Here is a 72089-nt window from a genome sequence, read left to right as displayed (position 1 = left end):
GTGAAAAAAAAAAATTTAAGTCGGACTATAATGATTTTCATGATCCTAAAAAAAATCAAAAATTCGCGAGTGTTTACTCACTTTTGAGGCTGTCTGTATTTTTATTACATTGATATACCTTTAGATTACTTTTGTTTGTGTTTTGTTAAATATTTAATAAATAGAATTTGATCTAAACTACTTAAACTGACCACAAACAAAGGTATAAAATAAACTACAGATACAGCTTATTAAAATTGTGTACCAAGTATTTATGCAAGAGTATATTATATATTTACAATACCTAATTTGTAATTCGTAGTAGTTAATAAAGATTAAACAAAACACATATGGCTTCGAAACATGAACAAGAGGGAAACCTCAAAATTCTATAATGAAATCCCGCGAGAGTTGTTTAACTGAAACATTTCAAAGTATTGATACGTTAAACATTAACAACAACTTAAGCGGAAAACTCATATGATAATCACCAAAAGATAATCAGCACAACCAAATTCGTATATTGGACTCGACAAAAACCCATACAATAGCAAATGTATTTTCTTATATAATTTTCCACGCAAAAGGGAGATTTTATTTGAAAAATAGAAGAAAATAAAAACATATGAAAACTAAAGAGAAGTTGCAGGCACAGTGGTGTTGATTTGAAAATAAGACGTGAAAATATATACTATAAAAATAGTATATAAATATAAGGTTTGCACTGGTCTGATTAGTAAAAATACAAAAAAATATAAATAGCTTAGGGGTTAAGCTTTCAGAAATTACTAATTACAATGCAATATGAGAATTGTTACATAATCATAAAATTGAAAATCGCACCCATATAAAAACCAACCATATAAACGCCACCTGAATTTGTATGTAGTCACAGTTACTTATGTCAGCTAACACTTATAAAGCCTCAGAATAATGGACTTGGCCCAGAGGACTGGACGATTGATCGAGGACTCTCGAGGGATAAAGTAGAAGGCAAGGATCTCTGGATCAAAATTGGTTCAGAATCCCTACGACTCCTACATCCCTCGTCATTAAGTATGGATTAAACCAAGTTCGGTTGATCTTGCCCGCGGTAATGCGCTTGCCAAGCGGCCTGAGAGTGTTACAGATTAATCTGCACTATCTACTTAAACTATGTGCTCCTTTCTCCAACCCCTGAAGTTAAATTAAGGAGCTGTCAGGAAAGACATAAGGTTTTTCTTCTATCTAATTACAGTTCTGGTTATTTAACGATAGTTGCACTAGAATGACAAGGATTACCAAGGGTTAACTAATCATATCATCTCCTGAATCCTAGACTAATTCAGCCAAGAAAGGAATGTAGAAACATAAGGCGAAGACACCAAACTGGGACGATTATCGTTAAAGATCCTGGTACGCCTGGATTGCCGATGGTAACTTTACTGAAAGTAGTACCGAAACTTTGGAACTGCTTAAGGAGACACACTTTCCGGGTTGCAGAGATTTAAGAGCACCTTCATGGGTGGTGGCATCTTCAAGGCCTATAAATCTCCAGGGCCAAATGAAATATTCCCAGCGTTACTCCAAAAATCGATTTCAGCTATAGATTTTTGGAGGAATAGCCTGGAAACAGGATAAATTCCTAAGGAATGGAGAGAGGTTACAGTGATATTTATCCCCAAAGAGGGAAAGGTAAACCATATGGATGGTACTTTTTTGAAGACATCAACTGAAGTCAAATACCTTGGCGAAATATTGGACTCTAAGCTCTTGTGGAAACGTAATGCTGAGAGTCGAATGAAGAAGGCATTATGTGCCTTCTATATATGTAAGAAAACCTTTGGGAAGAATGGGGTCTTAAACCATACATTGTACATTGGATGTACTCCGCGGCTCTTGTTTGGTGGAGAGCGGTGGACATTATGAATCACATTTCAATTCTGAACAAGGTACAAAGACTATCATGTCTAGCAATTGCTGGCTCTATGAATTCCACCCCTCAGGCCAGTCTAGAGACGAAGCTAAATATAACTCCCCTAGGTATATACAGTCAGAGACTAAAGTTTGAATACACCTTAAAAATATTTAAACTTTTGTCGAATGAATTTTATGGTATTTTTAAGAATTACCTTTATGTTTGTTAATCTATATTTTTTGTTATCGTATTTTATTATTTATGAAACTAAATAAAACTGTATACTTTAAGTTTTCCTTAAACGTTTACTTTTCTTTAAAAAATCAATATTTGAGATTGTATTTAAACATTAGTCTCTGACTGTATGTATATCAAATGCATTTTAGCTCTACTCAAACAGTCGGGCGGACTGAAGCATGATCGTATTGGTCATGACACCATCCCACAAAAGATAGGCAGGCCAATCCTGGGCAAGCAACGGACTACATAGTACCTAAACCGAATTTTTATGGAAGATTTAAGATCAGTATATCGATAAGTGATGATTGGACCGCGAATTCTGTCCTAAGGGATGACTGATGGTTCAAAAACATGGGCTTGGACAGCCTTGCATCAATCAAGGCTCTTAACTCTAATGTTATTAGGTCGAAATGTCTTCTCAATTGTGAACTTGTTAAATTTGCGAGCAACCCACATAGGTTCATATACTCTCTTATTTCGATGATCAGAATTGGCACCCTAGATCGTATGATTTAATGCCATTAAATTTATTTGAAGTCAAAGTTCTATACCAATAAGCCCGAAACCACCCGTGCAATGAAGGAACAAATTCAATATCCAGTAAAGCCGAGGAGACCCGATGAGATATTCCAGACACAACTCTATCCATTGTACTTTATGATCTAATATAAAAATAACCATATAAAGGAAAATATCTGGAAAATTCTATTTAATTAAAATCTTATGAACACTTTTGACACTATTTAAATCTCAAGGTCTTATATGTAATGCAGTGTGATCACAATCCAAGTGATAAATAGTTGGTCTACAAAATATTTCTTGCTCGTTGTGTGGTCCAGCATTTGACCAAAGCAATTGGTGTCTTGCGACAGATTTAGTAAACCAGCATAACATAATTAATCATGTGTTTGTTAATATTCAAGGTTCATGATAGTCCAGAGTTGATAACAACAAACCATAATCTATAGTAGTTTCCAACATGGGAACTATATAGTTCCTGTTATATTCCTCAACACTTTGATATCCTAAAGTCCGTTGTAAGGCATATGTTTGGTATATTATTAAAAAGCCCCTTATTATGAGAGCAGTTTCGTTGCCTTATGACCGTGTCAATAATAATGTAAAAATTATTGATCGCCATAAAGAGATCATGGATAATATTAACATGACATAAGCTTTCTATGTAGTAATCCGACCAGTTATTTATGTTGATAATTTTTATGAATTTTTATTTTCTATAAATCTTTTTCCATCCATCTCAGCCCACTGTGCATTACATACATATATGAATGAATGAGCGCTCTTACAGGTATAAATGAAAATACGAAAATACGTCATATGGGAGGACAACAATGAAAAATTCAATTCATATTATTGAAAAATATTAATGCAAGATAAAAGCAAATCGAAAACCAAACAACAACGAGGACTAACGAATAAAAAAAAGAGGAAAAATCAAACTAGAACACACATCCGTCAACAAACAAACATGCAACACAATACCACAACAGCCAAGGATATTTGAAAATATGTACATGTATAGTACATTTAGATGTGTGTACATAAGTCTGTGGACACAAAATTTGCGGTTGAAAGACAACAATCCGCTTAAAGCATTTGGGTGGCAAATTGTTGCTACCACCTTGCTGTTGTTTTTTCCCTCTACCAACCATATACATACCAGAGCTGTAAATGAATCATTAATTTTTCAATTAATTCGCGAAACATTCATGCACTGAATTAGCAAATTTTGAATTAATTATTTTCACAAAAAAAAATTAATTAAATGAATTTGTCAAATGAATTGCAATTCGTTTCTAATTCAAATGAATATGTCAAAGTGAATTGCAATTCATTTGAATTTAATTAATTCAAATGAATTAGAAAATTTTCAACTCACTTTGATTGAAATTTGAATTGATTTTGTAAGTAAATTCTACAGTAAGCATTACTGTCGTTTTGTTAATCAACAAATTTTTTATGTAAAAGACAGCAAGCATTACTCTCGTTTTGTATATCACTTAGTATAGTCCAAAGACCGAAAATTCATAGATTTGAAATTCCCATAGGAATTGAATTTCCCCTATTTCTGCTCTTGAATTAAATTGATTGCAACTCATTTTTAATTTTATTTATTTGACTTGCAATTCATTGTTCTAATTCATTTAAATGAATTAAAGATCAATTCAAACGAATTGGAAATGAATTACAAATTGATTTGAATTTGAAACGAATTGCAATTCATCTTACAGATTCATTTGAATTGAAAAGGAATTGCAATTCATTTGAATTGGAAATGAATTGAAATTCATGCCTAATTCGTTTGAATTCATTCAAATTTCGTTCAATTCTTTTTTGTTCTGAAAAGAATTAATTCAAAATTTATCTAATTCGTAACGAATTAAAATCAAAAAAGAATGATTGATTTACAGCTCTGATACCTACATATATGTAAGTAAAAAAGAACGAATTTTTGTAGGTAGTAGTACAATAACAAGGTGGCATCAGACAAAATAGAGTCCAGAAATGTATATAACTTGTGTGTAATGTGTTTGAATGTGTTTACTTCCATATGTTTTTCTACGTTTTGTAGTTTTGGTTGTCTCTGCTATAAGTCTATAAGTCCTGGCCACAGGAGGGGTTTTTTTCCTGAATGATGAGAGCCCAATACACAACAACTATTGTGTTCAGTAATTACACTATTGTTGTTGAAGTAGTAAATACACACGCTGCCACATACACAAAGTCCTTTTAAATACTTTACTTGTGTAATGACATTTTGAAAGATTTTGTAAAGCAAAATAGAAGCACCCAAAGAAACTTTTCTACACATATAATAATAGTCGAGATAATAATTTTGATTTCTAAATATTATTTAAAAAAAAATAATATAATAATATTTATGAAATACTTAGGAGTTTAAAGTGGAAGTTTTGCTTTAAAAATAAGAAAATATTTTGAGTTTTATTTATAAAAAATGAGAACCAGTAAATATAATTTCTTTGATTTTGGCGTAGAATATTTTGGTAAGGAGCTGACCGGAAAAAAAACAAGTTGAGGGTTCATCAACTCGTACAAAATATAGTTGAAATTTCGGGCACCAAATTGTCTGGTCCGCTGTGTTATCAATAATAAAAATTTTGATTTTAATGTTTTTAAAACTCAATCAATCGAAAGAAGAACATTAACTACTCTATTTTATGTATGTATATCAAACAAAAAACAAAAATTTTGTGAAAATGAGCGAATAATTCACTTAATTGTGAATAAATTCTCATTTTGTTCCTAATACATGTGGCTTTGTGATATCTGAAAAATGTTTGCCGTTTTCGATTTTTCATGAGTTTTTTAAAACAAAAAAAAAAATTAGCTTTTTTCACGTAAAAATATTAATTGAAGTTAATTTTAATAATATCGGACTAGTTGTTTTTGAGTTATGACAACATAAGTAGAGAAATGTGTCAAAATATTGAAAATTTCGTGTGCTTATTAAGAATTATTTTTTGAGGAAAAAAAACCCTTACTAGTTTACTGAATTTCGTTGTGGCCGTACAAACACGGAAAATGCCAGTTGAGGTCTCTACACCTGAAACAATTGAAAAATTCACGATTTCACGGATTTAGCCCCGAGTGACTATCTTTTGTTTCCAAACCTGAAGAAAACCTGACTCCAACGATGAACACTTCTAACAAACAAATATATATTTTGAACCTCGACAAATCTTATTTTTTGGAAGGGATACACAAATTGGGGAAACGTTGGACAAAGTGTATTTAGCTCAAAGGGAACACTGTTGAAAAATAAAATTGTTTTTTATCCAAAAACCTGTATTTCATTGAAAAAGTCAGGGACTTATAGAACTGACCTCGTATTTTAGAGTCTATTTTGGTAATGATTAGGTATATCTTGGCCATTAATGAACCGATTTAGCCTATATTTCTGAGACATATTCAGTAAAGTTTTTCTCCTCTGCTCTGAATTTAAAGGGTGTCCCAAAATTCAAGATTTTAATTTGTCGTCAGTTTAAGATTAGTGAAAATGGAGCATTACACTAAAAAACATTTCTTATAGTCAATATTTTCTTATAAAACAAATGCATCAACAAAGTGTCACTGATCTGAATTTTGAGCTGGTGGCATCATTGGATCAAAGTTTACCAGTCGCTCGATATCGCAACATGGTAACTGAAGTATTTCTGCCTAAATTGGTTGATATTTATGTGGATGAAGACGGTGCCGCATGACATATAGCGCGTGAAACAATTCAATTACTGATTGAAAATTGGTACCCTAGATCATGTGATTTAACATCATTGGATCATTAAATACGTATTAACCCTCCGTTACTCGCAACTGATCTAGTTGATACAGGCAAAATTGTTTTATTGTAAATTTTTTTAAACACCCTAAGTTTTAAGCTATTTTTTGATAAAAATATATTTATTAGGGCGATCTTTTGTTATAATAACCGGTTAACCGGTTTTTTGGCAAAATATTAAAACGCCTAGAAATAAGAAGAGAAGTATTTTTTTATAGTTTATAGTTTAAAGATTTTAATGCACTAAAACTATAAAAACACACTTTTAGAAAAAACCGGTTATTCGAGGAGAAAAATCCGGTTTCTTCGATATTCGAAATGTGAGCTTTTCAAAAAAACCGAAACCGACTTAACCAAAAAAACCGGTTATAACCGGTAATTAAAAACCGGGCCGATCACACTAATACTTATACTGCAATTTTCTTTGTATTATTCTTTTTAATACTTTGAATTTAATATTGTTTGTATGTTTTCGAAATAAAAAGTGAAGAGATTATTTTCAAACGCGCCTTTCTTTTATTGCTATCAATTTGATACATTGCGACTATTCTCGATTGAAAGTGATTGCGACTAACGGAGGGTTAAATTAATATAATATTGAAAGTGACATTCGTCTTTTAAAAATTTAAAATCGATTAAATAATAACTGTGTTAAGAATGTTTAAATTTGAGGGCCTAAAAATATACTTTTTTCTATATTTTTTGCCTACTCAGCTAGGCATACAACCTGCACTAGGTAATTTTTGAGTGTTGCACAGTGTAATTAAATGCAGTTTTTTTTCTTTGCTCTATATTCATACTGCATGCCAATTTAGTTGGCGTCATTTATATTAATAATTAACTTCTGTTTTACACTAATTGTCAACTTTATTACATCCTTGTCAAAATACTATTAATTAAGACACATAAAATTAACAGTGATTAGGGTTAAATGGATTTTTATAACCAGCTACTATGTTAAATAATAAAATTTACATAGAAAAACTATTTAACAAAGTAGAGGCAATTAATACAAGTATGTAGTACAACATATAAAGGGTGATATTGCAAAATGCACGCAGTAGATTCTACGCACTTTTGAGAGTTTAAAAACCGCAAAGAAAAAGTAATGTAACAATTTATTGCCACCTTGAATGACAAGGAACATACACTACTGTGTACTGCCTTTCTTATTTATGTAACCTACCTCTCTCTCTCGTATTTCATAAATTTTATTTGTACAACTTTGAGTTTGGGTAATTTTCTGCGTCATTTAATTAAGCTGTTTCAACGCCTTGTTAAGAGGGATATAAATAAAACCGTATTAAAGGTTCAAATTGTAGGGTGATTTATAAATGTTTGTGTAAGTGAGTCTATGTGTATGGTAGCGAGAGAGAGATAGACAGTATTTAACTTATTATAAACATGTGCTCAGCTGTCTGTCAAAATATGTCTTTAATGACAAATAGCTGTCAAATTAATAGAGATAGAGGCAAACCAAATTAAGAAATATTTCATTGTAACTGGTGTTTAACAGGATTTATGTCGTAATATTTTATGTTTGTGTGGTTGATATGGTTAAGAAATTATAGGCGGAAGAAATTTGGTTTAGTTTAGCAAATAGGAATTAATTAATATTATGTTAGATTAAGAAAATTGTTTGTGAATTCTTTTTAGAATTAACTGGAATATAAATAAAATTATGTTTAAGAATTATTTGGTGTTTTACAGAGAAAAGTTTTAATATAAAAAAGAAAAATGGTAGACCTGGATTCATGCTTATTGTGGAGTAAACAGAAAAGATGTTTTTTTGTGAAAATATCGAATATTGTACCAACAAAGCGTCATATGCTGGAAGTTTTGATTTACTTCTTTAATTAAAAGCTTATGGTTCCATCGGTTTCAACGTGCGGTTCAAAAGTTGTGATGTTGACACGGAAGACAAAGATGGCCCAATCCAGCCATAAACATTTTGAAGACCAAGAATTGGAGGCATTACTCTATGAAGATTGTTTTAAAACTCAACAACAGCTTGCAAAATCATTGGAAGCTACGCAATTTCAAAACGTTTGCGAGCAGCAGGATTCAAGCAAAAGCAAGTGCTCAATATTGTAAGAAAAATATTTAATTTTTTTGGCGAAAAACTCATACTTCTGACATAACCTTTAATTTTATAATATTTTCTGAAAAAATAACTTTGGTTTTGGTTGGAAGTTTGGTTGAATGAACAAAAGAAAGGAGAAAAATTCAGCTGTTTACAATTTTGTTGTTGCTAAAGTTGAATGCGGCAATATTTTGAATAAAGAATCGGCTTAATTGAAGAAAAAAAATTTTTTTTGATATTTTGGAAATTTTGAATTTGGAAAATTTTATCTCAGATTCGAAATCAGCAATCTTGAATACTCCTGTATACCAATTTTCATGTAAATCAGAAAACATTTTAAAATTTAAGCCGCCATATTGGATTCGCCATTTTGAATTTGAAATATTCTACCTCAGATTCGAAATCAGCAATCTTGAATACTCCCGTATACCGATTTTCATACAAATCAGAAGTCATTTTAAAATTTACGCAGCCATATTGGATCCGCCATTTTGAATTTGAAAAATTTTACCTCAGATTCGAAATCAGAAACCTTAAAAACCCCCGTATACCGATTTTCACCCCCGTATACCGATTTTCATCTTGTTGTAAAATTACCTATAGTGCAGACCATCTCAGGCCACCTGTACCGTACGCAACTCATTCGTTGCGAGCATTTGCCGAAAAACACCGAGAGTATGCGCCCAGACATAAAACTGTATTATTCCATCATGACAACGCTAGGCCACATGTTGCAATACCTGTTAAAAAGTATTTAAAATGAAGTGCTTGTGAAGTTTTGCCTCACCCGCTTTATAGTCCAGACCGTGCACCGACCGTTTCGTTCGATGAAGAACGCTCTCTCTAGGATACGCTTTACTTTAGAATAGAGTGTCCGATATTGGCTTGATTCGTTCTTGGCAGTTCTTTCGGCTCGGAATCCTTACATTGCCAGAAAGATGAGGAAAGGTACATTTATATTGTACAAATGTTTCAAAATAAAAGCTAAAAATTTGAAAAATCACTAATTTTTAAGTCATAAACCACAATTTTTTTTTTAAATATTTTAATAATATTCCATATGTACTATAAAACATTGATACAATGTCTCTTCTTAAGTCTAAATTTCTTATTATCTATTTAAAAATAAATAAAATTTTATTTTTATTGTGTCAGGGGACCATGACGTTTTGTAATTCTGGCATCCAGTATAAAACAGGCCAATACTGTATCATCACTAGCATCTTTTATGGAAACTTGTACTTTAGCCGGTACTTCAGGTTGATATTCTGCTATGTCCAGCACCAAATGATAGGTGGCATCTTCACCCTCATCCATGGGACAATAGGCGCCAAACATTAAATTTTTACAAACATCTTTGCGTTCTGCAGACACCTCAAAGGGCATTCCTATACCCAAAGTAGTCATATCAACATCAGCTTTAATATCACTCATCGAATTTTTGGTAGACACAAACTGTACGGCTATATTTGTAGAAAAACCTCGCCACAATTCACAGGGCATTTCTGTGCACGAGTCCACTTGTACCGATAAAGGTTTTAACTCGCCATGGCCACCTAATTATTTAATAATTAATTATTAATAGTAAATTAATAACACTTTAAATTATGTTTAAAATTAAATTTATGGACTTACATTTTCTCACAGCTGTTTCGGCCCCAGTTAAATTCATGATACAGAATAATACGGTCAATACTTTAATGATTTTCAACATTTTGGATGTGTGTTTTTATAAATTGTTTTGAAAATGGGGTATGTTTTCAATTGCTTTCTGAATAACTATTGTTCTATTTAATTTTAATACACTCTTATTTATACCAAATTAGTATTTGTTTTCATTTTGGTACTACGTAGTTCAGGTGTACTTAATACGTCTTCTTAACCTTAATCTTATCGTTTAATGTCGGTAATCTTCAATGTTTTTTTTTTTTTTTTTTTTTTTTTTTTTGCAATTTTTGACCAATTTATTAATATTTTGCCATTTTAGGTAGTTTTTGTTGTTACGCATTAAAATATCGATTAAATTGTCTAAGTTGTTTAGCGTGTAGGTGGTTGTTAATTTGTACCATGAGTTTACAAAAAATAAAACATTTCCCAGTACTTAAGCACTGGTAATCGCAAGTTCTTGAGCACTTGCAATCTTTTTGTTATTCGTGGGAACGTAGAATATTATCTAGACTTTTAAATAGTTTAACACGTTTTATTGCTCAACGATTTATGTTTATATTCCTTCCGAAAATGCTTAGTTAATTTAAGTGGAATTTATATTTGTTTTTCATTTATAATTATTTTTTATACTTAAAATTACTGAAAGCCTAAATCAGTAATTCGAAAATGTCGAATTTTGTGCCAACACGTCTTACGAAGAAAGTGCCGCGATTGCTCACCAAAGCTTATGGTGAATGTGTTCCATCGGTTTCAACGTGCGAGTGATGGTTTTGTTCGGTTCAGAAGTGGCGATTTTGACACGGACGACAAAGATCGCCCAGGCCAGCCAAAAAGTTTGAATACCAAGAATTGGAGGCATTACTCCAATATTGTTGTCAAATTCAACAAGAGCTTGCAAAATCATTGGATGCTACTCAACCATATATTTCAGAACGTTTGCGAGCAGCCGGATTCATCCAAAAGCAGGGATATTGGGTACCATACAAATTGAAGCCGAGAGACCTTGAAGGACGATTTTGCATGTCCGAAATCATTACTTGATATTAAAAATGGATCCATTAGAATAACCCGAATCGATACCAAAGCCAAATATCAATGGCGTTAAGGTAATGCTCTGTATTTGGTGAAACCAAATGTGAGACTATTATGAGCTACTGAAATCTGGCCAGACCATCACAGGAAACCTGTACTGAACGTAACTGATTCGTTTGTAGCGAGGATTGGTCGAAACATGATCAGAAACTGCGGCCTCAAATGAAACCGTAATATTCCATAGTGACATCGATCGGTCACATGTTGCTATACCTGTTAAAAACTATTTAGAAAGAGGAGGTTGGGAAGTTTTGCCTCACCCGCCGTATAGTTCAGACCTTGTCCCGTCCTATTACTATTTGTTTCGGTCGTTGCAGAACGCTCTCTCTCTCTGGGATAAGCTTAATTTTGGAACAGAGCATCTGAAATTGGTTTGATTCGTTATTGGCCTCATGAGCAGTTCTTTTGTCTCGGAATCCATATGTTGGCAGAAAGATTGGAAAAGGTCATAGATAACAATGGCAAATACCTTGGATAAATTTATATTGTTCAAGTTTTCTAAATAAAAGGTAAAAATTTGAAAAAATCTCGCATTTTTTAATCATACATACTGTGATTCGTTAAGTGCATATTATACCCTTCACCTTCGTGAGAAGGGCATATATAAGTTTGTCATTCCGTTTGTAATTTCTACAGTTTTCATTTCCGACCCTATAAAGTATATATATTCTGGATCCTTATAGATAGCGGAGTCGATTAAGCCATGTCCGTCTGTCTGTCTGTCTGTTGAAATCATTAATATAGACAATATGGATATCTAATGATAGATATTTCAAAGTCCATTGCAACGATGTAGATAAGGCTATAGTAAGTTGGACCTACAATGGGTCAAAATCGGGAAAAATATTTTTTAACCCGAATTTTTTTTTCATCAAAAAAATTTTATTGTCATAAATTTTTTATCAAAAAAAAAAAAAAAAATTAAAAAAAAAATTTTTAAAAAAATTAAAAAAAAAAATTGGAAAAACAATTAAAAGAAAAAAATTAAATTTTGTTTACCTAAAAATATTTTAAAAAAATTTATTTTAAAGTATAATTTGGTGAAGGGTATATAAGATTCGGCACAGCCGAATATAGCTCTCTTACTTGTTTTTCATTTGTCTTCTTATTTTTATTAAGTATTCTTTGACAATTCAACTCATACCGCAACTACGTTTTTCAATTTATTCAGCTGTATTAGAAATCAGCGTTCTGTGGTGCACAACATCGACCTTAAGAGCACACCAGCTAATTTCGTATTCCAGATCTATCATTAGACCGCTAAGATCTGTTTTTTTTCAATAACCCAGCTATGATTTAAGACTTGCAAGGCAACATTGACACATAATTCGCGTGATACCGGTAGCAATGCTTTAAAGAGTGATCGAAAATTGGACGACTCACAGAATAGTTGTGCACAACATTTAAAAAGTAAATAACAGAGGTTGTTCTTTCGGGTCATATTTTAGTATTTTATTTAAAATTAATCAAAATAAACTTTAAATTAATCACCCTTTACTAATCTCAAAACATTAAAACAAACTTAAAAACTAACATTTATATTAGTTTAAAATAATTTGATATCAAACACGATTCTAAAGTCTAAACAGAGGTTTAAGTTTATAATATTAATAACTGTTTGATAAATGGTGTTTTCGCAACATTATATCAAATGATTCTCCAACCTAAAAATAAATTAAATGTAAGAGAAAATATTTGAAAAATAGTTCTTCAGTTAGATATTAAAACTAGTTTGAAATCAAGAAAAAAATTGTGTTTTCCTGGTTTGATATCAAATGTATGCTCAAACTAAGCTTAAACCTAAAATTAAGTATATTTCATATGTAGTTCGACATTAGCACATTTTCCATATTTTTTTATGAGTATATTATTACTGCTCCGAAGTTATTTGAGATTAAAAATTCCAAAAAAAATTAAATGCATTAGAGAATATATGACATTTGAGAAGGAGCATGATTTCAAATCATTCTCAATTTGAAAACATACCTTCCTTTTTGTTGGGTTTTTGTTCTTCTAACATTTGACCAAATGTTTGACAAGGTAACAACAACAGGCAAATGAAATTCCCTAGAGATATATTTTACATTTTATTAAATTCGATATTCCTGTGAAAATTGTTTTTTTTAACTGTAAATTTCTTTTAAAACATTTTTTAAATCCCTTATCAATATAAAACAGCCAATACCAGGTACTCTATCATATTTAATCTACAATCAATATAAAATATATATTTAAAACTAAATTTTTAAAGCATATAATTAGGCTGAACATTATTGAACAATAAAAAAAACCTAACCAACCCAATTTTCTTAAATAAAAAATCTACACTTTACTTGACACTTTTAACAAATTTATGTAAACAAGATTTGTTTTTTATTTAACAAAACATTAACATCAATTTATATGCGAAATTGGAAAAAAAATTTTCATTCAGACAACTACAACAACAAACACTTGACTTGGTTGGCAACATTGTAAACCAACCAACCAGCCACCACCATTATGTTGCAAGGGTTTAATATTTTAAACATTTGTCTTTATACCCTCAATATTTTGTCAATATTTATGCATTTTATTAAAAATCCTGCCACTTGAGTTGAGTTTGTTTCATAATATTTCATCAATATTATTATGTATTTTGGCATATTTTAAGAATCTAAATAAACACACAACTTGAACTACATAATTCAACTGTTTTATATGCAAATTAGCCTAAATTGTCATTTAACGAATTTGTTACCAAAATTAAATCTTTTACAGAAAATTGATTCTGTCATGTAAGTTTGTACTAGGGTTGTGGGTTGCCATTCGAATAATCGAGGAAAAAAATTATTCTTTATTCGAATGAATAAAAATTTTCAATTTAGTATAAAAAATTATTCGAGTAATGTACAATTATTAATCGAATAAATTTATCGAATAAAATTTAAAAAATTGTAAACAAATGCTCGCCATGATTTTGCAGTTTCTTGGTGATTTTAACAATAATCTTCAATGCTCCAATTCTTGGTCTTCAAACTTTTTTGACTGTCTTCCGTGTCAAAATCAACACTTCTGAACCGAACAAACCATCTGTCGCACATTGAAGCCGATGGAACACATTCAACATAAGCTTAGGTGAGTAATTGGTGTGCTTCATGCATTTTTATATATGGAGTTTGACATTGGAAACAATGAGAGAGTGGTCTTGAATGTCAAACTCCATATATAAAAAAAATAATGAATTCGCTGGTATTTTCCTGAATTCGCCACCGACACCACCTTGTATATAAATTCGCCTAGGTTTTGCTTGTCTGCAGATACACCCAGAGTCTCTGGCGGGAATTGAACCCGCAACTCTCAGATTAATAGTTCAGCACACTATCGACTGGTCTATCGGTGTACCCAATTAAAGAAGTAAAGCTAAACTTCCCGCATATGACGCTTTGTTGGTACAAAATTCCACATTTTCGAAGCAAAAATAAACTTTGTTGTTTATTCTATAATGTTCAATCGATCACTTCGAAAATAAAAAAAATTATGAATTTTTATTCGATTAAAATAAAACTTGAATAATTTACAACCCTAGTTTGTACATTACAAGCATATTTACGCACATATTTCTTTAATAATGAGAAAATGATTTTTTGTATTTTTTTTATTTTTTTTTTTGTAAACTCCCAGTTTTTAGTAGAGAATTTTGTAAGCTAATTTACATATTTTAATTATAAACATTTTAAGATTTTTGTTTTGGGTATGTGGAAAGAACTGTTCGAATTTTTTCACGCATCATAAACCTTTCAGTAATTATATATTTCTAACAACAATCCTTGTTACTCAATATTTTATTGCAACATCAAAAATTCCTATTAAATATGAATAATTAATGTATAATAATTTAATAATCAAAATACTTGAATAGTTAAAAGTGCGTAAATAAATTAATTAATCTAAATAATATAGTAAGAGTATAAAAATTGCTGCACTAAGCGTGATGATGCTGTCTATGTTGTAAAAGTAATGAAACATATTGGCAATTAAACTTAAACAAAATTAAATAAAGTAAAAAACACTGTGCATAGAACAATGTGTTTTTTTATTATTTCCTTCTCAAGTTTATGTAACACTTTAAATTTTATTTCAAAATACAAAAAGTTAAATTTCTATACACAACCTGCCACATAAAATCTATATTATGACGGCAAAAAGAAAACATGAATTTTTCATTCACTTAATTGTGTGTACAAAGTCTAACATGTAGTAGCAGAATATTAATTAATTATAGTTACAAAATTATTTCGTAAATTTTTCTACACAAACATTTTGCAGTCGTTGACGTGTATTTTTTATTTTTTGTGCACCACAAAAATACAAACAGAATAGAATTTTCGCATGACAAGTTATGCAAATTATGAGCACAATCAAAGAAATATTCAAACTGACCAAGTAGAGGTTTTTTTGTTTGGGTTTTAGTTTATTTATTTTGAAGTTTTAGTTCTTTCTACCTCAAGGTTATAATATTTTTTTTCTTCAATATTTTTTCACCTAGTTTGTGTTTTTTACCCATAATAGTTATATACAACATACTACATGTTAAAAGAAACCGAAAAACATTATTAAAATAATTATGGTTGAGTGAATCAAAATTTTACTATTTTTTTAGGTTAGGTTATCTTCAATATTAACCCTTGTCCAAACAACCAGCTAAAACTTTGGTTACCTTTTACTTTAATATTTATATTAAGTTACGGTGACACATGACAAATATCTGACGAAAAAGGCGAAACCATCAAATTAAATATATTGGGTGTATGACCTAAAAATGCGGGTTTTACAATAGATGGCGTATCAACAAAAGCTTGCAAAATCACTGGGAGCTACTCAAGCAGCAATTTCAAAACGTTTGCAAGCAACAGCATTCATCCAAAAGCAGGGAAATGGGTACCATACGAATTGAAGCTGAGAGTAGAGATGCCAAATGGGGAATCCCGTTAACGAAAATCCCGGGGTTTTCGGGATTTCTTAAACCCCGAAGCCCGGGACTTTTTAATTTTAAAACCCGGGAAATCATTTAATGTTGCTAGCAACATTTTTTTTACATAAATTTAAATTGTACAAGAAATTTAGTATCTACATATTGTTTTGAATTTTTCGATACGTCAGCTTATTTGATCACGAATGCGGAAATTTGGCGCTAGAGGTATGACATCCTGTATCTCATTATTACCACATGTTAGGCTTGAATCGATTCAACGATTTAATAAGAGTATACTACATTAAGTATACCTGTGTATACTCATTATAGCTCTTAATATTTGTGTAATTCAAGTTATGTTTAATTGAGACAAAATTTGTTTCATAAAACTTTTGATATATAATACAAGGGTTAAGAAAATACTATTTTTAATTGTTTCATTTAAACACAAAGGTAAAAGAGAAGAAATATAATGAAAGCAATGTCCTAAAAAAAGGACAATCGTTTCACACGTGGCTAAACATTTTCATATAAAATATCATTTCCCACCCAACCCTTCGATCTGTGTAAACAAACGCAATACTCTGCCGCACACACAAAGAGTTGTCAACTGACCATTACTAGATCAAAACTAAACAAATAAAAAAAACAAGTAACGGGTTACAAATATTGCATGACACTTAAACAAACATGCGTTAATAATTACCGTTGTTTTTCCAAATAACTGAGTGAGCGAGTGAATGAGTGTGAGATGTGATGTGGTCTACAACATAAAACCCAAGTATTCTCACACCTTTTGACACATGAAAACACTCCCTGGAGCCATAGAGTAAAAAACCGTTACTACCAGCATTTTAATTGTATATGTATGTATGCATGGCAGTGTGTGTTGATGTTTTTGATAGCAATTCGTTGTTGTTCTTGTTCCTGGTGTCATGTAATTAAGTTGTCATTGTTTTCTACTTATGAACAGCATAAAAGGCCAGCATTGTCTGTAATTGTATGTCTTTATGCCTTTGGAATGTCCTTTAAGTCTCCACCTGTTGACATTTACTAAAAGAGCCAATAAATAACAACAACATAAATACTTCATACAAATAACACGCCTTTTACTCATTACTCCATAAATGCCTTCATTAATCTTCTCATTCTTTGTTCTCTTTCATACTGATTTACTGTCAGTGTTTTCTTCATAATTAATATTCATATTGTCTGTGATTTAACAACATGATAAAATTCAAACATTATTAAATTGTAAATTTAATTGTTGACACACAACCATTTAACCCCAGCCATCCATTTAAAATCAATTACAATTAGCTAGCAGTCATAGCGGGGTTGGATACTCATATTGTAATTGATCACTTTTTGATTTAAGTTTAAGGAGAAGAAATTTCTTTAAAATTAATATGTAGTAAAACGTAGATAACTAGTGTAAATTTAGGTACGATATTTTGAAAAATTGTCTCTATTTCGCAATGTAGTTCCAAAATTTTGTGGAACTAAACTAAATTTTCCTTGATAAATAAATCCAACCGGAAACATACTGTACGGGGATGGAAAATTAAATGTTTGGTATTAAAATAAGGCCCTAATTTTGTAAATCGCGTCACCAAAGTGATATTTATGTGAAAAGCAAAATCAAAATTTCAAAAATTTTAAAAAGTTGTTTTTGTTTTATATACAAATTCTGAACAGAACAAACGCTCCAAAATTCAAGCCTTTCATAATTTGAAAATTTATTATATAAAAAAAAAAAAATTTTTTAAAATTTTTGAAATTTTGTTTTTGCTTTCCACATAGTAAATATCACTTTGGTGACGTGATTTACAAAATTAGGGCTTAATAATCAAATAGTCGCCCTAAAATTTGAATTTTAAATTATTTTCATACTAGTTTCTTGTTGTGGAAAGAATTTAGTGGACAACATTTGATGCTATTTCTATAACAAATTCGACAAAAATCCTAACTGCTGGAATTGCGCGATTCATAGTTTTAGAAGCATATTTTCCAATAAAAAATGCACGAAAATCCGACCACTAATCATCAGGTTCATGCAAAATCTACAGATTATTTTAATTACATATAAAATGTTTCGAATTTGATTTCGAATTTTCGAACATAATATTGCATTGTCACCAGTTCTAATCATGAATTGCAAATTTCAGCATATTTGGGCTATATATAATTATAAATGTTGACCTAAACAAACATTGCAATTCAAGTTAACGAAAAGGTTTTAAAAAATAAAATTTTTCTCAATTTTTCGAGCATAAAACACCCTTAAATAACATGCTTTTCTAAAGTGAAAAAATGTCCCAGATTTTATAAATTAAAACGAATTTTGTGGTTTTGGCCTTTTTTAAATAAAAAAGAGCTTCGTTGATTATTTTTAAATAAAAACCGAGAAGATCATCCAGAACGAATCAAGCCAATATCGGATAGTATGTACCACAGTGAAGCGTATCCCAGGTAGAGCGTTCTGCATCGATCGAAACAAATAATAGCCGGACGGGCCGCAACCTGGACTATAAGATTGGAGATGCAAAACTTCCCAACCAATACTTTTTTACTTGCAACATGTTTTCGAGCGTTATCGTGATGAAATATTACGGTTTCATGTCTGGCCGCATATTCTGGGCATTCTTTGACCAAGGTTCGCTTCAAACTAAGCATTTGCTTCGTTTAACGTGATGGTCTGGTCAGATTTCAGTAGCTAGATAAGATCCTTTTGCTCCCACCAAATACAGAGAATTATTCTAGCGCCATGGATATTTGGCTTAGGTGTTGATTCGTCTGGTTAGCCGGGCTTCACATACGAACTCTTACGCTTCGGGTTATTGTAATGGATCCATTTTTCATCGCAAGTAATGATTCGATGCAAAAATTATTTTCTTTTGTAGCGTTCGAGCTTCATTTCGGACATGCAAAATCTTATTTCAAGGAGTAATGCCTCCAAAATCACCATTTCTGAACCGAACAAACCAGCTCTCGCACGTTGATACCGATGGAACACATTCACTATAAGCATTGGTGTACAATCGATGTGCGGCAGCGGCACTTTTTTTCAAATTTAAGAAGTAAAACAAAACTTCCCGCATATGACGTTTCCTTAGTACAAAATTCGACATTTTCGAAGCAAAACAAATGTTTTGGTTGCATTTTAATGTTCAATAACTAAGTGAGAACGAATGACAGATATGTACCCTTCAAAACGACATTTAAGTTATTAAAAACAAAAACCGCATTCCAAAGATACGCCATCTATTATAAATCCCGCATTTGTAAGTCCAATGTATCATTTGGTTTAACGTTAGATTAAAGATTTGTGCTTTGTTGCGATTTTTTCCGCATTATATTTCGCCGATATCGATAAAAATTGGTAACTATTGACAGCGTTTTGTACTTTAACCCGAATAGGGGTGAATTTTAATTATATGAATACAAATTTTTAATTTCAATAATTGAAAATTTAAAATAACATAAAGTACCAAGTTAATTTTTGTAAATTTCATTAATAATTTATTTCAGAATGAAATTACCGCTGCGTAAATAATAGCAAATACCGTTACCGCTACGTTATCGTTATCGAAATAATTGAAATTTCCGATACCGTTAACATACCGTTACCAAAATAATCCAATTTAGCGTTACCGTTTCCTTTTAATCGTTTTGAATCGGTAGCCAACCTTGCATTAAATACAATACTAAAAATAGTTTGATATTATTAAATAAGGCTTGGGGTTACTACGGTACTATTGAATCTGAAATAATATAAAAAAAAAATTATCAACTGTGACATCCCTGATACTGTCAGACAAAAATACATCATATTAAATTACTGTAAGAAGGGGAGAAAGAGAGTGAGGAACTTCGTTCTCTATATTACGCATAGTTTGACATTTGTGTATTTGTATTTGTCATCAAAGTGTTGTTGTCCTTAACAAATGAAAAATGTGTCTTGTTTTAATTTAATAAATTAATTGATTTCAAATGTGTTTTGTTTGTTTCTACTATTGTTCGTGTCACTAATTGACATATCAATTTGTCAGTGAGGAAATATATGAATTAATTTTAAATTAGTTGTGTATTTAATATTGATAGTTTCTTTTTACCACAATGATTTTATAACTCTTAACTGACCTTAAGCTGTTTATAGACCTGATTAAAGAAATAAACCCTGAAATTTGTTTGACGTGGTAAAATGACAAGAATTATCAATTTATATATAAGTTACAAATTTGTAAATCCTTTAGATTTTTTATTGTAGATATTTTGATAAGTTATCATAAATGAACATCACCTTAAATCCTTTTACACTCAATTCAAAAATCTATAATATTAAATCAGACATATTCAATAACAAAACACACATGGGAATAATCCAGGAACAAAAACATGTTGGCAAAAAAAGGGTGTATTTCCTATAAAGTACTATTACACAACACATATTTAGATACAATGTGTGGAAAAATCTAAACATAGCGGAAGGAAGGATATTATTTAGCAACAACAATAAAAGGATATTAAATGCTCTGCACTTTGTACACACTTCACTTAAGATATATCAATATACTATATAAATATTTAACCTTTATATTACAACATTTTCATATGATTATTATATTTAAATTATTATCAAATATCTTTATCAAGCAACAGAAAAATCATTGATTGATTTTTAAAATTTGTCTCTACTTCTATTATTCTTGTTCTCTGTTATTAAAGGGAAACCATATTTTAAAGTAAAATCTTTGTATTATTAAATTATATCAGATTTTTCTTTTTTTACTTTATTTTGCTTTCACTGCTATTTTAACTAATCCGGTAACAAAGTAATTTTTCTTTTTCAATTTCTTTTACTTCCTTTTGGTTTATGGTTTTAATAATATCGACACCTAACAATGACAAACAGTGGCACATTCAAACGTATATATATAGTAGCGGTCAAAACAATTCAAAAGAAAGCAAAGATTTTAAAAACTACAAATGCACTTCTAAAATAAAAATATATCCTCAGTATTATTTACAATATCATTTAATATCAGTTCTCCTATGATGTTATTAAAAAATGTAACAAAAAGATAAAAAATCATACGACAAAACATATTGGATTATATAACACATGCTAGGAAAATTTTTAGAACTTGTTCTAAAATCACTAGTTCTAGAATGACTATAATGAGAACCACTTCGCAACTACTACTACACCATTTCCAATTGTATTTCAAAAATTTATAATTGTATTTTAGAATTTTCCAAAAAACATTAAGAAAATTTTGAAATACAATTGGAAATGGTGTAGAATCCTTTCTGAAAATCAATATGTAATGGCAACTAGTTATTGAGTACACATTGCTTATAGAATAGTTCTTAAGAACACAAACTAGTTCCGAAAAAATTTCATGGAACCATTAAAAACGTAAAATTTGGATTTTTATACCCTTCACCTTCGTGAGAAGGGTATATATAAGTTTGTCATACCGTTTGTAATTTCTACATTTTTTATTTCCGACCCTATAAAGTATATATATTCTGGATCCTTATAGATAGCGGAGTCGATTAAGCCATGTCTGTCTGTTGAAATCAATTTTCTGAAGACCCCAGATATCTTCGGGATCCAAATCTTCAATAATTCTGTCAGACATGCTTTCGAGAAGTTTGCTATTTAAAATCAGCAAAATAGGTCCATAAATAACGGAGATATGAGCAAAAAAGCGGGACAACCTCGATTTTTGACCTATTTTTGATCTATATCTGGATTACTAAGTCATTAATATATACAATATGGATATCTAATGATAGATATTTCAAAGTCCATTGCAACTATGTAGATAAGGCTGTAGTAAGTTGGACCTACAATGGGTCAAAATCGAGAAAAAAAAATTTTAAACCGAACTTTTTTTTCATCAAAAAAATTTTTTTGTCTACATTTTTTTTCAAAAAAAAAATGTAAAAATTAAAAAAAAAAAAAATTAAAAAAAAAAATAATTTGGAAAAACAATTAAATTTTGTTTACCTAAAAATATTTAAACAAATTTATTTTAAAGTATAATTTGGTGAAGGGTATATAAGATTCGGCACAGCCGAATATAGCTCTCTTACTTGTTTTTACTAAAATATGAAAAAGTGCATTATTTTTGAAGGACTGAGTTTTAAAGTTGCATCTAATTTAGGTATTGACCAAAAATTAACTTATCAACACAAAAAAAAAAATAGTTCAAAATAAATGTGGATCAAATTGTTCTTAATATTTGCAATCCTATTATAATTTTATACAAATTTTAGAAACTCAATAAATATGTATTAAAATCCTTATTTATTAACAAAACTCAATGAAATATTCAACGTTTTTAAATTTGTCATTCTAAATAACAAAGTGTAAAAAAAACTTGTCAAAAGGAATCCCGCAATTCCTAAAAATCATAGCGAAAATTCCAAAAATTATTATTTTTACAATTTTGCCTATATGGTCCACATTTCCTTTGCCGCTGGGAAAAAACTTGGGGGATAAATAGGGAACATTTCCAAATCTGCTTTCCGTTTTTTGATATTTTGATATTTAAACAAATTTATTTTAAAGTATAATTTGGTGAAGGGTATATAAGATTCGGCACAGCCGAATATAGCTCTCTTACTTGTTAAATTGAAAATCGTTTATTTATGGATCCATAATTGATATTGCTCTAAAATTTAGTTGTCTAACTGACAAAAAATTCAAGTCCATACTGTCCAAAAATACGACCTATATTTTTAAAAAAGCGGTTTAAGTTATGGCAAAATCTCGGTAATTATAAGAGGTAAATAGCATACGCACGCATGTGCGTTTTCCAAAAATATAAAAATCTTTCAAATCTGATGGGAACATAAAAATGCTACGTGTTTAAAAACTTTACATGTAGAAGGTGCCCTACTTAGAGCCCCCATAGGAGTATTTGTAGGGTCCATTTTAATAACTCCAGCTCGAATACACCTTGTCTACATCAAATTTTATACCGATCGGGACTGCAGTTTAGAAATTAAGTGCCTCGTACTTAATTTTGCACACAGAGAATAAATATAGTTGTACATGTTTACTGCAACCATTGCAAAATTTTTTAAAGTTTTTTATATGATTGTGGTAAACATAATATGGTAAATTTAAGATCCACATAATTGTAGTAAATATATATATGTTTATGACAATCATTACATCATAATATTTATATGTATATCATAATTGTTCTTAGATTATGATATACATAAGTCGAGAACAACATAATATGGTAATTCTTCATCATAAAAATGGATGTCACAAACATATACATATTTATAGCAATCATTTATATGATTGCTACAAGCATGTGGATCGTAATTTTACCATATTATGGTTACCGCCATCATGTAAATAATTATAGTGAGCATAATATTGTTAAAAACTTGTAAAAATTTTGAAACTATAATTTTTCTCTGTGTGTAGATTAAATGAAGCTATTACTAGATATTTTTTGAACTCTCTCAAAATCCGTGCATCTTTTTTGATTAACCTATGGAAATAGTACAGAAGCAATTTTTGTCCAATGTATTTTGATCGACACTGTAGCTAACGTATATTCACACATTAAATTCCATATAAATCCTGGTGACAATACAATTTATACTCACACATCAAGATGAACGAACGTATAAATTTGTATTGTCATTGACATTAGTTAGATGTGTATGTAGGAAGCGTTTCATGTGTGCTGTTTGTTGGTTTTGCCAAAAATTTTGACAAATTACTACCCCAACTTAAATTGACATTGATTGTTGCACATACCTTAGTAATAGTGATATTACATGGTATTTCGTTTACCCTGTTTGAATTTAAGATTAAATTATAGCAAAATGTTTTACTAAATCAACATTTTTCTACGCTTATGCAAAAGCCTCTATTCTAAAAATGTACTCAAGTCGTTTCATCACTTTATGTAAAGCTGACACAACCTGCAGAATTTGACCTATGAAATATTTTACCACTGATCGGAAAATGTAACTCAACTTTGGCAGATTTAGATCAAAATGTTATTAATAACTAAAAATTACCAATAATAACCAATTTTAAATATAGCTATTTGCTGATTAAATATTTGTATTGAGGAGACAATACTATTTTATTATTATTTTACTCTTTGTTTTCCTTCTGGTAAAGAAACGATTTTAAATATTGAAATAATAATAATTTTTAAAAAACCGAACAACTAATGAAATAAACAGAAGACCAACATATTTGGTCAATTCACAAGTTCTCTTATCATGTCATATTGTCATAATGTCCTAATATTTCACAAAGGTTTTTATGGATTTTCAAGCAAAAAATGACCTAAAATAATATTACTATGTATGCTATGTTTATTGTGTTATCGTAACCAACCAGCAGAGGCCGAATGCCTAAGAGTCGGTTAAGCCGAGATGCCGAGTCTTGATATATTAGGACATTATGACAATATGACTGATAAGAGACCTTGTGAATTGACCAATTATTTAATCCGCATAGTTAAACCTGTTAATTTAAAATTTACAGTTTTATTAACGCTAAATATTGAAATATAAGTTAATACGAAAAGCTTTTTTCGCAAATGTCTCTAATTATTCTCAATACGATTAGATTAAAAACAAAAATCATTTTATACAATATTTTTCTATAAAAACCTCGGGAAAGGGGCGTTAACAAACACTCAACAATTGAAACTAAAACCAATAATACACAATCGTATTTGTGCAAAATGTATCGCTCTTTAGTATTATTGGGATGTCTGCTTGCTTTAGGTCAAGCCACCGAAGTAAAACAATGTAAGAATTTTAATAAAAAAATAGTTGGATCTATTTAGAACAAGTTTTCTTATTTAAATAAAATTTATTAGGTGGCGACAACAAACCCTTTCCCTTAGATGTGCGTGTCAAAGGCTGTGATATACCACCGTGTGATATTGTTAAGGGAACAAGTGTGGAATTTGAAATTGATTTAGTAGCCTGTAAGTAGTACCCTGTTAAACATTAAAACAATTTAAGTTTAAAATTAAAACAAAATCTATATATTTTAGATAAATTCATTACCAGCGCCACCACCTTGGTAAAGGCCAAAACTTTGGGTATAACAGTGCCCTATGAATTACCAGAGGATGTACGCGATGTCTGCTCCAATCTTATGTATGAGGCCTATTGTCCGCTCTATGACACGGAAGATGTCACCTACTTATTCTTATTTCCCATTGCCAGCAATTATCCAGAAATCAGTGTGAATGTTGAAATTTATATAGTGGATCAAGATGAAGATATGGTGACTTGTTTTAAATGTGATATTAAAGTGAAAAAAGGTTCTACGCCAAATACAAAAGCTATTTATGAGTTGAATTGGTTAAATAACTCTTCCATAAGCTAAGGATTAAAAATAGTATTAAAGCTTTCATACTTTTTTTGTTTCACTTATGTTTGTGTGATAATTATAAATGTATTTCATAAATTACCTTTTTGTCATTTATGTATTTTAAAAAATATATAAATATGGATCTCTTTAAATATTCCTTATAAGCCTTCTCTTATTAAAAGCAACAAATTCTTAATACCTGAACATTAAACAGCAAATGACACATCATATACTTTAACATTCATATGTATTTTCAACATCCATCCCCGCTGCAACATATAGCAAAACTCATTTATTTGTAGCTTGTAACTTATGGATACAAAACCAGAGGCGTATATACAAAATTATTATTATTGGAGGAATTATGAAAAATAGAGAAATCATAAATTTGTCAACCCCCATAAGATCCAAAAATAAAGTTTGAAAAAGCATTAAAAATAACTTTTATAATATTCTAAAAATATTTAAATTTTTATTTATTTAGCTTGTATGTATTTGCAAAGTTTATTCAAATTATACCCTAAGACATTAAGAATTGTGGACATGTTACATACATATTGTTCAGTTTTTGAATTCAAACTAAAGTTCTTAATGTTGTTCGCCTTTTTAAATCTACCGCTCTATTCTCTATTCATACAATATTATTTCGTAATGTTGTTTTCTGTTCATACCTTTTTGTAAAATCCCAAAACATTTACATATTTAATGTTTTTCCTAAAAGCTTGTGCTGGCATTACGAGTTCTATACATTTATTTAATATAGGGTGATTCATTTATAGTTTTTTTTTTAATTTTAAATAAAATACTTAACACATAATTGGATGTCGGAAACTCTATTATGATCTGAAATGATAAGCTCTCTGGCATTTACTTTTTAAAGATATTTTCATTCAAATTTTGGCAGCGATTCAATTCCGAAGATGCCATTTTCGATCACTCTGGCTTATCGACGAAGACTTTTGACTTCACATAACCTCAAAGCCAGTTGACAGGACAGGTGATCCAAACCATAAGTATGCACTACGATCGCACGAATAACATTTCTCAAAGAACTTAGATTTTCGTAATATTTACAGGTGAATAATTTGGTGACGTTGTTGCGGTGAGAGTCTTACCATGATGAATTTTCCATTGAATATAAATAAGATGACACAGTGGTATAGAAAAACAAGTAAGAAAGTATGGTCGGTCAAGCCCGACCATATAATACCCTACACCAAGTAAATTTTTGAGTGATTTTCGAAAGTGGGCCTTATATGGGAGCTATGACCAATTATGGACCGATCACCTTGAAATTAGGTCGTGTGATTTATGTCTATATGAAAGTTATTTATGTTGAATTTTGTGTATATACCAACATTTTTAAGAGATTTATGCACATTAAAGTGATTTTGGGAAGCGGGTCTATATAGGAGCTATGACTAATTATGGAACGATCGTAACAAAATTTGGTGACATGAATTAATCGACTCAGAAAGTGATTCTAAGTCGATCGGTATACTTTAAGGTGGGTGTTAGACCAATATTTTTGGGCGTTACAAACATCTGCACAAACGCATTATACTCTCCCCACTATGGTGGTGTAGGATATAAAAAGAAGGAAGCAAATCTGTAACTTCTAAAGAAGAAGTGTTGTCTATCCATTATCTCTTATAACTTAGGAGATATACGTATTTGAAAATTAAATTTTAAAAATTTTTAAATTTTCGATTTTCTCCATTTAACTGTACTAACAACAAATGTATAGCTGTGAAAAAAAATAGCACCACCCCAAAAAATAGTTTTTGTAGTATATTTTGGAATGTATTCGAGTTTTGAGGACGTCTGACGTATAAGCGAGAACCTTTTCCACCAAATATTTAATGTTCCTTTGGGAACTTCATGCGCTTGGCGATATTTCTTGCATTTAAAAGAGGGGCCATTCTTGGACTGCACGAGACATGCGCGAACTGTTTGTACTGTCGCAGTTGTATATTAAGGTGCTTTATTAGTTCGGTTACAGCTTTGAAAGGATCCTTTTTGCTCTCGCGGTACTATCTTTTAGCGTGAAGCGAGGTCAGAACTCATTTTCTTCCACGTCTTCCAACTTTTTCTTTATAATTAATTGCGTTGTGAATCATTTTGTTCGAAAACCCAACCAATCGACCAACTTCTCTCTAAGATTTTCCATCCGATATTAGTTTTTTAATTATTTCACGATCCATTTTATTTAAAATATTAGCTTTTTGTTACACTTTATGATCGAAATAATAAAAATAAAAATCAAATCTTTTAAACACATGCTTTCCATTAAAGCAATTTTGCGAATAAGTTAGTTGAAAGATTTAGGTTAATATGGAACTTATTTATGTCCAATTTCATCATTTAAGTCATTTTCTTAGGGGGACCTTGTATGGGGACAAATGTTGCCCTATTTTTGCCATACTTAAAATTAATTTCTGCAATATTTTAACATGATTGCATAAACAACATATTTATGACTGCTCCAACAGAATTCCGGGGTACATTTGTATGGGGTTGTGTGAAATCTTGGACCAATTTCGCCCATTAGCCAGCCGGCTTTCGTTTGGGCCCTATCGTGTTTTCACTAGACAGACATACGTACGGACATAGCTAGATCGTCGTAGAATGTTATGAAGACTTACGATATACTATATATACTTTTTAATTATATGACCAATAGTTTGATTAGTAACAAAAGCAATGAGAAAATCAATGGTGGGTATAAAAAAACACTAAATGAATCACCCTTTACCTTCACTCTATCCGTATAAACCATGTATCTTCACATGAGGATGAGGGCATGTTTTTAAGCTTAAAACTGGGCAATTTTTTATACATTTTGTTAACTGATTTATATGGAATATTTCAAAATATGTAATGGACTTGAAAAATTATTATTTCAACATACATACCGGGTAACCTAAACAAGGGAATTCAAGTGAAATCTGTACATTGTGGTTCTGGTTAAGGCAGATTTTCAAATCACACTGACTATAAGCTTTCCGACTGGGGATTACTTTGAAATGTTTAAACAGACGACTGACTGAGAGGCACCTCATCAGGATCGTATACTGCCGGATTTGGACCTGCGATCTTATAAAAATTGTCTGATCACCCTTGCCGGGATTTGTATTCGGATAACGTTTTGTTTAGTAATGTTTCCGACCAGGATAATAGGATGGATAGCTGGTTTAATACTCGTACTTTCCTAATAAAAACGCACCCAACGATCTTCAAGATCAAAATCGACCAAGATCAAAATCAATTTTTGTTGAACTTGTAACTTTCATATATAATTTTGCAATTCCACCAATACTAATTTATTACCCTTTTTTCGACACTGTTCGACATCTTCAATTGGCTTAGGAGTGTTTGAGGAAAGTCTACTTTAAACAATTTATAATTTGAATTGAAGTCAGGGATCGTCATGGAGTGTTTACCTATCTCAAAACATTATCATGAGATCCTCAAATCTAACGTTTTACATGAAATTCATAATTTTCCTGTTTCATAGATAAATTGTCAACTTTTTGTCACAATTAGATAAGTTAACTGAAAAATCATTTTTTCACATACGAAACTTTTCGAAATAGTTTAGCTGCCCGGCAACAACCCCTTTATATTGTGGACTCCATTCATTTGGAAGTGTTTTATGAGGTTTTGTTTTAAATTTGTATCTAGATGGTTTTTAAATATCTATTACTTAGTTTCCTTAGATATTTTGCAATAAAATATATATCATCGGATTTGGGTTATATTCAAAACTTATTTATTTCAAAAACTTATTTTACCAAGGATGATTCAAAACAAATGTTTAGTTTTATTTGATGCTGTTTGATCTTACAAAACACTTGCAAACAACGTCAAACTAATTTCTGGTAAAAAAAAGTGATTAAGCTTTTTTGAGCAAATGTGTGATTCCTACATTAAGGTTTTTTTTCATCAACATTTCGAAATGGTCCATGTATGTAATGGCATCACGTGGTAACAACTGGAGCGATTTGGCTGATTTTTGTAAAGATTGTAAATAAAAAAAATAAAAAATTCGGGGTAAAACTCGGATTTTTTTTCAGTCCAGTCAACTGTAATAAAAAAGCCACCTAAAGTATGCAGTACAAATTTATATATTTTATTTGCAAATAAATAAAAATAGGCAGGTTGGAGAAACTTGAAGAACTGACATTAGTAAATGCCAATGGGCGAAGCCGTGGCGGTCAACTAGTTTTCAATAAAATATGTTTCATTTTCTTTTAAGAAACAAAAACTACTTATGTTTGCTAATTTATGATTTATTAAATGCATTTATAAATACTACCCTACTGTACAAAAAATTGGTTCAAACTAATTTATTCCCAAATACCTGCTCAGATTTTGAGTAATTTTATTAATTTATTAGATTAAACCATTAACAACATTCGAATTTATTGTTTTATATTGCTTTCAGTACATTTTGATAAGATTTAACCAACTGAACACTCAAAAGTACAAATACACACTAGACTACATAAGTTATTTATTTGTATTTCTAAAATTTACATTTCAAGTGCAAGTATTAGCTAAATTATTATTGCAATCGTTGTGATAAGCCTTTTGCACCTGGAATTATCAAATTGCATAAATAATTTTTTAGTCAGGTTGTATTGTACATAAATACTTATTAACGAAATTATAAAAATTGTCATAAATATAAAGCTAATAATTGATTTTACTGGTTATTTGAAAGAGATAAGAACTAATTTTTGAACACCTGTTATGCGGCAAATTGTCAAAAGGTGCATACAAAACGCATACAACGAATTAAGTGTGAGCTACATTGTTTAGAATTTTATAAATTTAGATCCATAAAGTTGAGTTTGTGAAAATATATTATCTCTTGACATATGGGAGCTTTCACTGTGTATTATTAATAAAAATGGTTAATGTGTAAAACTCATATCCACATGATAAACTTATGAAGTGTCATTAGAATTTTATAAGATTTACGCATTTATAGGTTAGTCCAAGTTTTAAAATTCTTAAATGTATTCAGACTTATTTATTAGTATGTAGTATTAATATTTTGAATTTTAAAATGTAGGGTGATTTGAATTTTCTTAAGTTTTTGCACGTAAACGGCCTTGCCAATGACTTTTTTGATATTGGTACACTGTAAAAAATAATTATTCCAAAAAAATGTTTAATCGTTAAAGAAAAAATAATATGACTGAAAAACGTTGGCGGCTTTTGCAATTAAGTTAAAAATATATTTTGTGAAAATCTGGATTCATTCCTCTTTTTGAGATCCATAATTCATATTGTTTTTTTCGTTGGTGGTCTGAGTGAAAACCTAAAATCGGCTATAACATTGCTAACATTCGTCTAATTGGATGAAGTACGTTATTTTCCACCAATAATCGATTTTTTGTAAAAGACCATATAGCACAGAAAAACTAAAATATGATTTAATTTAATGAATTTTCAATAACTATTTTTATTAAAGTTCAACCATACTTGATTCAAATACAGGTAAGCCTCCATTTACGCGGTTTGTTGGGCCCAAAAAAATTGCGTGTAAATCAAATTCGCGTAAAACGATGTTCTAATTTAGAACGAAATGCTTTTGTGTACATCAGTCACATAACAAACAAGAAATTTTCACCTAAAAATCGCGTTAAAAAAGCTTTTCATACGATGCAATGAATTTTTTAACAGAATATTCAAATCAGTTTAAACAATTATACAAAGGATCATTTTCGGCAGTAAATGCAATCAACTCTTGAGCCATTTAAAGAAGTTGTCTTAATTTAGCAGAATCAGAAGTGTCGGCTGTGGCATTTGTGCATCTTCGGTAGACTCATCAGATTCTTGGGCTATTTTGATAAAATCTTGCTCTGTTGGATCTGGCGTATCGTTAATCATTTCAAGAATATCAGTCTCGTCGAAAGTTTCATATAATACTGATGAGGTAGCTACTTCTAATATAAATCATTATTTTTAACATAATTATTTTTATCAACAACTTCCGGCCATAGCTTTTTCTAACAGCCGTTTAGTGTGGACGTTTTTAGATCGTTCACAGTGTAAAATTGAAAATTCTATCCATAAGCCTGTTAAACTTCTCTTCCAAATAATGTTGCCATTATTTGGTTGCGTTATATAAAAATCGTGTAAAAAAAAGTCGCGTATTTAAAAAAATGATTGCTAATAAGTTATATAGAATTCGTGCAAATAAAGTACCGCGTAAATGGAGGTTTACCTGTACGTTATATTGAAAACCATTGAATGAATATCTGAATTGAATTGATACTGTTTAGCAAATATTTATTTCTGTGTAGATAAAACCTCGTATACTTAATATTAATAAAATGTTAACGTACTAATAATCATACGTATTGTATTTATTTCTTTTAGAATTTCGCTTGTTGTTACAAAAATATATACTTTTAATGCTCATCCTAAAGGTAGGCAATATTTTATTTATTCGTTTATTTTAACTGTTATAATAATATACAAACATATTAAACCGTTTTAAATATTACCGTTATCTATATATATAAAAGAGTAACGTTACTGACTGACTGACTGACTGATTCATCATCGCACAGCCCAAACGGCTGAAGCTAGAATCATGAAATTTTAACTGTGGGTTCCTCCCTCCCCAAAACGATCCGATAAGAAGGGATTTTTGGAAATTCGAACGTTTAGGGGGTAAAAAAGGGTAAAAACGGGTAAATTCGGTAACCGTATATCTTCAAAACTAATAAAGATACAAAAAAACTTAAAATTGCATGTTACTTCATCTAAAAAATAAGCTGATAGGTGTTTCGTACTTTTTCGAAATTCGAACATTTTAGGGGAGAAAACGGGTAAAAACTGTATTTTGGTACTTTTTTGGCACCCTATTTATCTTTTAAACCAATACACATATAAACAAATTTTAAATCGCATTCTTTACTTATCAAAAAATAAAAAATATAAGTTTGGTACTTTTTGGAAATTCGAACCCTTAAGGGATAAAAATTGTGTTTATTTTTGGTACTTTTTCATAAAATATGGTTTTCTATAATTTGACATAGACATACGAATATTTTATTATGAGCTCCCACCACGTTACAGAAATTTATTTGAATAAAATTTTACCACCTCAATGGGGATAAAAAAGGTACCAAAAAGGGGATAAAATCGGGAAAATACATTATATTTGAAATTATTAAGCCAATTTTGATAATTTTTTTAACGTTAGTTCCTGGATTCATACAAAAATTAACTAACAGGTTGTTATTTGGAACTCGAGTACAAAGGTGTATATTGGGCCAAATCCGGGTAAACAGTTTGGTACTTTTTTAAAACATATTTATTCTTGGCCACATTAACACAGATTTTAATATTTTGAGACATGCCAGTAGCATAAACAATTTTGGAAAAATGGAATATATTTAAATTTCAAACTTGTGGGGTGTTCAAGGAAGAAAATAGAAATTGGTGCTTTTCTCCTAATGGTACCTTTTTAATATTTTAAATTATTTCACTTATCGACATTAAAGTTAGCTGATATGCATCTTAGTGAAGTTAGTGTTAGGAATAGGGGATAATATTTAGGTACCAAAATTTGTGAACTGAACTAAAGGTACTTTTTTGTTCTTCTAATGGTACTTTTTTGAAATTTCTATAACAATGGACTTAGAAACATGAAACTAAGCATATATGGTCCTAAGTGTGTCAGAATTCTAGGGGGAGACTTTTTGGTACTTTTTCTTTATTCGAATGGTACTTTTTGTAATTTCTTCACCAATGAACCTAGAAACATGAAATAAAGCTTATATATAAACCGAGTATAAACCGATAAAAACCACAAGTGTGGGTTTTTTGGTACTTTTTATATATTCTAATGGTACTTTTTTGAATTTTCTATAACTATGGACTTAGAAACATGAAATTAAGCATATATGGTCCTAGGTGAGTGAAAATTCTAGGGGGAGACTTTTTGGTACTTTTTCTTTATTCGAATGGTACCTTTTGTAATTTCTTCACCAATGAACCTAGAATCATGAAATAAAGCTTATATGAACCCGAGTGACTGGAAAACCACAAGTGTATACTTTTTAGTACTTTTTCTATATTCTAATGGTACTTTTTTGAATTTTCTATAACAATGGACTTAAAAACATGAAATTAAGCATACATGGTCCTAAGTGAGTTAGAATTCTAGGGCGAGATTTTTTGGTACTTTTTCTTTATTGGAATGGTACTTTTTTTAATTTTCTATAACAATGGACTTAGAAACATGAAATTAAGCATACACGGTCCTAAGTCAGTGAGAATTCTAAGGGGAGACTTTTTGGTACTTTTTCTTTATTCGAATGGTACTTTTTGAAATTTCTTCACCAATGAACCCAGAAACATGAAATAAAGCTTACATGGGCCCGAGTGAGTAGGAATCCACAAGTGGCTGCATTTTGGTACTTTTTCTATATTATAATGGCACGTTTTTAATTTTCTATAATAATGGACTTAGAAATATGAAATTAAGCGTATATGGTCCTATGTGAGTGAAAATTCAAACGGATACTTCATGGTACTTTTTCTTTATTACAATGGTACTTTTTTTAATTTTCTGTAACAATGGACTTAGAAACATGAAATTAATCATACACGGTACTAAGTCAGTGAGAATTCTAGGGGGAGACTTTTTGGTACTTTTTCTTTATTCTAATGGTACTTTTTGTAATTTCTTCACCAATGAACCATGAAGTAAAGCTTATATGGACCGGAGTGACTAGAAGTGCCTGATTTTTGGTACTTTTTATATATTGTAGTGGTACTTTTTGAATTTTCTGTAATAATGGTCAAAGAAATATGATATTAATCGTATATCTTCTAAAGTGAGTGAGAATTCTAGGGGGAGACTTTTTGGTACTTTTTCTTTATTCTAATGGTACTTTTTGTAATTTCTTCAGCAATGAACCTAGAAACATGCAATAAAGCTTATATGGACCCGAGTGAGTGGAAATCCACAAGTGGCTGCTTTTTGGTACTTTTTCTATATTCTAATGGTACTTTTTGAATTTTCTGTAATAATGGACATAAAAATATGAAATTAAGCGTATATGGTCCTAAGTGAGGGAGAATTATAGGGGGAGACTTTTTGGTAATTTTTTTTATTTCTAATGGTACTTTTTTGAATTTTCTATAACAATAGACTTTTTAGTACTTTTTCTTTATTCGAATGGTCCTTTTTGTAATTTCTTCACCAATGAACCTAAAGCCATGAAATTAAGCTTATATGGACCCGAGTGAGTGGGAAACCACAAGTGGGGGATTTTTGGTACTTTTTATATATTCTAATGGTACTTTTTTAATTTTTTGTAATAATGGACATAGAAATTAGGCGTATATGGTCCCAAGTGAGTGAAAATTCAAAGGCATACTTCGTGGTACTTTTTCTTTATTCTCATGGGTACTTTTTTGAATTTCCTATAATAATGTGATAATCAATGGTACTATTTCCTTATTGCAATGGTACTTTTTGAATATTTTATAATAATAAACCTAAAAATTTTAAATTAGGAACACATTTAGCATTTTCTATAATAATGGACCCAGAAATATGAAATTAGACATTTTCAATTAGATTCACAAAGTGAGACTTGATAGTACTATTTCTTTCTTCTAATTGGGGTGGCGAAGCGCACCGGGTCAGCTAGTTTAAAATATAAGTTTATAATTGTTTTTATATATGGGGGATTTATATTCTTTGAAGTATAAGCATTTTCAATCAACACTTTTCGAATTGAATTGATTGAGATTGTTATTCAAATTTCTGTACAACTGAAGCAAAATTACAAATGCAAACAAGGCAATTTATATTTCAAAATTGGTAAAGAATTTAAAATTGAGTATCTTCAAAACTTGTAAATGAAAAACATATCTAAGGAGTATTGTACAATATGAATTTATTACATAAAAATCAATTTTATAGACCAAATCAATATCAATTAATTGGTGGCACCCTTTTTAACTTTAATATTACAAATGAAACATGCCACAGATTCATTATTTTCGTCATTCAAAGAAACCTCAACAGCTACAGGAATTTCAGGATAGGAAGAGTCAACATGGAAATTGAATTTATAAACAACGTCTTCATCCTTGCTTATGGGACAAGTGGCGCCATCCAACAAATTTGAACAAACATCAGCTACATCCTCGGGTAATTCGTAGGGAACAGTAATGCCCAAGGCGGTGGCACGTACTTTGGCATTCAAGGAGCTTATATCATTTTTGGCTTAATAAGAAATAAGAATTTTTAGTTGGGAATTATAAAGTTGGTCTACCAAAAACTTACTTCCCACAAAATGTACATCCATAACGGCTGTTGTGCCTTTGATAACATCACATGGTGGCTCTGTACATCCTTCTACCTCAACACTTAAGGGAAAAGGTTGGCCATTTTTACCTAAAATTAATTTGATTAACAAAAATAGTTTCAAACTTCTATATATTTAACTTACACTTCTTAACATTTGTGGCAGCGGAAACGGCCACAAACGAAACTAAAATAACAATCACAAATTTAAGCATTTTTTTTTTTGGTGTTTTCCTAATTTAAGGATGTTTTTTATTTGGCTTTTAGTATTGAACTTGTTGTTTCAAAACTAAATGCCATGTATTTATACCTAAACTAGAAATAAAAGTTATCATTTAATTCTTAAGATATCGATAGTTTGCAGGTGTTGCTTTATTTTCTCAAAGAAAACCCAAAAATTACTTTTATTTATTTGTAATAAAAACATTTGTTAATAAAATCTTATCAATATTAGCCTACTTAGATCTGAAAAGCTTTAGAGTGTTTAAAAATATTCTTCGAATAGTTTGTAAGAATTTATAAAGAAATCACCTTAATTTCAGTGACTTATCATTCAATTAAAATCGTGTTATCAGTGTGAAAAAGAAAACACCTGGCCAAACTGCTAACGAAAGTTTCACCTGTTGGATGATGACTCAATAACTTTTCAATGTTTTTAGGTATACTATTTTTTAACGAACATTACGATCCTTTCCCATCTCAATAAATATATTATTAAAGTGTATTTATTTAGATTTTTTATCTAAAGTGATTCTGAGTTGATCGGCATATTTTAAGGTGGGTGTTATACTAATATTTATAGGCGTTACAAACATCAGCACAAACGCATTATACCCTCCCCACTATGGTGGTGTAGGGTATAACAAGTAAAAGTGTTAGACTTAGACTGTGTCGAAACAAATATACGTCCATCTAGATCGTCTAGTAGGTAGATCATCTTGGAATTTTATAAGGACCTGTAATATACAAGGACACCTTTTTTGTACTCTTCAATTCTTGTTTAACAGGATCCCAATATCTCTCCACTGGCCTTAGCTTCAGGCAGTTTGGGGGATTTGCTTCTCTTCGTACAATTGTTCTTGTGCCACTCAATCAGGAGCAACCATTTGGGTGGGGTTGCGCCTGATTGAGTGGCACAAGCCTATAACTCGGCTTTCCAAAAATATAAAATTCTTTGAAATCGGATGGGACACACAAAAATGGCACGTGTTGAAGGTACCCTGCTTTCAGCCTCCATAGCGCCGCCTCTGAAGCATTTGTAGGGCCCATTTTAATAACTTAAACTCGAATACTCCTTGGCTACGCCCACGTCAAACTGTATCCCTATCGGACCAGCCGTTTAGAAATGACAGATTTATTTCCAAAAAATTTCGATTCTGCACCACTGTGTAATCGCGGAAATTTTCAAAAATTGAATCCATAAATTTTGTTCTTTTAAAAGAGAGTAATTTTGTTTTCTTCCATTTAATGTTTATATTTATTAGAGTGTGACCGAATATTTGGTTTCAGATTTGGCCAAACATTTGTCTAATATCATTCGGGTAAAATTTAAGTGAATACTTTTTTAATATCATAAAACATAGATTATTGAATCTTTAAGAATAAAAAAAATTTGAATATAATAACTGAAATGCCAAGGAATTATATATATTTTATTCTAAAATGTTTACAAAAAATCATCCTGAAAACCTGACTATTCATTAGAGATGCTAATCGGGACTGATTTTTAAAAATCCCGGGGTTCGGGATTTTCGAGAAATCTAAAATCCCGTAAATTATAAGAAAGAAACGTACATAATTATGTCTTTACAATTGAGAGTAAATTTTTTATTTATTTTATAGTATTCATGCATCCAAAATTAAGATAATTAAAATATTTCAGAAATTAATACTACATTTAAAAAGTGTGAACCGAATATTAGGTTAATTTCGGTTTCAGCCTCAACAAAAACAGTTTCGGTCGGATTCTTATAGTTGTTCTATTGTCCAAAGGTAGGGTCACACATGACAAATATTTGCTCAAAAAAGCGTAACCACTTTTTTTAGCACAAATTTGTTTGACGTGTTTACTCTTACAAGTGTTTTGTAAGATCAAACAGCATGAAATAAAACAAAACAAATTATTTTGTTTTGAATCATACTAAGTAAAATAAGTTTTTGAAATAAATAAATGAATTCAAATGTATTTTATTTAGTGGTTACGTCTTTTTCGTCAAATATTTGTCATGTGTGACCGAACCTTAAGTACTTTATTTTTCAAATAAAACAAATTATTTTTGAATACATTTTTTATTATTAATAGTTTATTTCCATTCTTATCAAGATTTTAGCAAATATCTGTTAAGAGTTAATTGCTTAAACATCCATTAATTGGCACCCTTTTTAACTTTAATATCACAAATGAAACATGCCACAGATTCATCATTTTCGTCATTCAAAGAAACTTGAACAGCAACAGGAATTTCCGGATAGTAAGAGTCAACATGAAAATTGAATTTATAAACAACATCTTCATCCTTGCCAATAGGACAGGTGGCGCCATCCAACAAATTAGAACAAACATCTGCAACATCCTCAGGCAATTCATAGGGAACGGTAATACCCAAAGCTGTGGCTAGTACTTTGGCATTCAAGGAGCGTATATCATTTTTAGCTTCAAACAAAATTACAAATTTTTTAAGTAACTATCTGAATTATTATAAGGAGAAAAAAAAAACTTACTTCCCACAAAATGTACATCCATAACGGCTGTGGTACCTTTGATAACATCACATGGAGGTTCAGTACATCCTTCTACCTCAACGCTTAAGGGGAAAGGTTGACCATTTTTGCCTAAAATTTTGCATGTTAGTGGAAATTATGGGAACAAAATTGTCCTTACTTACACCTTTTCACATTTGTAGCGGCAGAAAGAGCCACAAATGAAATGAAAACCACAATAATAAATTTAAACATTTTGATATAACTTTTTTTTTGTTAATTTAAGGATGTTTTATATATAAGTTTTCTGGATTGACTTATTAAAAATATAAACTTGCATTAACTATTTATACTTGTATATTATTCAGATACTGAAATATCAAATAAAAAATGTTGTTCTTCAAAACTAATTTAATATAAAGATAAGAATAACTTTAGGAATATTCTACGAAAATATTTTATATTGAAGTATTTAACGTAATTCATTGCAGGTGTTAATTTTTTTTTTAGAGAATTAATCAAAAATTATTTACTACAATGAATTTAATTTATTGTAACTTAATTATTGGATGTATGACTTAAAAATGCGAGTTTTATTAAAAATTTTAGCTTTTATTTTGAAACATTTGTGCAATATAAATTTATTCAAAGTATTGGCCATTGCTAGCTATGACCTTTTCCCATCTTTCTGGCAAGATATGGATTCCCAGCCAAAAAAAACTGATCACCTTTTGAGGCCAATAACGAATCAAGCCAAAATCGGATACTCTGTTACAAGGCGAATCAGAGAGAGCGTTCTGCATCGATAGAATCAAATTGTAGTTGGACAGGGCGCGGGTGAGGCAAAACTTCTCAACCAATTCATTCTAAATACATTTTAACTGGTATTGCAACATGTGGCCGATGTTCGCTTCAAACGAATCAGTTGCGTTCGGTACAGGTTCCCTGTGATTGTCTGGTCAGATTTCAGCAGCTCATAATAAATAGGATTCTTTTGCACCCACCAAATACAGAGAATTACCTTAGGGCCATGGATCACATACGATATCTTACGCTTCGGGTTATCGTATTGGATCTATTTTTCATCACAAGTAATGACTCGGTGCAAAACTGATTTTCTTTTATACCGTTCTAGCATAATTTCGGATCATTGACCTCCGTGTTAAAATCTCCATTTTGAAGCAAAAAAAACAGTTTTGTAAATCCCACATTTTTAAGTCATTCACCCAATAAATCATAAACATATCTACCTAATATATCATAAATTTAAATTCAACTGCCTAGTAGTAGTAGTTTCTTAAATACATTAAAGTTTTAACAATTAGAAAATCGTTTTAATAACTGTTTATCATTCAACAGGTGCTACTCTTTCTGCACGAAATTTTGAAGTGTTTTTCGAAACGATAACATGATCAATTAATTGAAGAATGTTCTTCAAGTACTTTAAAACATTGTTAATCATAAGAGGCAATCAATGATAAAGAGTCATAAATATAGTAAATAGACTATATTAAAATATATGTATCTTATATATTTTAAATAACTTATCATCAAAATATGAATGTAATGTAAAAATAGTTTTATTTTTTTGTTTTCTTTCTATACCAACTATTGGTATAAATAGTTGGTATATAATTTGAATTTAAACAAGTTAACTTAAACAAATTCATAAGAAAACATCCTTAAATATTTCTTAAATACGAAAAATAAAATGTATAAATTTGTAGCTGTCATTCTAGTGTCATTGGTGGCCTTATCAGCCGCCACGAATGTGAAAAAATGTAAGTGAAACTTTAAAATAAATGTAGTCCTACACATATTTTATTAACAAACCTCCATTTAGGCAAAAATGGTCAACCTTTCCCCTTAAGTGTTGAGGTAGAAGGATGTTCGCAACCACCATGTGATGTTGTCAAAGGCACAACAGCTGTTATGGATGTACACTTTGTTGGAAGTAAGTTCATTTAATGCAAATATTTATTATGGAAATAAAATGCTTTTATTCCCTTATTAGCCAAAAATAATCTAAGCTCCTTGAATGCCAAAGTACGTGCCACCGCTTTGGGTATTACCGTTCCCTATGAATTACCCGAGGATGTAGCCGATGTTTGCTCGAATCTATTGGATGGTGCCACTTGTCCCATTAGCAAGGACGAAGATGTTGTTTATAAATTCAATTTCTATGTTGATTCTTACTATCCAGAAATTCCTGTGGCTGTTGAAGTTTCGCTAAACGATGAAAATGATGAATCTGTGGCTTGTTTTATTTGTGATATTAAAGTTAAAAAGGGTGCCTCCAATTAAATATATAATGGATTTCGAAAAACTGTAAATTGTGTTAAAAAAAATGTAATATGGAGTTTATATTGATATCTTAATAAAAAATATTAATAAATTAATAATTTTATAAGTTAGTCTAATTTTCATAAAAATTTTAGCGAAAGAAAATTTGTTTTCGATTTTATTAAACGAATTAAACCCGACGGTACTTATAAGTACCATAACAATAATAAGCTTACAAAATGAAAACAAAACATATTTTGACCCTTTTTGCCCAAAAGTACTTTGAAGTACACGTTGTGGTGTTTATTTATGTTGTAATGACAAAAAATACTGTTTCGTAAAATACCTTAAAATAAAAAATTTTATAAAAGTTACAAAACTAATCAATATATTAATAAAATGTAAATGAGTTTTTTTTTATCTTTTGGCTGATGCTGATCTAACGGTACCAGGTCCCTTTCGGTACCTTGCAGGTCCTTCACAAAGTTAAAATTTTGTAAATAACTTCCTGAAATGCTTATTTTCAATATCTCATAAAAAATAAAACTTTTTCAACGATTTAAAGCTTTGGTCCACAAGGGGTTAAAATGGACACAAAACACGAGTAAAAATAGTTAAAAAGAAAACAAACGTATTATTGAATGACAATTTTTATTCATATAGGACATAGATAAAAATATACACACAGAAAACAGATTCGTAATAGCAACCGAATTTATTGCCAATCGAATGATTTGGTTGTACACATAGAATTTATCGGTTTTAGTTACAGAAAATCAGTGGACAGAGAAGAATTTCGATTGAAGCAAGCAAACTTTTGATGCCACTTCTAAAATTTTGTAGCCATCACTGTAAAATTCAGTCACTAAGGCAGAATCATTCGATTGGCACCAAATTCGGTTGTGAACACGAATCTGTTTTCTCTGTGTACATAGAAGCGCTACTGAGAGACAAAGAACCTAAGTTTGTTGTCAAAAACATAAGCCTTGCAACAATAGAATATATGTAAATCAATGTACATATTTTGAGTTTTTATATAAGTAATTGAATTTTGGTCTGAAAAATGAGTGATCACAGATCGAGCTCCTTTTCTTGATTAAACGCTTATTGGCCAAGTTATTAGAGAATATAGATATTTTGAGTTTTTATATAAAAAATCGATTTTTGGTCAGAAATATGAGTGATCACAGATCGAGCTCCTTTTCTTGATTAAACGCTTATTGGCCAAGTTATTAGCGAATTTTGATATTTTGAGTTTTTATATTAAAAATCAATTTTTGTTAAGAACTATGAGTGATCACAGATCGAGCTCCTTTTCTTGATTAATCGCTTATTGGCCAAGTTATTAGCGATTTTAGATATTTTGAGTTTTTATAAAAAAAATAGATTTTTGGTCAGAAATATGAGTGATCACAGATCGACCTTCTTTTCTTGATTAAACGCTTATTGAATTTAGATATTTTAAGTTTTTATATAAAAAATCGATTTTAGGTCAGAAATATGAGCGATCACAGATCGAGCTACTTTTCTTGATTAAACGCTTATTGGTCAAGTTATTAGCGAATTTAAATATTTTGAGTTTTTATATAAAAAATCGATTTTTGGTCAGAAATATGAGTGATCACAGATCGAGCTTCTTTTTGTTGATTAAACGCTTATTGGCCAATTTATTGTCGATTTAAGCTATTGTGAGTTTTTATATAAGTAATCGAATTTTGGTCTTAAATATGATTGATCACAGACCGATGTATTTTGCAGATGTATTTAATAAGTGGGCGTATTAGTGGACGTGGACAATTTTTATTTATGTAAAAACTTTTGCGGACTATGTATTGCGAACATAAAAAAAAATAGTTTAATCGGTCCAGCCGTCCTGAGATTTTAGATATATCCAAAAAAAATTGGCGTGGTCAATTTTTCTTTCAGTAAAAACTTAAATTGGATTACTATGATCATTCAAACAAAAAATTAGCCAAATCGATGTAGCCGTTTTCCGATTTTAGACAAATCGAAAAAAGTGGGCGTAAAAGTGGGTGTGGTCAATTTTTCATTCCGTAAAAACTTAAGTTGGGCTATGGTCAACATTTAAAAAAAAAATTGTCTAAATCGGTCCGGCCGTTCTCTACTGATGCAATTATCAACGAACGACATTTGATTTTTATTTATATAGATGTTTGTATTAATCGAATTTATGTTTTTACTGAAATAAAAATTAACCACGGCCACTTTTTTCGATTTATTTAAAATTGTTCGTAGAAATCCAATTAAGGACAGGACAACGTCTGTTTTAAAAATTGTTTGGAATCTGTTATAGCAGTTCACCCTTATTGCGGTTGGCGTATGTGGTTTACGTCAGTTTCATACTATATTAAAGATAAATGTAACCTGTGTCTTTAATCTAGTACAAAATAGTTTAGAGGAAGTGTGTTGGTGACTTATAAGTCTTTTCTTGGGACTTTTTTATATTTTGTATTACTTATTTTGTATTTTTTAGTGGACACATTTTTTGGTAACATTTTTCCTTTATTTTGTTGTTTTTAACTCGGTTACTTGATTTAAAGTCTCTGTTGTCACTAAAAATGCTCTGATAAGACAATGAAGTTTTCGATATTAGTAGTAATGTAGTAGTGATTTACTTATAAAATATTATTTAGGTTTTTCAGTTCAAGCTGACTTAATAAAATAATATTGGGTGTATAACTTAAAAATTCGGGATTCACAACAGTTGGCGTATCTTTTGAACGCGATTTTAGTATTTAATAACTTATATTCCATTTGAAGGGTACATATCTGTCATTTATTGAACATTATAGTGTAAACAAGAAAATATCGAATTTTGTGCTAATAAAACGTCATATGCAGGAAGTTTTGCTTTACTACTTTATTTAAAAAAAAAAACGTGCCGCTAAACCACACCGATTGCCCACCAAAGCTTATGGTGAATGTGTTCCATCGTTTCAGAAGTGGTGATTTTGACAAGGAAGACAGACGCCCAGTCAACGGAAAAAATTTTAAGACCAATAATTGGATGCATTATTCCAATGACATTGTTTCCAAACTTAAGCAAAATGTTTGCGAGCAGCAGGATTCATCTAAAAGCAGGGAAATTTTGAACGAATTGAAGCCGAGAATTTTGCACTGAATTAAGCTGCAATTTATTAAATTATTTCGAAGCTTCAATACCAAAATTTTCATTGTTTATTTATGAGCCTTTGATACAATAGCAAAAAGAGAGAATCTTAATTTTGAATACCTCAAAAATAAATTAATAGAGTTCGACTGTTCGAGTTTCTAGACGAAACCAAACCCATTCTCATATTCGACCAAATCCGAAACAAACCGAAAATTACCAATTTCCAAAATAATAACTAATTATTTTAGGCCCTAATTTTGTAAATCACGTCACAAAGTGATATTCATATGGAAAGCAAAAACAAAATTTAAAAAATTTGTATCTTTAAATGATTTGAGAAATTCTAAACTTTTTTCTTCCTTAAAATTATATTAAATAATCCGAGTTTTTTTTCTTTATAAAAGTTTCGGTATTCGCCCAAATTTGTTCTTCATTTCAATGGTCAAATATTAACTATCGATATTATTTACAAATTATTTCTTAGTCACTTAACAGGTGGAAGTTGTTTTCAAATATGTTCCCAGGTGTTTGTTTAAAACTACTACTTAAGTATGCTTAAGTTATAAATTCAAACAATAAAAATTAGTTGATAAGTTAAAGGAAACAACAGATTTATTTTTTTTATTACTATCGACTAATTGTCTAAGAAATAATTTCAACAAATTGGTCTACAATCTTAACAGTTAGCAGTCAACCGATTACAGATATATTTTTGGATTTCCCTTAGAAAAATATGTATATTAAACACCTGCAATATTTTTTCGCACAATACTAAGTAGTAATTCAGTTTTTATCTCTACATATGTTTAGATAATTTTGTTTAACTATTACTTTGTTAAATATTTGATAATTTTAACTTCTCTGTCCACTGAATACTTTTTGATTTAGTTGGATTTTTAATTAGTTGTTTAGTTAAATTGAAAGAGAGAACATCCAATATTGGAATGCAGTATTATTCATTGCAACTTGAAATTTATAAATATTTATTTGTGTTTGTTATCCATGTCCTAACCGAAAATATATATAGGAATAATAGAACTGCAACGAATTTTGAAAGGGATATTAAAAAAAAGAAGAAAAAAAATATTATACATAATGAACAGTGTTTAAAAAGTTCAATATTAATAAAGTCTTGTTATGGGAAAGAAATCCATTTGGAGAAAAAAAAGGACTCTCAAATAGCGGCCTAAAATCTGATCATTTCCAAAACAAAACTCCGCATAACATCTATTAAACAAAAACATTATGTCTCGCTCTTAGAGTTGTTTAGATAATTATAATAATAATTTCTTTGAGTTGATAATATTTGGCCAAATAAAAAGACCCAACAAATCTGGTATTAAATATTTTTTTAGTTCCAGCCTAAAAATATGCTATTTTATATGAGTTTTATAATTGTTAGTTGAGCAGCAGTGCTGGTATCTACTAATTAAGGTTAGTACCAAATTGTTTATAGAAGTGTACCAATATTTTTTAAAACAGTTATAAACCAATAATTCGACTTTACATTGAACAACGATTTACAACATTTTCATCGAAAACGATTTTGTAGAAAATTTTCGACAAATTTTCTTCTTACCCCCATTAACACGAAGCCTGGTTATGCCTTAACTAATAGTTATACTGTCGGTTAAAATAATTTTTGTATGAAAACTGTCAGTATAACTATTAGTTAACACATAACCAGACTTCGTGTTACTGGGGGTTAAAAGAATTTTACTATAGATAACGATACCTTTTAAACAAGGTTTTGACAAACGTTTAATTTTAATCTAGTATTCCAAATATGTAGCTTAATACAATATGTAGCTTAAACATATTCTTTTGGATTCATTTAAAAACTTCATCAAATAAATTTGTTTAGCTAAATTGGACTTTTGATTTTTCTTAACATGTCATTGGTAATAATTGGTAATTTTGCAAACACTTTTGTAATTTAAAAAGTCTGTTAATCTAAAAAGTCATCATCGTTTAGATTAGAATAATAAATTTTGTATAATCCATTGGCTAATTTTTCCAATATACTTCTACTATTATTTGTACATATTTTTTTTAGTAGCAATTACTATCTTATCAGAAAAATACAAATTTGTTTGGCCTTTCCTTATAAACAATAGTAGTTATACGGAACACCTGCGGATGTATGACGCCAAAATTGTTCATATTTTTTCGCCAAATTGATTTCAGCTAACTTTTTATTCATTTCCAAAATTCTTGATAAGTTTTACTGAAATCTATTTGATAATCTTTTTTTCATTATTATACATAAATGTTTGCAGTTTAGTTTGACTTAAAATTAGTTCAATAAAAAAAGTTAAAGGGAAAACATCTGAAATTGGTTTAAATCAAAATGTTTAAATTTGTTGTTCTTATTTTTGTTTCATTGTTAGCTATTTCTACAGCTACAAATGTTAAAAAATGTGAGTTCTACGATGACAAAAAAATTAAGCTATTTGAAATTCTGAAAAGTGTATATTTTTTTAGTAAATTACTCAAAAGTAACCTCTAAATCAAATGTTAAATATTCAGGCCTGTTACACATTTTGTTCGGAATGGATTCAATTTCGATCGATTTCGTTTTAGGTTCTTTAGATTCCGTGTAATTTATTAATTCCAATAATTTTTAATAATTCTATATATCTGATTTTAATTTGACAGCAAAAGTGAAATTTTTTGGTACTGAAACTGATTAAAAATTTTAGAAAAATAAATAATTACAAAGAAATATCAATTCCACTTTGAAAACTGAAAATGGTTTCATTGCGAAAGAAATTTTCGTTTTACTTTTTCTGAAGAAGCAAAATACGGGATTAATTCCACTTTCGATCGGAATGGAATTCTGTGACATGTCGTTTTTTCTATCATTTGAAATTCATTGATCTATTCGAATCAACATTTTCAGTGAAATACAAGACATTTTACAAACTAACTTGAAATTGTTATAAATATAAAATCTTTTAAATAATCGAATATATATACATAATTGTTTTATTTTATCATTCGATTTACTTCGACCACGTTCACAAAATCGAAAGTTTTACAGAACATTCGGATACGTTTTGAAAACAAGTAAATTTTGTAGATTCGGTTTGCAGAACCTTATTTAATATGTACTGCTTGAAATGTATTATACTCCAGAAAATATTTTTCTATTGATTAATTGATAAAATAAACTTGTTAAAGATTACCAAACGATTATATTGATATAAAAATAATATGATAATGACACATTTTGTTAAATAATAGTAAAAGTTTCTTGAAATACATAGATAATCTATGAATTGACCCATTGTTGTTGCAACAGTTCCAATGTTGTCGAGAATTCTTTCCTGGGAAATAAAAATTTCGCTGGGTTGAAAATCGTGGTCCGAATGAGACTCGGGTCGTTCCGGACCGTTGATCCAACTGTACGCCAGCTGTGCAATCGTACACTTATAATCAATACAATATTATACAATTTATATTTATAATAATTTTGTCTTCGCAAGGAAATCTGTTTTAATAAAGTTACATGTCCTAAGGATTCCGGAGAAGGACTGTCAATTTTGCATTACTATCATAATCTTTAATAATGATATACATATTTATTTCTTAGGTAAAAATGGACAGCCGTTCCCTTTAAGCGTTGAAATAGAAGGTTGCGCTGAGCCACCATGTGATGTTATCAAAGGCACAACTGCCATTATGTATGTGCACTTTTTGGGAAGTAAGTTTCTGTTTTTTTTTTTCTATTGCAAAACATAACCTTTAGTAAAATGTCTAAATTGTTTCCTAAAGCTAAAGATAATACACAAATTTTGAGTGCCAAAGTACATGCCACCACCTTGGGAATTACCGTTCCCTATGAATTACCCGATGATGTAGCTGATGTTTGTTCGAACTTAATGTATGATGCCATCTGTCCCATCTACGAAACCGAAGATGTCGTTTATCAATTTAACTTCTTTGTTGATTCTCATTATCCGGAAATTTCTGTTGCCGTTGAAGTATCATTGAATGATGAAAATAATGAATCTGTAGCATGTTTCATTTGTAATGTAAAAGTTAGAAAGGGTGCCACAAAACCTTTGATGTTGGAATAAAATGATTTGAAAACGTATAGAATTATTTACTAATTTGTTATATGGGTATTTTTGAAGTGATTCGAGATTATATGCTGATGGCTATATATATACATAAGTTTGCCATTCCGTTTGTAATTTTCATTTGCGACCCTATTAAGTTATTCTGGATCCTTATAGACATTGGCGTTGATTTAACGATGTCCGTTCAAGGGCGAGTTTTTGACATGAAGATCAAATGCCAATTAAGGGATTAGTTAATCTAAAAATAAATCAAATCTAACGTTAACACACTTTGGGTATGAATGTGTGATGTTTTTGGGTTATAGTTTAAACTTTGTAGTATTGTCATACACCACGTCAGAAAGTTACATATTTTGTTATCAAAACAGTGAGTAATTGATGAAAAAGAAAAGATTTCTGTAGTTGACTAATTTTTCAAAAAATTCAAATAATAAATCACTGTTTGCGTAAACAAAATTTACAATAATTTATTTTTTTCTCGTTGCTATACGCCAATATATTTTAAAAAAATTTGCAATTTTTTTATCTCAAATGGAATTTTTATTTAATATACAATGGCTTTAAACTTGTTTTAATTATTGGTTTATTCATTTAATTTCAACCAAAAATATCGTAAATCATTAATTTTTGTAGGATATATTTGATAATTAGAATTTTATTATCATCGCAAACAATTGATATCAAAAACGTTGCTCCATTACCTTTTGAGAGCCAACGTCAATGCAATAAATCAACATAAGTAATAAAACTGCATGGACAGATTTTATTTAAGATCAAAGGGTCTCTAGCAACATTTTTTAAAGGGTACTTAGGTACACTCTAAGCTAACGAAATTTTCAAGTAATATAACTCTTTACCAGCACTGGAATAATTCATTTTTTATATGTTTCCATATAAAATGGTTGTTTATATTTTTCCACCCGCTGTTTCACATTTCATTGGACCGTTTTTATCACGTTTTTTACAGACCTATAGTTAAACAAAAAAATAATAATTTCTTTTTACTTTATTCATTTCTTTTTGACAATATTTATTGTGTATATTATGTTAGTTTATAATTGTTTAAATTCCACATATATCTATATATATAAAAGAGTAACGTTACTGACTGACTGACTGACTGACTGACTGACTGACTGACTGATTCATCATCGCACAGCCCAAACGGCTGAAGCTAGAATCACGAAATTTTAACTGTGGGTTCCTCCCTCCCCAAAACGATCCGATAAGAAGGGATTTTTGGAAATTCGAACGTTTAGGGGGTAAAAAAGGGTAAAAATGGGTAAATTCGGTAACCTTATATCTTCAAAACTAATAAAGATACAAAAAAACTTAAAATTGCATGTTACTCCATTTAAAAAATAAGCTGACAGGTGTTTCGTACTTTTTGGAAATTCGAAACTTTTAGGGGAGAAAACGGGTAAAAACTGTATTTTGGTACTTTTTTTGCACCCTATGTATCTTTTAAACCAATAAACATAGAAACAAATTTTAAATCGTATTCTTTAATTAACAAAAAATAAAAAATATAAGTTTGGCACTTTTTGGAAATTCGAACCTTTAAGGGATAAAAATTGTGTTAATTTTTGGTACTTTTTCATAAAATATGTTTTTCTATAATTTGACGAATATTTTATTATGAGCTCCCACCACGTTACAGAAATTTATTTGAATGAAATTGTACCACCTCAATGGGGATAAAAAAGGTACCAAAAAGGGGATAAAATCGGGAAAATACATTATATTTGAAATTAAGCCAATTTTGATAATTTTTTTAACGTTGGTTCCTGGATTCATACAAAAATTAACTAACAGGGTGTTATTTGGAACTCGAGTACCAAGGTGTATATTGGGCCAAATCCGGGTAAACAGTTTGGTACTTTTTTTAAAACATATTTATTCTTGGGCACATTAACACAGATTTTAATATTTTGATACATGCCTATAGCATAAACAATTTTGGCAAAATGGAATATTTGTAAATTTCAAACTTGAGGGGTGTTCAAGTAAGAAAAGGGAAATTGGTACTTTTCTCCTAATGGTACTTTTTTAACATTTTAAATAATTTCAGTTATCGAGATTAAAGTTAGCTGATATGTATTTGAGTGAAGTTAGTGTTAGGAATAGGGGATAATATTTAGGTACCAAAATGTGTGAACTGTACTATAGGTACTTTTTTGTTCTTCTAATGGTACTTTTTTGAAATTTCTATAATAATGGACTTAGAAACATGAAATTAAACATATATGGTCCTAAGTGAGTGAGAATTCTAGGGGGAGACTTTTTGGTACTTTTTCTTTATTGGAATGGTACTTTTTGTAATTTCTTCACCAATGAACCTAGAAACATGAAATAAAGCTTATATATAAACCGAGTGAGTGGGAAACCAAAAGTGTGGGTTTTTTGGTACTTTTTCTATATTCTAATGGTACTTTTTTGAATTTTCTATAACTATGGACTTAGAAACATGAAATTAAGCATATATAGTCATAAGTGAGTGAGAATTCTAGGGGGAGACTTTTTGGTACTTTTTCTTTATTCTAATGGTACTTTTTAAATTTTCTATAACTATGGACTTAGAAACATGAAATTAAGCATATATGGTCCTAAGTAAGTGATAATTCTAGGGGGAGACTTTTTGGTACTTTTTCTTTATTCGATTGGTTCTTTTTGTAATTTCTTCACCAATGAACATAGAAACATGGAATAAAGCTTATATGGAACCGAGTGAGTGGGAAACCACAAGTGTGGGTTTTTTGGTACTTTTTCTATATTCTAATGGTACTTTTTTGAATTTTCTTTAACAATGGACTTAGAGACATGAAATTAAGCATATATGGTCCTAAGTGAGTGAGAATTCTAGGGGGAGACTTTTTGGTACTTTTTCTTTATTGGAATGGTACTTTTTGTAATTTCTTCACCAATGAACCTAGAAACATGAAATAAAGCTTATATATAAACCGAGTGAGTGGGAAACCAAAAGTGTGGGTTTTTTGGTACTTTTTCTATATTCTAATGGTACTTTTTTGAATTTTCTATAACTATGGACTTAGAAACATGAAATTAAGCATATATAGTCATAAGTGAGTGAGAATTCTAGGGGGAGACTTTTTGGTACTTTTTCTTTATTCTAATGGTACTTTTTAAATTTTCTTTAACAATGGACTTTGAGACATGAAATTAAGCATATATGGTCCTAAGTGAGTGAGAATTCTAGGGGGAGACTTTTTGGTACTTTTTCTTTATTCGAATGGTACTTTTTGTAATTTCTTCACCAATGAACGTAGAATCATGAAATAAAGCTTATATGAACCCGAGTGACTGGAAAACCACAAGTGTATACTTTTTAGTACCTTTTCTATATTATAATGGTACTTTTTTGAATTTTCTATAACAATGGACTTAGAAACACGAAATTAAACATATATGGTCCTAAGTGAGTGATAATTCTAAGGGGAGAATTTTTGGTACTTATTCTTTATTCAAATGGTACTTTTTGTAATTTCTTCACCAATGAACCTATAAACATTAAATAAAGGTTATACGGACCCGAGTGGGTGGTCAACTACAAGTGGGTGCTTTTTGGTACTTCTTCTATATTCTAATGGTACTTTTTGAATTTTCTGTAATATAATGGACCTAGAAATATGAAATTAAGCGTATATGGTCCTAAGTGATTGAAAATTCAAGCGGATACCTCATGGTACCTTTTGTTTATTCTAATGGTACTTTTTTTAATTTTCTATAGCAATGGACTTAAAAACATGAAATTAAGCATACATGGTCCTAAGTGAGTTAGAATTCTAGGGGAGACTTTTTGGTACTTTTTCTTTATTCGAATGGTACTTTTTGTAATTTCTTCACCAATGAACCTAAAGCCATGAAATTAAGCTTATATGGACCCGAGTGAGTAGGAAACCACAAGTGGGGGATTTTTGGTACTTTTTATATATTCTAATGGTACTTTTTTGAATTTCCTATAATAATGGACCTAGAGTTTCCAAAAAATCGAAGAATTTCAAAACCGCGGTTTCGGTTTTAAAAAATTAAAAACCGATCGGTTTCGGTTTTGTGATAATTTATTAAATCTTAAGTATTATAGAAACAAAATTAGTTGATAATATATGAAATGATATACAAATCTAAATTTCAAACTTGACGGGTTATGGTTTAGTGAATGCGAATTTAAAAGTGATAATCAATGGTACTATTTTCTTATTGCAATGGTACTTTTTGAATATTTTATAATAATAAACCTAAAAATTTAAAATTAGGAACACATTTTGCATTTTCTATAATAATGGACCCAGAAATATGAAATTAGACATTTACAATTAGATTCACAAAGTGGGACTGGATAGTACTATTTCTTTCTTCTAATTGGGGTGGCGAAGCGCACCGGGTCAGCTAGTATTTAATAAAATTGTAATAGATTTAATAAATGTTTTGGTTACAATTACAAATCCTTTAACTTAAAAACCAGTCCGTATTATAGGCGTCTAGCCAAATCTTACATCTTAAATATTTAGAAAATCCATTCTTCAAAATGAAAACATTACATATTCTTTATATTTTTTTAATATTTGTGAAAAGTATTTTTTGTTAAAAAAAATATTTCTAGAGACATTAATAGTAGTAAAAAAAAGAGAGAAAACGCTTAATCTAAATAATATTTTTGTTTTCATTTTCTACACACATTCTGTAAATTCATTTGTTCTTTAGATTTTTAATTATTTTTTATTTTTTTTTGATTACGCGACAAAACAGAACTTGTTACGGTACATTCTAACAGAATCGAAAAATTTTTTAAAAAAAAAACAAATATTTAGTTTCTTGCTATTATTGCGGCGAATAAAAATGTCAGTCATTTTAGATACATATGTGGTGTTTTTTGTTCATTTAGTACAACAGCTACAACAACATGACCAACATTTTCGTATAAAAGAATTTCATATGTTGGGCATATTGTTGCGGGCTTCACGCAATTCATTCATTCCGGCATTCATGAGACGCAAAAAGTTGATATAAACAGCATTTTGCACTGGTACATCGTTGCGATCCTGGGCCAAACGTACACGAACACTGGACGATGAGATACCAAAGAATTGCTTGGGTATTAGATTAGGTTCCACCGCTTTGAATTCCCAACCCAAGTGATGTTTACATATTTTGCACACAATTATATGCCACTGATAACTGAAAGTAACACAAATTATTTAAATTTGAATTAGTATTAAATTCGAATTTCGAAATTCTAAATATTATTAATTTTATGGGAAACCAACACTTACCCGGGAAACCAACTATATTCAGTTGAAGGTAAACCGCTGTATAAAATATTTTGACGATTAACCTGATAAAGCGTATTAGTTTCATGTATATAGCCCGCTGCAAAAAAAAAACATTTAAATTGATTATAAGAAAAATATAAGGAATTTATTTAAAATAATGATCTTGTTATTGCCATTAACAGGTACCAAGTATGGAAAATACACAAATAATACCGATATATTTTTTTGTTACTACCCTAATAATTTCCAAAATATCACAATACATTGCATTTCAAATTCTCAAACAGTAGAACAGACATTATAAAAAAGTAGATTAGCAACTGAGACACATTGATGGAACTGCAAAAATGGAAAAAAAATATGTAACTTCTAAACGGATAGTCCGATTTTAATAAAATGGTTATAGAGGAGGTGTAGTTGAGTATAAGCTTTGAATTTGAACTCCCTGGACGAGCGGAGCCTCAAGGGCTCATCGTGGGGTACGTCAGGTATATGAAAAATTATTTTTTCATAATCGGACTATCCGTTTAGAATTTATTTATTTATTTCCAGTATTTTTTAGTTTACGCCATGTGAGGTTTTGCAATCACCTCATGTATTTTAGATTATTATTGGTAGAAGAGATACGGAATCTGAATTAGTCGTACATTGGGCATAGTCTTTGACATGGTACTTTCTGTGGAACTGAAACTATGAGAGCAAATTACGAAATTAGACAGCAATAAAAATTTCAATAGAATATAATCTTCAGTATTTATTGTTTGAGAACTTTACACTAAAGCTGCCCATACAAGGGTGATTTATGAGTGTGATTGATTCGTGTTCGACGTTTTGTTACTTGTTAATGGGGCTGTGCGCGAACAAAATCACAAGTAATTGAAAATTTTCAATTACAAATAAGGCGAACAAATCATTTCGTGTGTGGCCAGCTTAATATCTAATATCTTTAAACTAATTTTTCATAAAACTTGCTAATTTCAACCAAACATACGACAAATAGAATAAAAAATTCATAAATAATGCATAAATATTCAGAAAAATTAAAAAAAAAAAATTACTCTCAAAAAACATTTGTTTTACAAGAAATAGAAGCTATATTATTTACATATGTATATTCAATTCAAATTCTTACCAGAATTGCAGTATTGCGATTGCACACCATGTTTAGACATGGCAAACAATTCACGGCAGTCGGCTATATGGATAACACAATTGCGGCAACTAAATATGGCTTCCTAAGAGAAAAAAAAAATTAAATCATCAGAAAAAGTAATACGATGTATGAGTAATTCCATATTCTTACAACTACATACTACTACTTGCCTTTTTAAAAGTGCTGGCTATAAGTTTCAATCGAGTATTAACTGTATTTGCTAGAAATACCGATTTCAACATATCTTCGGGTAAATGTAAATTACGCACTAACCAATATGACAATTGGGTGGGATCATTGGGCATTGTATCGATTTTGTGTTGTGCCAATTGTGTACGTGCTTTTTCAACAATATTTGATATATTGTGGGTTTCATAGACATGTGCTGGCCATGGTGTGGTGGCAGCTTGAAAACGTTTGTACATGTCCTGCATTGAGGTGTTGTCACGGAAACGATTCATTGAACCCATATTAATACATTTCAAAGGGTCGGACAAATAAATGTCGGGTAATATCTTAACGAAACCATAGCATTTCATGCGCGGATGTGAATTTATATATTCCAAGGGTCTATATAATATGTATATTACAAAACAATATAAATGTCCTTGAAATAAAACTATATACTTACACTGTCAAATCACTAGCTTTAGTAACGAATCTTTGCAAGGCTCTGGACTTAATCAATGTATTACTGCGATCGTCTTCGCCCAACTCATAAATCTGACATGTTACACCGTACAAAAGTTGATCTTTATCATCGGACGCTGAACCATTTGCATCTCCGTTTGCCGTTGTTTTATTATTGCTCAAGCAAGGAAAACAAACACCAAATAGTATACCGTTCTGTGCATCACCGTCGCCTTCAATTATGGTTGTAGAACTATCGACCATAAATGGCAAAACTTCACCCGGAAATAAAACATGCTGATGTATAAATAAACGTAATTTAACAAATTGATCCACTTCTAAATAGTTCACGCCAGAAACACGATTCATATTGGTGCCCATGTATGAGTGTTCAGCTGGTAGGTTGGTATCGAAACGTACGGCATTTTCGTTTAATTCCTCTTCCTGTTCCATTGTCAAATTGTTGGCCTCCTCGTTGTTAAGACTTTGTGCACTTTCCACATCATCATTATCAGAAGTATCCTCATTTGCGGTTTCCATTTCGGCATTTGCTTCGGCTTCGGGTAACTCCACGTCTGGTGTGGTAAGGCCTAAACGTATGAGACGTCTTCGACGGTTATTTAGAATAAAGAGTATGCGACGAAAACGTTGCATTAGGGAATTGCGAGGTATTGGTCCAAAATTAGCTTCTGCCTCAGCCATACTGCGTCTGGTATGTGCAATCATATTTCTAATGGCTTCAAATTGATTGGCAAAACCACGAAAATTAGGATTTTCCAAAAAGGCAGCCTCATCTTCATCCTCTTCGGACCAGGCATCTTCCACATCTTCATTATCATCCTCTTCGTCGTCATCGTCATTATCACTGCCAGCTGCTGATATGGAGTTAAAGATAGCTACAATATCAGCTGGAGATCGTCTTTGCACTATAATATCTTCTCCTCCTGCAGCACCGGCATCATTTTCCTCATCCATTGCAACGGCGTTATCATTATTGTTCTCTGCTGATGATTCAGCTCTGGGACTGTCGCCAGATGAGGGTATGGATACACGTCTCACCAAAACCAAGGGATAATTGGGATCGATGCCAGCATTTTCAATATGTTGTTCATTTTGATGTTCCTCCTCGTCTATGCTTGCAGCTAATACATTTGCACTTTCGCCGTCATTTATCCTTTGTGGTTCTACTTCCTGCGATACATTCGAAGTTTCCCGGTGGTTATTTTCTTGTTCAGCGGCTTGTGATACCATAATGACTTCAGCAGCGACAGGCTCTGCAGTTGTTGTAGCAATATTACTCGAAGAAGCTGTAACTTCTTCCTTCACCTTAGAGGTTTCATTTACTGGTGGATTCGCTTCTCCATTGCTTGAAGACGCAATTTCTTGTCCACTGGCTGTTGCATCTGAACTGCTTGTTTCTAAAAAAAAACAACACAAACATAAACTTTAACTGTTTTTATTGTATATTTTTTATTTTATTACCTGGTTGTTCACTTTGTTCATCTACATCCATATTTTTCCGATTTAAAGTGGGATTAATTCACATTAAATTTTTCACTGATCAAAATTTTTTCTGATTTTCCGAAGAAAATTTGATGTTTTTGTTTCTTATTTATTCTTGTTCTTTTGTTTGCTATTATTTTATATTTTGGCGTTGCCAATTATAAATAAATAGTTTCCCAGCAAACCAAAATAGCTGATTTGAGTTCACTTGGAATTATTAGTTTATAGACGTGATACTACAATTTAGATTTAAAATTATACTTAAAAACTGCATTTTACCACAATAAAATATTTCTACTCAACAATATCTGACAGGCATTTCTCATAGATTTTGTTTTAGCATCTTCAGATTCTGTTAGATCTTTTTAATTCCCTAAATAAAGATTTAATTAAATAATTCTTTTTTACATTTTTTATTTGGCAAATTAATAGAGAATAGTTTCTGATTTGACATTTTGTCAAATACAGAAACTTTTATAAATGAACAAAAATGATTATGGAATTTTAAAGGCTAAATAATTTTTGAATCTAAATAATCAAAAAAAAATTTCTCTAAAAAAATCTGTTCAAGATTAAAAAAAAACAAGATATAGTTTACAATGTTAAGTGGGTACTAATTATTCAATAACCGAAGCCGGATAAACAGTTTTTCAGCTTAAAAACCGACCAACATGCAGGTGTTTTTGTGTAGGTTTTTAAACTACTCTACATAGAAAAAACTATATTTCAAATATTTATCACATATTGAACTATTGTTTTTAATTATTTTATAATTGAATCAAAAACAACATTTTCTAGTATTTTATACTAAATTTTAAGTTTTGTTTTTGACAGTTTTTGTTATTGGTTGAACTTTAATAAAAACAATTATTGAATATACAATTTTATCAAAATTATCAAATTCAAAACTCAAAATTCAGTAGAAAATATTAGAAAATTGTTTTTGAGCACAATTATGAAATAATTGAAACCAGTTCAATATGTGATAAATATATGAATTGAATCTGTTTAGGAAATAGATTTTTCTGTGTATGCATAGTACCAAAAATGAGCTGAAATATGCTCTAGAATTAAAATCACATTTTATTTTTTGGAAATTAATACATAGTATATTTGTACCCCGGTTTCAGGGTTTTTATTATAAATGAAATGTTTGTTTGTATGTAACTTCAAAAGATTTTTTATTTGTTGAAGAAGCTGAAGAGATTTAGAATTCCACTTCGATAGGAATCAAATTCAGGTTAATCACAATTGTCAAATTATTTTATTTCAAACAGTAATGTAAAAAGCACAATTTAAACCATTTCAGAAATTTATTAATATTTAACGGTTTTTTAAATTAATTATATCACTAGTTGGCAATACCAAATATATACACCACCATCTTTAATTTCACCTTTGTAAAATGAGGTGAATCTATCAGCTGATAAAACATATGAAAATTGTTTTTATTTTTGGTAAAACATAAAATTTGTTTCCATAAAATATGTGCTTAAACATAATTATTTTAAATTATACTAATTAAAGTTTGCTAAATTAAATTCTAAGAAACTCCTTATAATATGGGCCGTATAAATTGGAAATTGCCAAAACTTACTAAAAATCTAGTGTACGTTAAAAAATTATTTTTACTAAAGTACTTATTTCAAAATACTTATTTTGTTTCAGTAATTATTTTCATTTGAGATGGTCCTATATGAAGTTATGTTGGCGTTCCTTGACATACAATCAACACATGAATGCTTCCTATGCAACCGATGTGTGTATGGAACCAGTATTTTGGATTGTTGACAACTATACACATTTATTAGGACCGGTAAGTAAATGTCAATATTTTATAAAAAATTTCAGGGTATTTATCAAAAGTAATTAGTTTGCAAATTACTAATCTTTCCCAAAATTTGCCTAGCTTTTTATTCATTAATTTCGATCTTATAATTGTTTTTTATAGTTTTTTGTAATTGGTGTGGCCTTATTAACTACTGCCGTTGTTAGCATTGCTTACTGGTTAGGTTTGCCATTTTGGTGGCAAAAAAGTCAACTGACGACAGTTTTTCTATTAATCGTAGGCAACTGGTTGCTTATCAATGTCGTGTTTCATTATGTTATGGCAGTAATAACACCGGCTGGCGATCCTCCAGAAGTAAGTTATTCTTATAAATACATTTTTTTGTTTATTTTTTAATTTATAAATTTTCTAGGGTATTTCTCTGAACGAAGCTGTGTCTGTATGTAAAAAATGTATTACTCCTAAACCGCCGCGTACTCACCATTGTTCTGTTTGTAATAAATGTATACTAAAAATGGATCATCATTGCCGTAAGTTTTTAAAATTATTTTATTTAAACTGTTTCATTTATGAATTGTGCACATATACATAATTAACAGGCTGCAAGTAGTCCGGTGTTACAATATGACCCAATATTGGTGTTATAGCTTTATAAGCATGACCCTCCACAGTGCTATAAGCAAAATTTCCTCTAATACGAGAACTTTCCACAATGGCAGTATCATCTTCGGGAGTACGTATAACAGACGTTAAAGGTACTAAAACACTGGCCGCCAAAACATAACTTAGCATCGTCATGAACAACACAAAAATCTGAAATTTTAAACGTGAAATAATATTAGGAAATTGTGTGTACCTATATTGTTAGAATTGTTGTTTTAATAACACACCTTCATATTTATAAATTTCTTGGACCGAACTTAATGAAGTTCTCACTTTAATTGTTGACCACTGAATGATCCTTAAAAATCTGGTTTAGTGAACTTTTATACCATCCCTTTAGTCGTTTTTTCAAATTATTTATTCATGCAAAAATTCAAGTTCAAGTTTAAAAATAATCATTGCATATTTTGTCTGCATGCATTTCATTGTATTTACATTTTCTAGACAAACCCTTTTGTAGTATCTACTGCAAATCAATATTAAATTCTGGTTAACCTTGAATACGATCAACAAACCAAAGTATTTTGGATATGTATGCTGTTTATGTATTGTAAAACTACTTGTTTGCTAAATTCTTATAATAAATAATATCAATGTTGGGAGATTCATTTAAAATGAATAAGAATTGTATACCCTACATGGCAAAACGGTCATGAATGGTTATACTGCAGATTTTTTAAACTTTGTTGTTGCTTTCCATATAAATATCACTTTGGTGACGTGATTTACAAAATTAGGGCCTTAAACCGTGTGTCCACTAGCAAGTCACTTGCGGAAGAAATTTTGGAAGTACTTGCTGAAGTGTTTCCACTCAAACCGAAACTTGCGGAAGTCTGCTTCCAGAAGTAGTTTGTAGAAGTTATTGCGACGAACTTGCTGCATGAAATTGCAGACGTGTTTCCATACAATGTGAGTACAGCTTGCAGTAGAGGTTGATAGAAACAGTATAAACATGACTCTGAAGGTAAATATTAAAATTGCGTATATATATTGCAAGGCAGTATTATTGATAATTGAATGGAGCGCAGTTGTATGTGAACTAAGTAGTTGCGTGACCGAGTTGGCCTCATCGTCTTCGTCCGTCACTTTTAGAATAGCCTGCTGAATTAATCTTTTAAGTTATGAATTTCTCAAACCTTGAAGTTCTGAGGCGACAACATAATTCAGGATAACTTTCTTGTTTTTCAATTATTTTTGTCCATTTTTATAAATTTGGAAAAGAACTAAAAATAACACAAAACAAAACTGAAAACAGATGAGAATATCACAAACAGTTTACCCGACTTCTTCTGGAAGTCTTCAAAACACTTGCAATTCAGTCGTTCAAGTTACTTCCAGCAAGCAACAAACAGGTGTTTCCACATAATTGCTGAAAGTAACTTCTGCAAGCCGTGACTTCTGGAAGTCGACTTCTAATACGAGTTTACACTACAAAAACTTCTGGAAGCAACTTCCGCAAGAAAACTTGGTAGTGGACACACGGCTTTACATATAAGAAATTTAACATTGTTTTTATTTTATTACTAAATTTAATCAATAACTTTTTTACTCATAAACCAAATAAAAATGTTTGTGTACGTACACAGAAAAAACTGAAATGTAAATTCAATTACGAAAATCACATTTTCCATTACTTTTAGCTACCGAGCGAAGCCGGAACGGTCAGCTAGTATTTATATAAATATTGGTATTTTGTAATTCAATTCGAAATAAAATTTGTATGCTTAATACATTCATTCTTTCGAATAGAATTACGCTGTAACCATAGAGAATAGACATAGAGCGGAAACCCTGCTGTCAAAGACCTAACTCAGTTGTCAGAAACCTAAGTGGTGAGAATGTATTAGTAGAAAAAACTATGTGAAAACAAAAACAACACTCGTATGTGTAACTTTTTTGAGTAATTTTTTTGTTTGAGTTTTTTTCGAGTTTCCGCTCTATGCTTTTTATGGCTGTAACCACCTGGGTCTTTTCTCCAAACAAGCGATTTGAATGAAAGTTATTTTAATAATAAAATCGCTTCAAACATGCGAAGCCATTTTACTCAAAACTGTGTATTTTTAAGTTAAATTAAAAACACCACTGAGCATCATTCCCTTTTACAAAAATATATGTATGTATGTATTTATTTAAAACGCCTTTGTTTTATTAAGGAAACAAGGTCATGCTAATTAAAAAAATAATAAAATGAAACAAAACAAATACTTAATGGAATGTTTTCTTTACTTTTTTATTAAACACACACCCTATTACATACACATACAAACATTTATTTTAAATGCATTTTTGCTGATTTAATTGTGTACACAGAACAATAAAAAGTTTTCACCATATTTTATTCTTTTTTTTATAGCAAACAAATAACTAAATAAATCTATATTTGTTTTTTTTTTACAGCCTGGCTTAACAATTGTGTTGGTTTTGGCAACCATCGTTACTTTTTCCTGTACATGTTCTATACCACCATTGGTTGTTTGTTTTTAATTGTATTTGGCTTTGAGATTGGCTACAATTATTTGTGGTTAGATCATGGTGAACATTGGACCGAAACGGAGCCGTTAGAAGGACAGCCAGTGAAATTAAATTTAAGCGGTCATATAATACCAGATGTAAGTTTTTCCTTTTTATGAAGAATACATTCTTTATTCAAAAAATAACTTAAATATATATGGTTAACAATTGTTCAATGAAATCGGTTACTAATATAGTAATCAAGCATAAAAAAGTTCTACAAAATAACCACCATATTAATTGTGCTAAATTTTATAAAAACTTTAAAGCTTAAATTTAAAACATTGCAGAGTCATCTGAATGAATATGATGAAGATATTTTATTGCCAGCCCAACATAATTTGCCAACACCGGCCAATGTTATGGATGGAAGTAGTGTTTCTAACATAAGTAAACGCAGATCATTATGGTTTATGACCATAATATGTTCAGCAGTGGTTGTAGCCTTGGGTACACTCTGCTCTTGGCATGCCAAGTTGATAACACGTGGTGAAACCAGCGTCGAGGCTCATATAAATCAATCGGAACGTAAGAGGCTGCTGCAGCAAAATAAAATTTATATAAATCCTTATGATTTTGGACCTGAAAAGAATTGGCGTTTATTTTTAGGCATAGTAAGAGGACGGTAAGTAATAAATCTTAAAAAACAAACGTTAAAAATGCCCTTTTTATCATTTTTAATATTACAGTACGTTTTGGCGTTCGGTTCTGTTGCCTTCTTGGCACAAACCTGAAGGTAATGGCTTGCGGTTTCACACCATACATGACTATGCAGCACAAAATGATGAGTGGCCGTAAATTATGTTTCAACATAAAAGTTAGTAATTTTATTAGAAAAACACCAATTCCATTTAGACACTTTATTCATAAATAATTAAGTAAACAAATTTTATTTATATTATAATTAGTGAAACAACTTATATTAAGTTTGACATTTTTCTCTAAGTCATACATATATTTATTTAAAAGCATTTATTTAACTATGAGTATAATAATTATTTTAGATATTACCTTAAGAATAAACAAATATAATGTGAAAACATTTAATTTATGTTTAAAATTTTAATACAGTTCTGCAATAAAATAATTTGTTTCAAATACAAAAAAACATATTTATTTTTTTAGTGCCTAAAAATTATGAAATACCAGGCGATCAGACTGTTGAAAAGTAGTTAAAACAAAATATTAAAAAATTACCAGACGCACAGTAAATAAAAAAAGTAAGATAAAATTAAAATATTTATAACAATTGCAGAGTACATCTGTATAACAGTTACAATATCTACCATAGGCAACGTTTAATGTACATTTCATTTGATTTTTACATTTTACGAAAACACTAAATTAAGAGGATCTCATAATATTCAGCACGCTGTATTTTTATTTAATTTATTTTAAAACAGTTAATACAGTAATTACCAGGCCAACAGAATGAAAATATGTGTAATATTTCCAGAGAAAATGTATATAACAGTAACATGTACACTACCATAGGCATCGTATAAACTTCATGTCTTTTGTTTTTTTTTACATTTTATGAAAACCGAATATTTAAATATGCGTGATCGTGTAGAAAAATAATTTCGATATCGTAATTATAACACAATATACTAAATTTCATGCTTAATATTGAATAAGGTAATCTCAAATAAGAAAATTAGGATCAATTTTAGCTGTAATTCGGCCCCATGATTTGAAAATTTAGTAAGCAGCAAAATATATATGTCATGATAGAATATAAAATTGCAAAAAATTGTAATTTTTCTTTGCTGAATATTTTGCCATCTAAAACTCCTTTTCATAAAACAAACAAGTAAGAGTGCTATATTCGGCTGTGCCGAATCTTATATACCCTTCACTAAATTATACTTCAAAATTTTAAATATTTTTAGGTAAACAAAATTTAATTTTTTTTCCAGTTTTTTTTTTACATTTTTTGGAAAAAAAATTTTTCGATTGTTATTTAAATTTTTTTTTTTTAAATTTTAAAATTTTTTTTTTAAATTTTAAATTTTTTTTTTTAAATTTTAAATTTTTTTTTTTTTTTTTAAAATTCGGGTTAAAATTTTTTTTCCCGATTTTGACCCATTGTAGGTCCAACTTATATACGTCGTTGCAAATGTCTTTGAAATATCTATCATTAGATATCCATATTGTCTATATTAATGACTTAGTAATCCGGATATAGGTCATAAATCGAGGTTGTCTTGGTTTTTTCTTCATATCTCAGCCATTTGTGGACCGATTTTGCTGAATAGCAAAATTCTCGAAAGCTTGTCTGACAGAATTATTGAAGAATTGGATCCCGAAGATATCTGGGGTCTTCAGAAAACTGATTTCAACAGACAGACAGACGGACATGGCTTAATCGACTCCGCTATCTATAAGGATCCAGAATATATATACTTTATAGGGTCGGAAATGAAAAATGTAGAAATTACAAACGGAATGACAAACTTATATATACCCTTCTCACGAAGGTGAAGGGTATAAAAAGGAAAAATAAATAAATTTGTGAAAAAAAAGCATCGGCCAGTGCAAATTTCAGAATGTTTTTTACTTTGATTAGCAGAAAGTACCGTGTGCAAAGTTGTGAAAAACGTAAACAAAATACAAAACAAATTGTGGCCAAAAATTTTACAATTTTAAAATAAAATATGTATATTTTTTACACTAATTTTGAGAAAATATCAGAAAAATACGTATATTTTTATTTATTTATTATATTCATTGTTTTGGTTGATTTGTTTAGTTTTACCACAAAACGGCAGTGTTTGTTTGTTTTCGATAAGAGATTACCAATCGAGTACAACTTCGAGTAAATACGTTTCGATAACGACTGCCGTGATCCACGTTGACTATATTTCGATCACAAAGTACTCGATTTCGAATGCGGTGATTTGGCCCCTGTTAATCGAGTAAAACCAATCTGTTGCAATGAACAAAATCGTGCGATTTGTAGAACAACAATTAGCCAATTATTTATTTTTCGAAACTAATTTCAGTTCGACTTTTATCTATCCGTATAAACGGGCCCATCCTTGTGAACATTTTTATGTTTTTAAAAGTAAATGCCTTTATTAAGCCTATTCGGTTTGCAGAATATAATAGATTTATGCTGAAAACATATTTACATAAATAAATTATGTAGTTATTATAATAAAAAATTTAACAATTCTAGTATGTAAATAGTATGTACTTATTATTATTAAACTATATTTTATAACATAAACCAGACAAAAGTAATTAGTTTAATGAAAAACCAAGATATTAATTTTCATTCATGGTCAATTTATGTTTTGTGGGGAAGTTTTTAATATAAAAACTAAATTTTTAATAAATGTTTTTGGTTTAAAAACAATTAGCGGACGTAAAAAACATAAGGTTTTAAAACAATATACATAACTTGTTTGAATGTCTTCTTTAATATTTATTAATAAAATAAATACATATGAATGTTAATTATTTAATTATTACTCTTTTAATATTTTTATTTGTTTTTTTTTTTTTTTTTTGGTGGGGATTACAGACATATCTAGATCGTTAGAAGACAATTTGTGTCTAATACTCAAATCATGAGAAATTAAATCCTTGATCTAAATCTAAATGTAGTGGTAACAAAAAAAAAACCAAAACTAACCATGACAATTTACAATTTATGTATTTGTACTTGTCATATTAAAATAAGCAAAAACACGCAAAAAACGCATAGAAATGGCAATAATTACACATATTCAAGCGTAAGTACACAAACATACTAAAATGTAAACCAACAAAATATATAATGGCCAATAAAAAAAATATATGTACTCGTATGAATAGTGTTAAATGGAGCAAAAAAGGTCACAAAATAATCCCCAAACTAGCACACACAAGTCATAATCTAATAACATCTAACGATTAGATTAACAAGATTAGATAGGATTCTTTAAAGAGCCTAAAATAAATGTAAAACAATTCATTTTATAAAGTAATTACATACATACTTATGTACATATCTATTTAACGATAGATTTACAAAATAAATAAATTTAAAGCATGGGAATTTAAAGTATTTATGTATGACAGCGTCAATCAAAACAAATTCAATTACAACTCTAACACCTTTGCTACATATGATTATAACAAAGACTATTGTCTGAATAGTAGTCACGATATTGATGACTACCAAACCGACAGACATACATATTTTAATTTGTTTGGCTTTTTGTTGTTGTTTCTTTTTAAATTATGTACTTCCAACGCAGTCAAACGTTTTAAAAACCGCAACAGAGCAAATATTGTATACAGTGGCATCAGTAGTAAATAAATCGAATTCTTCAAGAACGAATGTTTATTTTTTGTTTGATTTTTTTTTATAAAATTCACCATAACATCAATTTGCAATACAATGAAACCAACATTTTTCCAAAAATATTAAGCACAATGTATGTATTCAACAAATAATGTAACTTTATGTAGCTGTAAAATACAGAAAACTGTTATATGCAAATGAACTTGTCGATCATTATTTGCTTGCAAATTAATATCACATCTAGGTATTTTGAAAACCCTGACCTAGCACAATCAGAATTATGTTAATTTGACACTTCTTTAAAGTTAAACAAGTAAGAGAGCTATATTCGGCTGTACCGAATCTTATATACCCTTCACCAAATTATACTTTAAAATATGAAATTTAAAAATTGTTTTTGAAAATTTAAAAAAAAATATTCCAAAATTTAAAAAAAATAATTTCGAAATTGTATTATTGGAAAAAAATTTATGACAAAAAAATTTTTTTGATAAAAAAAAAATTCGGGTTAAAAAATATTTATCCCGATTAATGACTTAGTAATCCAAATATAGACCAAAAATAGGCCAAATCTCAGGCATTTGTGGGCTGATTTTCTCGATTTTAAATAGCCGGAAAACGCATTCTACGGAAAATTCTAAGAAATTTTCCCCAAGAAACCATAAATCTAAAATCAAATACTAACTTGCGCATTACGTCTTTTATCTAATGATATTTCAGTATTTATTTTTTTAAAAGTTTTTTTTATTGGATAAAATACGATTTGATTTTAGACCTATGGTTTCTTGGAGAAACATTCATAGAATTGTCCGTAGAATGAGTTTCTACTATATGATTTTTTACTTTTCGACCCAGCCTTATATACTTTGTGGGGTCGTAAATGAAAAATGTAGAAATTATAAACGGAATGACAAACTTATATATACCCTTGCTACTCATGGTGTAGGGTATAAAAATACACTACAGAATATATGGAATTGGTCGCACATTTGATTTATGCAATTCGATGAGTCTTTCTAAATGCTACTAAAATACATATATACCGCCTTCTATTGTAAACCGAATGGTACGATTTAATGAACATCGATTTTTAAATTATTCTTTTTTGAAAATCACTCCATTTTAAAGTCACTCGATTTACAGAAGAAGCCGTTAAATTGTTAGATAACTTTAAGAAGCTCATATTTCAACATATGTAAGTATTGGGAAAAATTTAAAATGAAAATAAAGCATTAGATTGAGAAACAAATTAATATTGAATAATATAAAAAACAGTTACGGACATAGATAAATAAATAAAATAAATAGATCGGAAACTCTTCTGTCAAAGACCTAACTCAGTTTTAAAAATAATGTATTAGTAAAAAAAAACTATGCGAAAACAAAACAACTCGTAGATGTGATTTTTTGAGTAATTTTTTTGTTTGAGTTTTTTTCTAGTTTCCGTTTTATCTCTATGTATCTGGATTTCAAATAAATCTGTAAAAAAAAAAATCCAAAATGTTTGTGCACAAAATGTAAATAACTCATAAAATTAGTTTTAATCGGATTATTTGGGTACCAGGGATTATTTGTTTAAAAATTTCCTGGAAATTTAAGTCGGGAGAGAAGATATTTTTTAATATTTCACGTGAAGGAAAAAGTCCGGGAAATTAGGAACCCTAATTTTGAAATTCAACAATCAATTAAAAAATACAATAGTATATTTTTAGAAGTTTTATCTGAAAATAAACATCACTTTCAGGCCTGTCACACATTTTGTTGGGAACGGTTTCAATTTGTTAGTTATTATGCCGATCGATTTCGTTTTAGGTACTTCAGATTCCGTGTAATTTGTTAATTTCAAAAATATTTAATCACCCCTATCGGCAATATCGTGTCAAATTTATGTTCCCATGAAAAATCCATTTCCCTCGAAGGGAAAATTGCTATCGTGATATTCCTATAAACTTTTCATTCACAATAGTTGATTTTGTTCGTAACAGCTGTTTATTTTTTTACAAAATTTCATCTAAAAATTTCACAACATGTTGATGAACGATAAAATGGGAAAAGGAAACATATTTCATGTGAAATTTTGATTCGCGATAGGGGTGAATAATTCTGTATATAATCGAAATACAGAAGTAATGCCACTTTCGATCGGAATGGAATTCTGTAAGAGGCCTGTTTATTTGGGAACATCGACAACTTTTATCGTCTACAAATGTAATATTTGCAAACTCCTCTCAAGCAACCTTTAACTATTTTGATAATTCAACTTTAAATTATTTTTAAACATATCCGATCACCTAAAAAAGTGTCTGCTATATTGGATCCGAATTTAAAAAAAATGTCATCAAATTGTCCAATATTTAAAAAGGTTTAAAAATAATCGACAAATTTTCCTCACCATACCACTGTAAAAGTCATACAAACCGCATGCGTAGAAGTAATAAAAAAAAACAATGTTTTGTTAAACGTTGGAATGGTGTGTGCTGCTTCTTACGGTAGGATTCGTTTATGAAATGAATGCAAGCGATAACAATGAATATCACAAAAATATTAAAAATTATTTACATTTTTATTCATACATACTGCATATTTATAATGTTATTTGTTTGTTAATGATTTACTTTACTGCTAAAAAAAATAAATTAAAAACAAACACACACACAAATAAAACTAAAAAGTCCAACAACTGTAAAAAAAAGCGAGAAAAATAGCAATTTACCGCTTAAACAAACGGCCGCACAGCCTCAGTTTCATGTTGACAGTCAAACGTAAAACAACGTACACGAAAAATGTTAAATATTTTATAATAATTACAAAAAAAAAAAAAATAACGAAAAATTTAACAAAATATATCCAAACAAACGTAAAGAAAACGAAAGATTTCAGCTACAAACTTGAACTTGTTAAATGATCTTGTTGCTGCTGCTGTCTGTTGCTTTCAAAGTGTGTGTGGTGTGCATTTATTTAAAAGTTTAATTAAAGAAAAAATAATAAAAATAACAAAAAGTGTGTGTTCGATTTCAAAGTAAAACAAAAAAAAAAAATATTAATAAATTTATGAAAAAAACGTTCAAAATATTTGTAATATATTTTTGCGTAAGATCATATTTCTTTACAGAAAAATTAATAAATAAAATACACAAAAATGAGTGTAAATTAATATTTGTTTTAAATTTCTTGCAAGTTACAAAATCAAAAAAATAAAAATTGTCGCAATCTCAAATTACTAATTGTTGTCATTGAACAAGAGATTAATTTGTGATTTTGACAGCCAACGTAACGTGTGTTTCTATTTTTTATGTTTGTTTCTGTTAAGTTTGGTTTTTTCTCTCAATTCAATTGCATATAAGTCAAGTTTAAAAAAAAAAAACGGTTTGTTTGTTTATTTTAATAATTTTACATGTCACATTAACCTGATGTACTATTTTTACTTAAGGTTTTTATGCAATATTTGAACAAAGCTTTAAAAGTCCCGTATTATTATGTACATATGTATGTTTATTTGAATTTGTTAAAATGTGTCAGCAAAATTGGAACAAACTAACTATTCAAATAATGTTAATTATGTTATTGAAAAACTAATTAAATTGTATTGTTTTGTGTACTTATTTAAATATAAATATTAACATTGTTACTTTATGTTTAATAATATTATGATAATTATTATAAAAAGGCAGTGTTTTTATCAAGTGCATCGAATATTTGTTATTTATGGAATTTTTTTAAGATTATTGCAAAATTAGTTTGTAAAGTATTAAAAATAACTTAATCAGATTTGAATTAATAAACTAAATTTTAGCTTTTTTCACTAAAAGCTTAATTCGGAATTAAAAAAAATGTGAGCCATTCACTCCCAATATATAATTCTATAGCTTCATTTAATGGCATTTAATTGAATAGAATTCATTCATTTTTGAATTGATTCTTGATGGAATTAGTTCTTCATAAAATTTATTCAATCATTGAATGATTAAATAAATTTTTGTTAATTCAAATTTAATACGAATTGAATTAAATATTTTTTCTTTATTCAGATTTGTTTTTGTTTTTCTTTCTATCATTTACAAAATGAATTGAAAAAATTTACTTAAGATTTTTTTTAATAGATTTGAATTGAAGAAATCATTCAATATTATTTAATTATTCAATAAATATTTAAAGTTATTTTGTAATGGATTTGAATTAATTCCATAAAGAATAAATTCACAAATGAATGAATTTAATGCATTTGAACTATAAAGAAATTAATTCGTAATTAATTCATTAATGGAATGGTGAAGAGATACAAGAATTAGTTCTTTAGAATTAGGACCTATGAACATAATAATGTAATTTTATTGTTGAGATAAGATAATCAACCTAACTACAAAAGCCTTAATGTCGATTTTAAGTCCATAAAGTTGACCATTACTTTAAATTTCATACCATGAAACTAATTTCAAATATAATTTAAAATGTTGTTTTATTATTTAAAAACAAGCTTTTTGTTTTGAACTTTTATGTACATTTTCACCCTAACCATGAATGAAATTTTAAAGTTAATTTTTGTTATAGTCGACTTTATTTTAATGTTTAATGTTTTTTTAATTTTTTGAAATTTCTTTTTTTATTAGCTTTTTCAAATAAAAACAAAAGTTCTATTTTAAGTCGAATTTAACAAAAATTAACTTTAAAATTTCTTTCATAGTTAGGGTGAGAGCTTTTTTTTGAAATAATAAAAAAATATTTTAAATTATATTTGAAATTTGTTTTATGGTACGAAATTTCAAATAATAGTCAACTTTATGAAATTAAAATCGACTTTAAGGCTTTTGTAGTTAGGCTGTTTTTTTAAATTTTATTTACATTCATTGAAAAATATACATATTCATTTATTTGAATGTATGAGTTGGAAAAGTTTTGAAAGCTTATTTAAAATATTTCTTATGGTGCTAAAAAACATACAGCCTAACTACAAAAGCCTTAAAGTCGATTTTAAGTCCATAAAGTTGACTATTATTTTAAAATTCGTACCATAAAACAAATTTCAAATATAATTTAAAAAAAAGCTTTTTGTTTTGAACTTTTATGTACATTTACAGCCTAACTATAAAAGCCTTAAAGTCGATTTTAAGTCCATAAAGTTGACAATTATTTTTAATTTCGTACCATAAAACTAATTTCAAATATAATTTAAAATGTTGTTTTATTATTTAAAAATAAGCTTTTTGTTTTGAACTTTTATGTACATTTTCACCCTAACCATGAATGAAATTTTAAAGTTAATTTTTGTTATAGTCGACTTTATTTTAATGTTTAATGTTTTTTTAATTTTTTTTTTTTTTTTATTATTTGAATGTATATGTTGGAAAAAGTATTGAAGCTTTATTCAAATAAAAACAAAAGTTCTATTTTAAAATAAAGTTGACTTTAAAAAAAACAAATTTCAAATATAATTTAAAAAAAAAGCTTTTTGTTTTGAACTTTTATGTACATTTACAGCCTAACTATAAAAGCCTTAAAGTCGATTTTAAGTTCATAAAGTTGACTATTATTTTAAATTTCGTACTATAAAACAAATTTCAAATATAATTTAAAATGTTGTTTTATTATTTAAAAAAAAAACTTTTTGTTTTGAACTTTTATGTACATTTTGTTTTTTTAATTTTTACAAATTTTCTTTTTTTATTTACATTCATTGAAAAATATTTTCAACTATTGAATGTATATGTTTGAAAAAGTTTTGAAGCTTTTTTCAAATAAAAACAAAGTTCTATTTTAAAATAAAGTCGACTTTAACAAAAATTAACTTTAAAATTTCTATCATATAAAAAAATTTCATACATTTATTTGAATGTATGTGTTGAAAAAAGTTACGAAAAAGACAAAAGTTCTATTTTAAAATTAACTTTAAAATTTCTATTATAGTTAGGCTGATGAATTTTTAACATTTTAAATATATGTAGGTTTTAATATTTAAATAAAATAGGTTTTATAATTTTTAAATTATTGTTAAACAATTAATGATGTCTAGTGTTTTTTAGCAAAATTAAGATGTTTATTTTGATTAAAATCAATCATACAAAAAAATAAAAGCACGTAAATAAAACCACTAAA

General features: G+C 29.5%; 8 protein-coding genes and 1 long non-coding RNA gene across 9 annotated transcripts; 4 read left to right on the top strand and 5 right to left on the bottom strand.

Moving 5' to 3' along the window:
• Nucleotides 1-9609: 9609 nt before the first annotated feature.
• Nucleotides 9610-10287, bottom strand: LOC135959254 (NPC intracellular cholesterol transporter 2-like). Its single transcript, XM_065510376.1, has 2 exons — nucleotides 10153-10287; nucleotides 9610-10073 (listed from the first exon to the last, which is right to left on the bottom strand). Exons 1-2 carry the CDS (start codon nucleotides 10229-10231, stop codon nucleotides 9661-9663), a joined length of 492 nt encoding a protein of 163 aa, XP_065366448.1. The 5' UTR covers nucleotides 10232-10287; the 3' UTR covers nucleotides 9610-9660.
• A 14688-nt stretch (nucleotides 10288-24975) lies between these two features.
• Nucleotides 24976-25634, top strand: Npc2d (Niemann-Pick type C-2d). The gene is made up of 3 exons (XM_065503575.1): nucleotides 24976-25042; nucleotides 25114-25224; nucleotides 25294-25634. The coding sequence occupies exons 1-3, from the start codon at nucleotides 24976-24978 to the stop codon at nucleotides 25629-25631; spliced, it is 516 nt and encodes a 171-aa protein (XP_065359647.1). The 3' UTR covers nucleotides 25632-25634.
• A 9959-nt stretch (nucleotides 25635-35593) lies between these two features.
• Nucleotides 35594-36179, bottom strand: LOC135959247 (NPC intracellular cholesterol transporter 2-like). Its single transcript, XM_065510363.1, has 3 exons — nucleotides 36110-36179; nucleotides 35944-36054; nucleotides 35594-35883 (listed from the first exon to the last, which is right to left on the bottom strand). Exons 1-3 carry the CDS (start codon nucleotides 36177-36179, stop codon nucleotides 35594-35596), a joined length of 471 nt encoding a protein of 156 aa, XP_065366435.1.
• Nucleotides 36180-38330: 2151 nt separating this feature from the next.
• On the bottom strand, nucleotides 38331-38919 carry LOC135953603 (NPC intracellular cholesterol transporter 2-like). The gene is made up of 3 exons (XM_065503563.1): nucleotides 38850-38919; nucleotides 38686-38796; nucleotides 38331-38617 (listed from the first exon to the last, which is right to left on the bottom strand). The coding sequence occupies exons 1-3, from the start codon at nucleotides 38917-38919 to the stop codon at nucleotides 38331-38333; spliced, it is 468 nt and encodes a 155-aa protein (XP_065359635.1).
• A 1456-nt stretch (nucleotides 38920-40375) lies between these two features.
• On the top strand, nucleotides 40376-40968 carry LOC135953592 (NPC intracellular cholesterol transporter 2-like). The gene is made up of 3 exons (XM_065503553.1): nucleotides 40376-40445; nucleotides 40508-40618; nucleotides 40679-40968. The coding sequence occupies exons 1-3, from the start codon at nucleotides 40376-40378 to the stop codon at nucleotides 40966-40968; spliced, it is 471 nt and encodes a 156-aa protein (XP_065359625.1).
• Nucleotides 40969-46364: 5396 nt separating this feature from the next.
• On the top strand, nucleotides 46365-48172 carry LOC135959237 (NPC intracellular cholesterol transporter 2-like). The gene is made up of 3 exons (XM_065510352.1): nucleotides 46365-46500; nucleotides 47676-47786; nucleotides 47858-48172. Exons 1-3 carry the CDS (start codon nucleotides 46431-46433, stop codon nucleotides 48160-48162), a joined length of 486 nt encoding a protein of 161 aa, XP_065366424.1. The 5' UTR covers nucleotides 46365-46430; the 3' UTR covers nucleotides 48163-48172.
• Nucleotides 48173-52725: 4553 nt separating this feature from the next.
• ohgt (ohgata) lies at nucleotides 52726-56879 on the bottom strand. The gene is made up of 6 exons (XM_065516209.1): nucleotides 56722-56879; nucleotides 55241-56657; nucleotides 54776-55179; nucleotides 54589-54687; nucleotides 53457-53553; nucleotides 52726-53361 (listed from the first exon to the last, which is right to left on the bottom strand). Exons 1-6 carry the CDS (start codon nucleotides 56750-56752, stop codon nucleotides 53115-53117), a joined length of 2295 nt encoding a protein of 764 aa, XP_065372281.1. The 5' UTR covers nucleotides 56753-56879; the 3' UTR covers nucleotides 52726-53114.
• Nucleotides 56880-58222: 1343 nt separating this feature from the next.
• LOC135959227 (palmitoyltransferase ZDHHC16) lies at nucleotides 58223-62813 on the top strand. Its single transcript, XM_065510331.1, has 7 exons — nucleotides 58223-58351; nucleotides 58411-58558; nucleotides 58694-58885; nucleotides 58944-59061; nucleotides 61592-61803; nucleotides 61996-62330; nucleotides 62395-62813. Exons 1-7 carry the CDS (start codon nucleotides 58305-58307, stop codon nucleotides 62501-62503), a joined length of 1161 nt encoding a protein of 386 aa, XP_065366403.1. The 5' UTR covers nucleotides 58223-58304; the 3' UTR covers nucleotides 62504-62813.
• LOC135959232 (uncharacterized) lies at nucleotides 59063-59475 on the bottom strand. Its single transcript, XR_010576516.1, has 2 exons — nucleotides 59422-59475; nucleotides 59063-59344 (listed from the first exon to the last, which is right to left on the bottom strand). It is a non-coding gene; the product is annotated as an uncharacterized LOC135959232 (long non-coding RNA).
• Nucleotides 62814-72089: the final 9276 nt, after the last annotated feature.

The sequence above is a fragment of the Calliphora vicina genome, chromosome 1 (assembly GCF_958450345.1).
Source record: "Calliphora vicina chromosome 1, idCalVici1.1, whole genome shotgun sequence".
Taxonomy (NCBI): Eukaryota; Metazoa; Arthropoda; class Insecta; order Diptera; family Calliphoridae; genus Calliphora; species Calliphora vicina.
Note: the sequence above shows the minus strand (reverse complement) of the source record. Positions and strands in the feature narration are given on the sequence as shown.

Coding starts and splice junctions, on each gene's coding strand:
- LOC135959254 (XM_065510376.1), bottom strand. CDS start 10,231: ATGTTGAAAATCATTAAAGTATTGACCGTATTATTCTGTATCATGAAT. Junction 10,074..10,152: donor CGAAACAGCTGTGAGAAAAT/GTAAGTCCATAA, acceptor TTAAATAATTAG/GTGGCCATGGCGAGTTAAAA.
- Npc2d (XM_065503575.1), top strand. CDS start 24,976: ATGTATCGCTCTTTAGTATTATTGGGATGTCTGCTTGCTTTAGGTCAA. Junction 25,043..25,113: donor AGCCACCGAAGTAAAACAAT/GTAAGAATTTTA, acceptor AAAATTTATTAG/GTGGCGACAACAAACCCTTT. Junction 25,225..25,293: donor TGAAATTGATTTAGTAGCCT/GTAAGTAGTACC, acceptor TATATATTTTAG/ATAAATTCATTACCAGCGCC.
- LOC135959247 (XM_065510363.1), bottom strand. CDS start 36,179: ATGCTTAAATTTGTGATTGTTATTTTAGTTTCGTTTGTGGCCGTTTCC. Junction 36,055..36,109: donor TGCCACAAATGTTAAGAAGT/GTAAGTTAAATA, acceptor AATTAATTTTAG/GTAAAAATGGCCAACCTTTT. Junction 35,884..35,943: donor GGATGTACATTTTGTGGGAA/GTAAGTTTTTGG, acceptor TTTCTTATTAAG/CCAAAAATGATATAAGCTCC.
- LOC135953603 (XM_065503563.1), bottom strand. CDS start 38,919: ATGTTTAAATTTATTATTGTGGTTTTCATTTCATTTGTGGCTCTTTCT. Junction 38,797..38,849: donor CGCTACAAATGTGAAAAGGT/GTAAGTAAGGAC, acceptor GCAAAATTTTAG/GCAAAAATGGTCAACCTTTC. Junction 38,618..38,685: donor GGATGTACATTTTGTGGGAA/GTAAGTTTTTTT, acceptor TTTTGTTTGAAG/CTAAAAATGATATACGCTCC.
- LOC135953592 (XM_065503553.1), top strand. CDS start 40,376: ATGTATAAATTTGTAGCTGTCATTCTAGTGTCATTGGTGGCCTTATCA. Junction 40,446..40,507: donor CGCCACGAATGTGAAAAAAT/GTAAGTGAAACT, acceptor ACCTCCATTTAG/GCAAAAATGGTCAACCTTTC. Junction 40,619..40,678: donor GGATGTACACTTTGTTGGAA/GTAAGTTCATTT, acceptor TTCCCTTATTAG/CCAAAAATAATCTAAGCTCC.
- LOC135959237 (XM_065510352.1), top strand. CDS start 46,431: ATGTTTAAATTTGTTGTTCTTATTTTTGTTTCATTGTTAGCTATTTCT. Junction 46,501..47,675: donor AGCTACAAATGTTAAAAAAT/GTGAGTTCTACG, acceptor TTTATTTCTTAG/GTAAAAATGGACAGCCGTTC. Junction 47,787..47,857: donor GTATGTGCACTTTTTGGGAA/GTAAGTTTCTGT, acceptor TGTTTCCTAAAG/CTAAAGATAATACACAAATT.
- ohgt (XM_065516209.1), bottom strand. CDS start 56,752: ATGGATGTAGATGAACAAAGTGAACAACCAG. Junction 56,658..56,721: donor TGAACAAAGTGAACAACCAG/GTAATAAAATAA, acceptor GTTTTTTTTTAG/AAACAAGCAGTTCAGATGCA. Junction 54,688..54,775: donor CAGCACTTTTAAAAAGGCAA/GTAGTAGTATGT, acceptor TCTCTTAGGAAG/CCATATTTAGTTGCCGCAAT.
- LOC135959227 (XM_065510331.1), top strand. CDS start 58,305: ATGGGCCGTATAAATTGGAAATTGCCAAAACTTACTAAAAATCTAGT. Junction 58,559..58,693: donor ATACACATTTATTAGGACCG/GTAAGTAAATGT, acceptor TGTTTTTTATAG/TTTTTTGTAATTGGTGTGGC. Junction 61,804..61,995: donor GCGGTCATATAATACCAGAT/GTAAGTTTTTCC, acceptor AAAACATTGCAG/AGTCATCTGAATGAATATGA.